Here is a 57,577-nt window from a genome sequence, read left to right on the forward strand (position 1 = left end):
GGCTATGTATGGACTATTGAAAGCTCAATAAGGCTACTAAAAAAACCACTCTCATTTTCCTTTCATTAATCAGATGCTTGACAAATTGGCTGCTAAGGAATTTTATTACTTTTTGCTTTTTGGATTGTTATAACCCGTGAAGATCAAGAGAAAACCACTTTCACTTGTCCTTATGGGACTTTTGCTTTTCCAATAATGCCTTTTGGACTTTGTAATGCCCCTACCACTTTTCAAAGATGCATGATAGTAATTTTTTTCTTACCCGATGGAAAAATGCCTTTAGGTATTTATGGATAATTTTTTTTTGTTTTTGGTGATACATTTAACAATAGTTTGTTTAATCTTGCTAAAATTCTCAAAAGATGTGAACAAACAAACTTAATACTAAATTGGGGAAAATGTCACTTCATGGTGCAAGAAAGTATTGTTCTTGGACACAGTTTCTAGCAGAGGATTAAAGGCAGACAAAACAAAGCTTAAGACAATAAAGAAACTGCCACCTCAAACATTAGTGAAGTATTCAAAGCTTTCTTGGTCATGCTAGTTTTTATAGGCGTTTCATCAAAGACTTTTCCAAAATTTCCAAGCCACTTTGTAATCTTTCGGAAAAGGACACAGCTTTAAATTTAATGATGCATGGCATGATGCATTTGTAGAGTTAAAAAAGAGGTTGGTTTCAAAACCCATTATCACAGTCCTAGATTAGAGTATTCCATTTAAACATATGTGTGATGCTAGTGATTTTGTAGTTGGTGTTGTTTTGGGTCAACGAAAAGAGAAAATACTCTATCCCATTTATTACACTAACAAAACATTGACAAAAACACAAATGACTTACACTACCATTGAAAAGGAACTACTTGTTGTTGCATTTGCATTTGATAAATTTCGCTCTTATCTTGTTGGCACTAAAGTCATTGTGTACGCTGATCATTTTGCCATTAAGTATTTGATTGAAAAGAAATATGCTAAGCCATGATTGATAAAGTGGGTACTTTTGTTGCAAAAGTTTGATTTAGAAATTCGAGACAATAAGGTATAGAAAATCAAATGGTAGATTACCTATCTAGATTAGAGAATGAAGCAGATGCTAGAAATAAAACTGTGATAAATGAGACTTTTCCAAATGAGCAATTATTTCACGTCAACAAGTAGAAAACTTTACCATGGTATGCTAATTTTGTGAACTGCATTGCAAGTAATCTATTCCCTCTCAATTTGAACTCTCAATAGAAGAAGAAATTCTTACATGATGTCAAATATTACGCTTGGGATGAAACTTTCTTATTTAAGCAATGAGGGGATCAAATTTTTAGAAAATGTGTTCTAGATGAAGAATCTAAAAGTATACTTCAACATTGTCATTCTTCTAACTACGGAGGATATTATGGAGGACAAAGAACTACTGCAAAGGTTCTTTAATCAGGTTTTTATTGGCTTTCTCTCTTTAAAGATGCTCATTATTTTGTTAAAAAGTATAACAGATGTTAACGAGTTAGAAACATCTCATGAAGACGTGAGCTACCTCTCAACAACATCCTAAAGGTGGAGATTTTTTATGTTTAGGGAATTGACTTTATGGGTCCTTTTATACCATTTTTCAATAATCAATATATCTTAGTTGTTATTAATTATGTTTCTAAGTAGGTTGAAGCTGTAGCATTACCGATTAATGACTCTAAGGAGGTATCAAACTTTTTGAAAAAAAATATCTTCACTCATTTTGGCACCCCAAAAGCTATTATCAGTGATGAGGGCTCTCACTTTTGCAATAAGAACTTTGAGGCACTCCTTACTAAATACAGAGTCAAACATAAGATTGTTGTAACTTATCATTCGCAGATAAGTTGCTAAGTAGGAGTCGTGAGATGATTGATTTAATTCGCATGTAGGGTAAGAATACACTTACATGTCATATGTAGCCAAAATCAAACTCTAAGCTTAATGAGTCTTTCTCTGTTTCAATTTGTATAGGAATATAGTAAATTAGTTAAAAGAGATTATTATAAGAACATCAAAAGAGACTTATAAATACTTTAGAACTCTTGGTAAAAAAGTCGGCTATCTAGTAAATTAAGATAGAATAGAAAATATTTAGATGAATTGTTGAAGGGATATTGTAATTCTAGGCTTTGTTTGATTGATTTATCTAGTTAAATTGTGATTCTTGTTATTAGTTTTTAGTTTCTTTAGTTTTCAATACTTTTTATTTGTTTATTTGGATAAGATTAAATTATGTTAATTTTAAGAGTTATCAAAAGATTTTGGTACAATTCCTCGAGGGAACAATACTTTACTTTTATTATATTGCTTATTTACGATACATGCACTTGCATGATAAATTCAACAACACTGTAGAATTAAAGGATCTAAAAGAAACTATTTGTAACCCGAAGTAGTACGTCAATCCTAGTTTAATAAATGGCTAATAAGGCAATCACCATGTTTCTTCTCCATGGCCCTACTGTGGTTTTCTAACACAATACCCTTGCCACTAGAGCTTATGCGGTCCTCTATAAATTGCTTGTGCCTATCACAATATTTTTCATTTGGGCCTAACTTGCTAAATTGCAACCCAAGAAGAAAGTTCGCATCCAAGAATTTATTGTCAAAAAATTAAAAGCAATAACATTCGAGGTTTAAATAATAATATTAGTGGGATTCATTTGCTCCTAATAAAAATAATACTATATACTTAGCCGTTGCTTTCTATATATTCAATTTCTTATGAAAGATGTGTGTTATCTGTTAGAATTTGTTACGTCTTGGGCTTTTGTAAAACAATCATTAATCTCGAAGTGTACCCCCCATATCTTCAAGCTCATGTAATCCTTGAACCAAGAACCTCTTACTAACTATTATATGGGCCAAGATATCAATGGATTTTTGGCTTACGGCATCTGCCACTACGTTAGCCTTGCCGGAATGATGGAGAATGGTGCAATCATAATCCTTAAGCAACTCCATCTACCTACGCTACCCAAAATTGAGATCTCACTAATCAAAGATATACTTCAGGCTCTTTTTGTCAATGTAGATCTCAATCGTCTCCTCATATAGATAATGCCTCCAAATCTTCAAGGAAAAAACAATTGTTGCCATCTCTAGATCGTGGGTGGGATAGTTTTACTCATGCCTCTTTAATTACTTTGAGACATAGGCAATGACCTTACCATGTTGCTTTAGTACACAACCTAAGTGAACCTAAAACGTGTCACAATATACCTTACAACCTTTCATGCCCTGTGGTAGGCTAAACACTAGAGTTATTGTGAGGCATGCTTTCAATTTATCGAAGTTCTCCTTGCGTGACCTTAACCATTGGAATTTCGCATACTTTTACATTAACCTGGTCATGCGTGCAACAGTCTTGGAAAAATCCTTAACGAATTCGCTGTAGTAGCCTACCAAACCCAGAAAGCTATGTATCTCCATTGCTGAAGTTGGGCTTGGTCATTACTTCACTACCTCAATTTTCTTTTGGTCCAGTTTTACGCCATTTCTAGAGATCACTTGCCTAAGAAACTAATGCTATCAAGCCAAAACTCGAACTTGGAGAATTTGGCATACAATTGATGTTCTCTCAAGGTTAGAAGCATGATCCTTAAGTGTTATTCATGATCCTTCTTACTCCTCAAGTATACCCATATATCATCAACAAAGATTACCACGAATCTATCCAAATACAACTTGAACACTAGGTTCATTAAATCCATAAAAGCCATGGGAGTATTGGTAAGTCCACAAGACATCACTAAGAAGTCAATGTCACCATATCTAGTTCAGAAGGCGGTCTTAGGTGCATTTCCTGCTTAATCCTCAAATGGTGGTAATCTAACAAGAAATCAATCTTGGAGAAACATTGAGTCGTTTGCAACTAATTAAATAAGTCATTAATCCTCAGCAAATAATACTTGTTCTTTGTTGTCACCTTTTCAATTGTCAATAGATTATACACATTGAAGAGTTTCATCTTTCTTTTTCAAAAATTGAACCAATGCACCCTATATTGACACATGCAGACAGATGCACCTTTTGTCCAAGAAATCCTCCAACTAATCTTTCAACTCTTTGAGCTTTGCTGATGCCATCCGGTATGATGGTATGAAATTCGAGCTTGTATCTTTCACCAAGTCAATGCAAACCTCTATCTCTTTTTCTAGGGGTAAGCATGACAATTTCGTTAAAAATACATTAGAGAACTCCCCCACGATAAGTACCTTATTGACATTACCAAACTCACACCGTCTCTCCTTCACTACGGCCAAAAACCCATGGTATCCTTCACTGAACATCTTTCTAACAGTCATTGTCAATATTATATTTGTCGGAACAATATTGCAATCACCTTGGGTGCTAAAACATAGCTTTTCTGAATAGTTCAATCTCACTAACTTATTGTGGCATTCCACATTAGCATAGTTAGGAGATAACTAATCCATACCCAATATCAAATCATAGTCTAAATGTCAAATAACACTAGTTTTTCCTAAATGTCTTTGTCTTTGATTTAAACCACACAAGACTTATATTTATATTGAAGTACAAACACCTCCTTCAATGGGGTTGACACTATCAAATCTTGTTCCAAATGGGTATGTTCTATGCCTAACCTCAATGCAAAGTGTGGGGATACATAAGAATGGGTGGATCTCTAATCAAACAATGCACATGTAATAAATCCACAAATAGGCAAGGAATTTGAGACGACTGCCTTCGAGGTTTGAACGTCCTATTGTGTTAATGCATTACCTTGGCTTGTCCCTTGTCAATTGTACTTTAAGGTGTCGATCAAAAAACCCTATTCTGCGGAGGGGGAATTGTGCCTCTTTCTCTAGATCTGTGACCCTCTTTAATGGGCTATGTAATCGTGGTAGAAGGAGAAGCCAAAACTAGTTGAGAAACATAACATACAGATCCTTGAGATTGTGGGGCTCTCAAGTAGTCTTTCCTTATATACCCTAGTTGGCCACACTGAAAACAAAGTTTTCTTGCATGATGGTGTAGCCCCCATCTATGGTGTCTCTTGTAAAATGAGCAAGTTGTATTCAAATAACCTATATATCTTAAGACTTGCTGTCTCGAAAAGGTAGTAATCCTTTGTTTTTACCTCATGCCAATAATAATCGATCCACTCCTCTATCCGGATCAATATAATGGTTGTTTCCCCCGCTAGCCTTAATGGCATATAAAAATTGACCCTTTACCTACACTATTATCCTATTGTCCATACCAACCCTCAATCCTAGCCTTTCCATGTTACTCAACTTTTCACATTCTTGCTCTCGATCATACGACACACCTCACAGCTGACTAATAAGTGCTAAAGCTCTGACTTGCCATGGCCTTATATAGTGAGTCAATCAACCCATTCACAAACTTCTTTACCCTCATCTCCTCTATAGCCACAAGATAGGATGCATATCTCAAGAACTGGGTAAAATATGTTTCGTACTTGAACACCAACATTGTAGGAATCTGTATTAAAGGCTCGAACTCTCGAGCCTTGGCATCCCGTTCACACTCAAGTAGAAAATGGACCATAAACACCACATTGAATTCCTCCCATGTTAATGAAGTGAACCTTGTTGGTTTCCCTCTACAATAAAAGTCAAACCAAAGTTGGGCAACATCATCTAGCCTCAAGCTGTCCAAATCCACAAACCTCTCAATCAAGCAACCTAAAGCTCTGCAAATTCCATCCATATTATCTAGAAATCGTTATGGGTTTTCTGCTACATTAGAACCAAAAAAAGTATAAGGCTTCAACTTAAGAAAATCTTAAAGTGAAACATCAATATGCCCTTAAGCCTCCACAAATGTTGGCTATCATCTTGTCTTAGGGAGCTAAATAAGACATGTACTATAAGGTGATTGTCATCCCTTCGCCCCTACTCAAATATCCTCTAAGTTATAGCTCCTATGGTCCATTTGACGTCTTGCAAATTGCCAACCATATCCTCTAGAGTTACCCATCTAATAGGGTAATCACCACCAACCTAACATGACTACCCCTTAGTGTGGCTTTCTCTAAGAATCTATGCCCTAACACGACTTTGTCATGTCTACCTCGACCCCACGTAACCAATGTACGTGGCTTAATGAATGTCTTGTTGGAAGCATTCTGTTCCTCTACATCTCTAACCATTACCCTCGTTCTAGGTAGCATTTTACCTAGATAAGAGCAAATATTTATCGTAAGTTTCAACTACAAGAGGCATACTCAAATGTGACATAAGGTATAAGAAATTTAGGTAGAATATAGATAAAGTACCCTATGTTGGTCTCACGTTCCTGACTATACCTAGGTACACAACCTAAAACAAGTTTCCATGAAAGACCTCAACTCTTTGTTGACACTACAAAGAATGCCTAGGACTTAGACAACCCAAGGCTCCAATACCAACATTGTTATGACACCATCTCGGACCATGACCAGCCAAGGACCACGAAAATAAGTCCTATTGACCCAAGTAAGCCTTATACTCATCGAGCACATCTATACTTTGTACCATCAAAAGTACATTAATGTGTCCACAAATTTCAACAACAAAATGCATAGATGTACTCTCATTCACCTACTAGACTATTAGTTTCTCCTTACGATGAATGCAAAAATTTTTATAATTCAATAACAACAATTGTTATATAATATAAAAGTAAGAGATCTACCATAAGAAAATTACAAACCAAGATACATGTAGTTTAAAGGGATCTACCACAAGCACCTCAACTCTAAAAAAGATTTAATTTTGGACTAACATACAAGAACCTCAAAGCTTTGCCTCCAAAAGGATCCACGCTTTTTCTTTTTTTAGTGTTTTTCTTTTTTAAAAAAACTATTACTAATTAATTCTGATGGCTGACTAAGTAGCTTTCTTTGTCTAGGGTTATTCTTTTCCCTATATGGATATACAAATGGACTTGGATCCATTAGACTCAATCCATAATCCAACAAGACGTATATATAAAACCCAAAACAAGAATATGCAAGAGATCCTTAGACATCCAACCCACGTAACCAATTCATTATTTTTATTCCTATTTGACTTCGAATAGCCATGATGTTCCTTGAATGAAAGTTGGCAATTCATACTTGATTCTTTAGAGGAAGCAAGTTGCCATGCAGAAAGTTCTTCTAAATTTGGGGAAAAAGTGTCATATAAAGGATTTTGGTTGAACATTGGGAAATCTAGTTGTATAGTTCATTAAGAGCTTTTGTCCTTCACCTAGTGCCATATGGATGAGTTGTAACATATGTGCTTGATGATAAGCTTGGAAAGACTGTAAGATTCGCTCAAGCAAGCTTGAGAGTTAATTTGTTGGCATAGTTCTTCTTAACCGCCATCACAATTTTGAGATTTGCTTGAAAAAAAGATATGAGAGGCAAAGATTGTCCTATTAGGCGTACCAGAAATTTGTACACACAAATTTTGCGTTGAAATTTTTAGACTTGAGAATTTAGACACAAATGTAAAATTTCTTTATATATTAAACATGAATTTAAAATCTTTGGAATTCTTTTACAATAAAGAATGCCCTTTGATTAACTTTTTCAATCTTTACTTCAACGGTCTCAATGACTTGATCTTGAACTTTGTTCTTTGGTTCAAACGACCTGTGACTTGATCTTGAACTCTATATTTTGCTTCGCTTCAAGGGTTCGATGACTTGAGTTTGAACAAACAAATTGGAAACTTCGTTTAAAGAGTCTTATGACTTAATCTTGAATGAACGATTTAGAGATTTTACTACAAGGGTCTTATGACTTGATATCGAATGAATGATTTAGAGACTTCGCTCCAAAAGTCTTTATGACTTGATCTTGAACAAACAATTTGGATCACTTGGACTTCAGGTTGGAACTTTGGAACAACTTTGATTCTTCAGATCTTTTTCTTGGATTTGTGGAAATTTGGAAAGGCTTTGGTCTTTAGATTTTCCTTCTTGGATTTGTAGGACTCTAAAAAGGCTTTGGTTCTTCAAATCTTTTTTCTTGACTTTGTGGAACTTTGAAGAGGCTTTAGTTTTTCATATCCTTTCTTGGATTTGTGGAACTCTAGAAGGGCTTTGGTTTTTCAAATCTTCCTTCTAGAGGTTTGATGTTTGAAATCTTCCTTCTTGGACTTGTCAAAGTTTTGGAGGCTTTGATCTTCAAAATCTTTTTCTTTCTCCTTTGTTCATCAAATGGCTTAGAATAGCACTATATTTATAGTGTTAGATGAGAGACTTTCATGAGAATTTAGTCTCCTTGAATGTATCTTTAAATTATTTTAATTTAATTAAACATAAATCATGATGACTCATAAATGATGTTTTGATTGGTCCAGCTTTGAGTCATTAAGTTTTGATTGATCGAATTTGAATATTATCTTTAAATTATCTTAATTTATTTAAAGATAAATTGGATGACTAAATTTGGATTTTTGTCTCTAAATTATCTTGATTTATATATATATATATAAATTGAATGACTAATAAGTAAATTCTAATTGGTACAAATATGTGTTTTTAAGATAATTAGCCAATAAATTAATTATATGGCTATCTTAAATGATGTTTTCAAATCCACATGGAGGCACATGATTTGTCTTTGAAAATTTTCTTCAATTTACTAATTTTGGACACGTGGCATTTTGTAATTGGATAACAATTTTTCTCCTACACTCACCTCAAATCCAAGTTTGATGCTTCAATTTGGCCAAGGTTTGGAAACGAATTGAAGGAAAAAGATGAAAGAAATGTTTGAAGGAAGAATGGGAGAGAATGGCGTGAAGATGTGAAACTTCAACCTTTAATGAAAGGTTAAAGTTATAACTTAGCTTGGTGAGCATGTAAATTTATTATTTCTAACGATATTTTTGAACATTTGTAACCTATAAATAGGTGTTTTGATTGCCAAATGAGTTCATCTAAAAGTTGGAACTTAAAAAGGGTCAAATGCTTTTATTTTAGTCTTGAAAAATGCATTATGGATCAAAATTATTGATACCTATTCATAGTGTATCGATACTTGAAACCCAAAAATGCATCTGATGAACGAAGTATTGATACTGGATGAACAACTATATCGATACATATTCCAAAAGTATCAATACCTCTATCGCAAATTGGGAAAAAAAACTAAAGGTAAAATAAACTTTTCCCAAATATTTAAACCCCTATAACCCCACATTTTTCCCAAATCAGTAAAAATACTTTCTCTTTAGTCTCAGCCTTTTTTTCCCTCTTCCTTCTTTACTCTATTCCTCATCATTTTCAAGCGCTTCAAGCATTTAAAAGGCATACCCAAGTTCAAATTTTGATTCTGAAGGTTTATAAAGGTAAGGTTTCCTCGTTTTAAACATCTAAACTTTAGGTTTTAATTTTCAGAATTTATAAATCATTAAAATTCGTTTTACTCTCTAAATCTTAGGTTTTTAAGTGCTTTTGGATTCTCTCAAGCTTACCAAGGTAAAGTTGCTTGAATCCTTGACTAGTTATAGTCTAAGTCATAGTTATGTTATATTTTAAGTTATTGATTTTCGAATTTGAGGTTAAGTAATGAAGTTGGTGAAAGGATTAATGGTTATTGATGAAGGTTATGCCTAAATAACAAGGTGTTAACAATGTGTTAATCTTGGATAGGAGTTGTTGGAAAAGTTATATGTTTGAGAGGTCTAGTATTCGTCAAAAGGTGCTGGAGTTTAAAGCATGCTTTAAACAGGTGAGTAGTTATGACATTTTCAAAGTATTTTGATATATAAATACAAAAGCATCGGAATATGGTTTGAAAGTCATACATGATCTGTAAATATACCTATGTATGTATAAAAATGATTTTGTAGGAAACAAACCTTTCAATGCTTTTATTCTTCAAAATGTGAATTGAGTTTGGATTGAGAATTACATGCTTAGCATATGGTGATACATACCTTAATATGTCTTGTCATACCAATGAAAATTACATGCCTTGCATGTCTCAATACATACCTTAGTATGTCTCATTATACCATTGTGAATTACATGCCTTGCATGTCCTGATATATATAAAGGAGAATTAATTTAGGATATGGGCAACACGGAAGAGAGCCGTGCATACAAGGCCCACACAAACAGATGCGCACCAACAGCCCACGTGCACAAAATAACCCGTATTAAAGGGGTTCAATAACTACTAAGAAGAAAAGCACCCAAGTAAAGTATTCTAAGGCAATTAAAATACTTTTCATATTTAAGTTTTCCTTACTTGTTAATCGCTTTGCTTGCAGAACAAGTAAGCCTAGTTTTTAGGACATTTACTTTATTATCTTTTTACTCTAATTACACTCCAAGGAAGTCTAGGATTATAATACTTTCTTATTTCTTTACTTGCATTATAAGTAAGTTTAAGATGTGTTATCTTTATAAATGGTCCTTATATATTTCATAGTAAAACTAAATGGAGTTTCCTTGATTCCATTCTTTTGAGTAAGGTTTTCTTGTTTCCATTCTTTTAAATAGGTTTTTCCTAATTCCATTATTTGGAGACATTTGAATGGAGTTTTCCATATTCCATTCTTTTAAGATATTTTATTTTTCATGGTATTAAAGCAAGTTCCTAACGTAGCCATTTTTTTGTCTTTTCAACCATGACGTTGATATGGTTATGGTAAAGTGATGTCTTTTCCCAGTGATTTATTCTTCATCGGTTGCTTTAACACCATATGTAATTTGTTCTCTGTCGACGGTTTCAATGTCGTACGTGATTTATTCTCCGATGGCTACTTCGGCATTGTACATAATTTGTTCTTTGTCGGTTGCTTCAGCACCATACGTGATTTGTTCTCCATCAATTGCTTTCGAACCTACGTGATTTTTTATATATATCAACTGACCACCAGACAATGATTCTTATATTTTCTAGGGAAGACCATTCTTATATTGTGTTTCATATATTCTAATATTTTCCAAGGATGGATCGATAGCAAAACTTGATGTCAATTCTGGGCAGTTCCAATCTTAGATCCAATACAACGTTGTGACAAAATCATGGCTCATAAACTCACTTTCTAAAGAAGGTTTGTTGCTTGCTACGAATATGTAAACATCACAATTGATACCAAAACCCCATTCTACTTACATTTGTCTAATCATCTAGAGTTAGAAGTGTTCTCGAGACAACCAACAAGAAGCTACTTTAAACAAACCCACAAAACCACAAAGACACAAATTAGCCCTAGGGCGACATCACTTGGGGATCCATCAACAATCAACATCGGGCCACCATCGATTGTTTTCAGACACCCTACACACTTGCAAAGTCAAGCAGCACCAACAAGCTGCACCTAGACGAGCCTTGTAGCACGAGCAATAAAAGTGCAAAAAGATTGCACACCTAAGTGTCGCACATGCACAATGAGCATGCATGAGCCACACACATTGAAAGCACTGAGTTGCAAACTAACTTCCTCATCTATGGATCAACAACATAAACTTGATCTTGATTTGGGACAACTTTATGATGATCCCAAATAGTATAAACGTCTCATTGGCATATTACTTTATCTCATGATCACATGTCCGAATATTAGTTACACATCTTGAGTCAATTTATACACAACTCAAGACAACCACACTTTGACGCCATTATATGAATTTTTTGATACCTCAAAATGCTCCCTGACAAGGCATTTGGTCAAGAGCAATTTCAAACTTTACTGGGCAAGGTGGGCATTTCCAATCTTCATGCTCCAACTTAAAGGGGAGTCAAGGAGAATTAACTTAGGATATGGGCCACACGCAAGAGAACTGTACGCATAAGGCCAACACAAACAGATGCGCACCAACTGTCCACGTTCACAAGACAACTTGCATGAAAGGGGTCTGATAGTTGTTAAGAAGAGTAGCAGCCAGTAAATGATTCTAAGGCAATTAGAATACTTTTCATATTTAAATTTTCTTTACTTGTTAATTGCTTTGCTTACATAAAAAGTAAGTCTAGTTTTTAAGACATTTACTTTATTATCTTTTTACTTTACATGCACTCCAAGAAAGTCTAAGATTAGAATACTTCTTTATTTATTTTACTTATATTACAAGTAGGTTTAGGATGGACTATCTCTATAAATAGTTATTTTATGTTTTAGTGTAAAACTAAACAAGGTTTCCTTTATTCCATTCTTTTGAGTAGGGATTTTTTGTTTCCATTATTTTGAACAAGGTTTTCCTGATTCTATTGTCTTAAGACATTTGAATAGAGTTTTCTTGATTCTAATTTTTTAGACAATTTATTTTTCAACATACTTACTATGTCTTGATACCTTTTCGCAAACTACATGCTTAGCATGTCTTAATGCATACCTTCACATGTGTTGTGTGGAAATAGTGAATGATGATACCTGAATATTAAGTACGTATGCATGTCACTCACATGTCATAACATCTCATACCATGATATATGAATTACACACCTCAACATGTCTTGATCACGTGCTCCATCACGTTTTGATCAAATGCTTTAGTACGTCTTGTATACGTGCCCCACACGTCCTGATTTCATGACTTAATGTTTCCCGTTGCATGTTTCATCACGTCGTCCCAAGCATCCATTCCACAAAGTGCATGACTCTTGTAATATGATAGGGAAAGTGGTGCGCAAAATGCTTACCAAAATATCCTAAATTCGAATGATTGAGGATTTTATGTTGTTATAGATCCAAGAAGGTTCGATCCGGTGTTAATTGTAGTTGATAAATATATGATGATGGTATTAAATGTTTAAGGGATTAAGAGTGCCTCTTGTGTTAGATCGAAGGCTAGAAAGTGATGAAACAAAGGAGAACATATCAGTCCTTAAAAGTGAAAGTATTGATACTTGACTTATAAAATAGGAAAGCAGTGACGAGTGTCGTGTCTCATACTTCGAATCTCGGATACATATTTCGAGTTTAGTGGTACCCTAAAATCGATTTTCTGAAACCTTAGAACCGGTTTTTTGAAACCCCAAAATTAGTTTAGTGAAACTCTAAAACTGATATTGGAAACCTTAAAATCGACTCAAAAATCCAGTTAAGTCAGACAAGAGTAAATCGCCATCGCAGCTCCATTCCGCCTTCCTCCCGCATTATATCCCCGCCATGAGATCAAAAAGGAGAGAAAAAAAAATAAAGAAAATGTATGTTGGTGAAGGCTACCACGCGTCAGCAAAATAACCTTATTTATTTAATATATACATATATGATAATTAAATGGATGGATATTTCTTATTGGCAAAGGCGAAGTGAGGTACAAGTTAGAAGTCGAGCGTTGAGAGTGTGGGAGCGGGCATGGCAGCAGCAGCAGTACTCAGCTACTGCAAGCCTTCGCCATTTATTGGCCAATTTCCTTCCAGCTTTGTAAGTTTCATTCTCCTTTATTTTAATTGGAGTGGTTTTTCGCCTTCTATATATATATATTTCATGTCATTGAATTAGTCTGGTTGTAAAATTGTTGGCTGCTAGTTGTAGTTTGCTGAGTGATCATTAAATTCTTCAATAAGAAAGACAAGCAGAGCTGCCCATCCATCATTTACTTCATTATAGTATTCGCATGTTAGAGGTTTGAATTTGATGATAATTTGTTCCATATTTTCTTTTGCCTTTTTCGTCAATAAGAAGAGATTAGGATAGAACATGCTATCCAATTTGGCTCACTAACTGTTTCTTTCTGGGATTTGATCAGCTGCAGTTCCCATGGAATTATGTTCTTTTATAGTTTTTCCTTTTTTCCATTAGTGATAACTTTAGGCTACATTTGCCTAGTAATAAGGGTTTTGTTGATGCCTCGTTGACTACAAAAGCTCTATTGGCAAGGGATGCTCTAGTATGCTAAAGCATTTCCAATAGTGCAAGCTCTCGAAAGACTCTTGGTCTCTAGTATTCTAAGGCATTGCCAAGTACGTTTTCTCAGTTTCCATGGTCTTGAAAGATTTGTGTTTCTTAAAAATTTATTCTTTAGGTCAAGGAAGGTTCCAATTAAGAGGCCAAGAACCTTTATAGAGCATGCACTTATGCCACATCATTTTGGTTAAGAAAATGGTTATTCCAATTGATAAGAACATTACCAAGTTTATTTTGCTCCCACCATCTCCTAATTTTCTTGCCGCATTACATTAGGTCCATTGATGAATTTACTGATACATTAGGTCCATTTGTTTATTGAAATTGCAGGGGAAGTCAGTATCTTCACAAAGCTTTGAAATCTCAACGCAGGCATCTAGAGTCACTGCACTATTTTGGGGATCTAAGAAATCTGTGAAGTCTCAACCTTTAGATTCTTCATTGGGGGATTTCACTTTGATAGGGGCAGGAACAGAGGTGTTCTTATCTGACATCTTGTAGAAACTAAATAAGTCGGAATTTTCTTTACGTAGTAGTATCAAGCACCTGGTACTGCAGCTAACGTCAACTTATTATTTCTAACTTCAGGAAGCTACGGGGAACCAGGCAAGAGGCAAGAAGATATCGGTCTCTATTATTTCTTCAATCATGGAGGTTTCACCACATGAATGGGATGCGTGCACTCTGGACGCTACAGGTCCTGAGAAGTTTAATCCATTTCTTACTCATGGTTTCCTTTCAAGTTTGGAGGAAACAGGTTGTGCAGTGAAGGTTAAGGATCATAGCTCTGTAAATGCTTAATAAGTTCTTTGTCCATTTTTACTATAATGCCGTTTGACCATCATATTGGAATGCAGGCCCTGTCTTTTTTTTAATTTAGGCTCATTAATTTTCTTCTTCATTTCCAATTGTGAATGCAATTCAAAATGAGGTTACTGTGTGACCTATCTGCATCGCACCATGTTTATTTGGAAACTGTGTGGTATCTGTATAAGATAACTGAGCAAGTTCAAGTTGAATTGGTTTTTTACGTGAAGGAAAATAAATGTCATTGTTTACATCAAGTAACTAATTAAAGTGATGAAAAAAATTCTTTATCTGTATGGGTATGCCATGAATCAGTTCAGAAAGTTCATACCTGCAAGTATCCTGTTCATAGTTGAGTTATGAGTTAGTACTGCATTTAAACATGCATTCAGGCCATTTCCCACTCCCCCATTCACCCGCACAATGATTTAATAACTCTTTAAAGTACACTGCTGTTCTTGCAGCGATTCATTTTAGAGTAATGGTGCATGCATTACTGGGGATTGCATGAGCTATATTTTGTCTTTCTTGTTGTTGGCCCATTTATCCTACATTGTAACTGTCACAAGGAATTATTCCTTTATATGTGAGAAATATGCAGCTCGGCTCTGTCACCTTTAGTTAAATAATTGAGACCTTTAGTTAAATAATTGAGACACATAAGCTTAAACTCCATATTTTTTAAAGTTTTTATGTAAAAATTTTCAGGAAACAGGATGGATGCCAAGCCATGTCGTTGCTAATGATGAATCTGAAAATATTTTAGGTGTTGTTCCACTCTATCTTAAAAGGTTTAGCATCTATTATGCTGTCCGTATTGAACATGCTAATGCAGTTTCTATACTATATTTCTTAAAATTTTTTGTTTACCTACTTCATTGGTTGGCCATTTTCTCATCTTTTCTAATGTGGATTTGCAGCCATTCCTACGGTGAATTTGTTTTTGATCATTCTTGGGCAGATGCCTACTATAGTTTTGGATCAAGATATTACCCAAAGTTCCAATGTTGTGTGCCTTTCACTCCAGTGACTGGGCCTAGGATTTTAATCCGCAATACTTCATTCAAAGATCAAGTTTTTGACATTATAGTCTCTGCTCTGAAGGATCTGACAGCCAAGGTAGTGGAGGAATCGCATCATTCTTTTGCTGAGTGCATTACTTATCACAAGTTTGCATGCCAAACCATATCCAATCATTTGTTTTGCTCATAAAGCATTTTGTGTTGTTTCTCACATTCATGAGATACTCAAGGATAATTGGTATAAGATTGAGCCTTTCGTCTTTCTTTCCTCTTTTTTGAGGTACAATGATGGATTTATATATTTTCCGTTCTGCATCAACCAAATCATATTTATACCAGAATCCAATTATCCAGTTTTAATAAAAAAAAATGCAGATCTATCAATTTTCTTGCAAATCATGAACTTTCCAATGGGCCAACATTTTCTAAATGTGTACTCAGATACAAATTTTTGTCAAACATGCCAGAGAAATTATTCTGGAGTTCTAGTGGGCCTGGTTAGTTAAAACTTGGTCTTGTTAATGTGATAGGAATCAATGTGACCATTCTAGTTCTAAGAAACACCATCATTGTCATTGTGCTATTCCAAATTTTGATATTAGATTGGAAATGTTGAAGGAGAGCCCTAAAGTAAAAATGGTTAGGAGATATTATGCCAGTTTGCTGAAGCTGCAGATTGCCTTAAATATGGAAAAACTACCTTACAGTTCCAGAGAACTCAAAGAGCCAATGCAACTACCTGCTTCCATTGGCAGATGGCCTTTGCCTAGACCGACCCACAGGATAGAAGAATAGAGGAAAAATATTTGAAACAAGCAGTTAAATGCTATTAATGAATGGGGCATAATGGGAAAATTATAGGAGGAAGAGATCTGCATGAACAAGACAACCAAGACTATCTAAAGCAATGCAGAGCACCATGACAACTGTTTGTTGCACAGTTTAATTAAATATTAAGCCATATTGCAATATGAGGCCTCCACGTTCAACCTTCTGTTTTTGTTCTTTCTTTTGCACTGTGCGAGTTATTTTTTTCTTGCAACCACAAGAATAAAGATCTTGTTTTTAAATTCCAATATGCTACCCCCTTAATGCAATTTAATCTCTTTTGACAGTCTCAAGTTTCCTCTCTGCACATTACCTTTCCATCTGAAACCGAGTGGGAAAAATTGAAGGATAAAGGATTCTTACAAAGGATTGGAATGCAGTACCACTGGAAGAATCGCAACTATAAATGGTGAGTCCTGACTGAACTGTTTCTTAGTTATGATAAAATGTCCTTCTGTAGTTAAGTACACTGCTGCAATCTATATCAATTGTTCTTTTTTTCTCTATATTTGACTTAATGTTGAAATCTTGGCATGAATCCTCACTTGTGTAATTGGCTGATTTCCATATATTCTCATAAATAAAAAAATATCAATCAAAGAAAGAAATTAAAGAAATTAAACTTTCATCTGCCATGTTTCCTAAGAGATAGACAAATAACAGTTAGAACTTGACATTCCATCGTAGAAATGTAAGTAATTAAATAAGTATTGAACAAAGCAATATGTTATAGAAAAAGCTGCATCAAGAGAAGATATGAGAAATAAAGATAATCAATGGAGGAAAATTCCTGTGATATGGTATTTGTTGTGTTCGTTTATTATGTCAAGTTGAAGCTTTTTTTGTTATTTAATAACTAATATCTTCTGTTCTAGTTCACAGAAATATTTCTTTTGTTTCATATTTATGTATAATTATAAAAATACTGTAAATTATGTCTTTGCACTACAGTTTTGATGAGTTCCTAATGGATATGAAGCAAAGTAAAAGGAAAAATATTCGTCAAGAGCGCAAGAAGGTCTGTATCTTTTTCCAAATAGTTTAACTTAATAACTGTGTACTTAAATCTTAAATGGCAAACTTTGACATTTTGCATGAAATCTTCTTGAGTTGATATGAATTGGAGCATTTAGAACTCATTAAGACTTTACTAAGATTCACATTATGTTAGTAGTTTTTAACTAGTACATTTTTACATACTTCAAATAATTATCAAGCTAGAATATGCGTAAAACCCGATACTTTGCATATGATGGTGTTGATACTGATGATTGCATCCATGTTTTGCGCTCTCTTTATTGCTTAAATGAATCCCCTCTAGCATTATAAATTTTAGTCTCTAGCTGTAACTGAATTTGCTGTTATGGCAATTGCATTTTGGGGTACACCACATAGACCACTTGTGAAAGCTCTAAGTGACTTTATATTTCTATCAAGGGATGTAAATTCTATCTGGTATGGATAGCAGCTAGAAAACATGAAAATGATATTTCCATAGATATGTATTATTTCTAAATCTGCAAAACTCTTTCAATAAAATATTGCAGTTTCAATGTCATAGAATGAAGTCAAATTGTAGGTGCATTTGTTTGCTGCCTTCTATTTGCCTGTTATGAGGAGGTTCTCTATTTGTGTCAGAAACATATGGTAACATGCTCAGATAGTTGCTTCATTGAAGGACATCCTTCTTGCTTATTTGCTTTTATCTGAGTGAACTTTTCTATTTGCAGATTTCTGCACAGAACTTGACTATGAAACGGCTTAGAGGCTATGAAATAAAGGTAGATGTCATTAATTCAACCGACCAATATTTCCAAACATATATGCAAATATTTAACTATTTCTTCAATTATGCATGTGATAGACCCTTGAGCATGTTCTATAGTTTTGCTGATCCTTTCCATGTGGATCAATGACAAATGTTACTCAGTTTGCAAAAGAAAACTGGCGGTTATACTTTTAAATTTGCATTGCTTGGTTAGGACAGAAGGTCATCTGTATCTATATGTCAATGCATGTGTTGAATGTCATTGAAAGAAAGTAGAGTTTGGAATTTTCTTGCAGATCATCCAATTTAATTTCTTTTATGTGCATGACCATGCGCGCTTACACACGTGTTTGTACATACATATTATTTACATATGCTTGAATTAATGTGTTCTGTTTTGTGTTTACCCTTTCAAGCAGTATGAATTTATTCCAAGTAATGATTAATTTGTTCTTTTTTGAGCTGTTATACTGAATAAATTGTTGCAGCAACATAATGGGACTTTAATTATTCACTTCTTTCACTACAATTATACAGACGGCAGCAGTTGCATGTATTACTTTTATTTTTTATGGCTGTCTTGGCAGGCCAGTCACTGGGATTCCTTTTACAAGTTCTACAGAAATACTACTGCTAACAAGTTTGATCCTAATCTCAAACCTCCTTTTGGCTTTTCATAGAAATTTAAGTAACTGTATATAATGTTGATGAACATATCTTAGATTTCTTTCTGTTGTCCTATTCTATGAGCTGCCTGAAGTGTACTGTCAATTTTATAGGTGGGGTAGTCCTTATCTAACAGGAGATTTTTTTCACGAGATGGGATCAAAGATGGGAGATCAAGTGTTACTTGTAGTTGCTGAAGAAGGGGATGAAGTTGTGGCAGGAGCTCTAAATCTCATTGGAGGAGATACTTTATTTGGACGTTTATGGGGATGTCACCCTCAAGTCCACTATCCGAGCTTGCATTTTGAAGCCTGTTATTATCAGGTTCAGATCTACATGTTTAAGAAAAAAGAGAATAAAAAAAAACAAACCTGAAAAAGTTAGTAGAAAAAAAGGTTCTTTTATTAGGATTCAATTACCTAAAACATTTTACATTAAGTACAATCTGGAACCATGTTAAACCAAAAGCAGACTCTTTAACTAAACCATGAACTGCAATTTTAGAATTACAATCCATGAAAAATTTAATTGTTCAACTAACATCTTATCATCCTGCATCATTCTCACCTTGTTGGAGAAAATTTGACCTCAAGTTTTGAAATATTCAACTAGAAGGTTCTGGCAAGATTCAAAAGAATATAAATTTCAACTATGAATTTCTCTTGTCTTACAAGCATTTTCAGTAAAACAACTTAAACATCTCACTCTTGAAATAACAAAGTCAATAGGAAAATGCTCATTGATAGCCATAGGTGATTTCCAGAACTGGAAGAATAAAATCAACAGAAGGATCTTCACTAGGCAACTCTTCAATAAACTCCTCTTTTGCTTCGACCATCACCAACTCAGACTGTAAATTTTCAAGTTCAACCACTATGTTCTCGACCTTTAGAATCCCAAAAATGGGTTGTACGTCTTGCTTCTCAACTTTTGTTTATACAATGGCATTTGGCTTTTCTTTCTCAAAGGATTACCAACAACTGGTTGTACTATAGCATTCTCTTTTTCTTCCTCATGGCATGATTATAGATTTATGCATTGTTTTGCCACTGCAGGCGATTGAAGCAGCTATTGAATTGAATCTGAGCACAGTAGAGGCAGGAGCTCAAGGTGAGCATAAGATTCAGCGAGGTTATGTGCCCGTGACAACTTATAGCTGTCATTACCTTATGGATGAAGGTTTCAGGAAGGCCATAGAGGACTTTCTGGAGCGAGAATCATGTCAGGTACATATACACACAATGATACCTTGAAATAATTTCTTAGCGTGTTACATATATATCAAAATCAAAATGGTAACTGACTCCTACAAACAGTACGCTTGTCTAGAAAGAACCTCCATGTAATTTATCCATCCTAGAATTGTCACAGTTCAAGTTAATTCATCTTTTGCAATCCATCCACAACTCTTTCTCCCTCTGAAGCTTTGTTTCAAGAATAGCCAATTACTTGCATTACTTCATGGAAGCTCTAGCTTTTTTTTGCAGTTGCTAGTGGTAACTTGATGTTTGTAAATTCGAACCCTTCATTTGCAGGTTAGGCTGGTTATGAAACTATTAAACGATTCTGGTCCCTTTAAGGAGGGTATACACTAAACGAGGTGCTGCTTTTTGTAGAGGAAGCAGCAAATACATTGGTGTTTTCCAGCAAAATATGTAAATTGGTGATAACTGTAATTCACGAAATGCTTTTTTTTTTTTTGGGTGCTTTTACACGTAAGTTGAACCATGTAACCACTTGAAAGCCTTTGTGCATAATCACAGCAGCAGCATTATATCACAAATGGAGAATAGGGAAAAAGTAGTTGCAATTATATGAAGGTATTTGGAACAAATCATGGTCAGCAGTAACATAGGCAACTCGAAATCAGCTCTAATGTATCTTTTCCAGAATTTAAACTGCTTATGTAGGATAATGTCAACTGGAAATCAGCTCTAATGCATCAAGACTATTGTTCCAATTAACTGGTTATGGTGTTTTGAGTTTTAGGACTCTTTGCCTCGCTAGAATCACCCATAATTCCCGGTGGGTAATCAGCAACTTGACTTGGCCTTGAGCTCCCAAGTTTTCTACTAGCTCGGATTGGCTATCCCCCTCAAACTCAAATATCTAAAAATTTAGTTATTTACTATCTCCATATCATTTGTATTTTAAACCTATGAGTTTACTCACTAACCGATTGATTATTCAACTAAAATTAAATCCTTTCCGGTAAACAAAGCTTATTCAAAGGATGATCAAATATTGAGGATTTGCATTTGCAATCATTGTTAAAATTCCATTTTCCTCAAACCTAATTAAGAGATGGTTTACTGCCACTACTTTAAAGGGCCACAAGTAACAGAACCAAATCAGATGAATAGCAAAAAATAAAACTATATTATTCGGAATCATACACATCAGAAATGAATAGCAGTTATTTTCTTTCTCAATGCCATGAACACTTCAGGAATCAAATCCCGTAGCATTTCTATCATAATGCTTTTCTCTGTTCTATTATCCTCCAAAGAAAACCAAAAAATTAAATTTATCTATAATCCTCCAAAATTTCTGCAACCAGCAATTTTCCTGCCTGCTGAACCTATCTGTACAATTTGAGCCAAAATAAAGATCAAAATTGGATGACTATGACAAAAGCCCTGTAAGAACTAAAGATCCCAAAACTTTAAGAATGAATGATAATTGAGGATAAAAAAGAATTTCAATCCTTCCCTAAATTAATCTCTCAAAACTCCATCACTGTCGAGCTGAGGTTGAGCAAAGACTCCAATGCACTAGGAGCAAACTTCCGAGCAAAGAGATAACACGCAGATGTTTGCTCCTCATTATATGAACAAAGTGTCCCATTTTTCCTTATGGCTTGTATAAAACCCTCCGTGATATTAGCTCCCCCATGCATTGCTGGATGAGGACCCCCCATTGACCAGTCAACCCAAGTCACGCTCCGGTTTGCATTCAAAGATCCATGGAACATGTTCAGGAAAGTTGGAATGTAATGCTCATCTGGATAGCAAGCAGGCCTACAATACTTCCTGAAAAGGGTGTAGTATTTGGTGTCTGAAATAATGTAAATGGCAACTAAACGGTGCATCTCAAACCATTGAGATCCTTTTCGCCATTGATAGAGCTTAATGTCAGGAAGCATCTTGCGGCTGTAGCGGCCACGACCATAGCGGGAGGGATCATCATATGACTCAACAAAACTGTAGGTAGAACCAATGAGATACTTGTAGACAGTTGGGAAGTTATAGACTGGGATGCAGCTCTCAGAAAGAAGAACAAATCGCTCATTTGAGAAGTCAAGCAGTGCATTTGCTAGAAGGCGCCTCTCTGCATCGGCCAGTAAAACAGTCCCCCATTCCACATTCTAAAAAGAAGAAAAACGGTTCATGAAATAAAGGAAACATACTTTGATCGGAAATGGCAGACTAAATGTGAAAAAATTGAGTATTTAAGATGAGGGAAGTAATTTCGAAATAAAATTCATGTGCAATGTTGATTTACCTGTCCTAGTTCATTGCATCTTTTGCATTCATCTGTGTGTTTAGTGAATATTTACAACAATGTTTGCCATTGATCTGTTATGACACATAAAACAGATATTCTCACCTCTCTCTCTCCTGTCTCCCCTCTCCCCCTCTCTCTAAACTACTAGCTAACCCAAACAAAGGACTTACTTCTGAGCAAGGTTATGGCACAAATAGAAGGAATAAAACACAATACAGGTGGACAGGTTAGGAGGCAACAGGGTCATATGTCAGTGCAGGCAATGATCCAGAGCAATGTTATTTACACCTTCCTTGATGATCTGAAAGCAATAAAAATTATACAACTGTGATGACACCAACTTGACCAGTTGGAAAAGCTTGTCATTCTGCATGTTCTTACTGTTTTCTTTCTTTCCCATCACCATGGCTAAGGAATTAAGGAAGGGGTGCTTGGGCAGTGAGGCTTGATCAATGAGAGGATGGAAGGAGGATCAGGAATGGAATAAAATTGAGCTAAGAAGTGGATTTAAGATGAAAAAGAGAATGGACGGGGAAAAAGGAGAAAAGGAGAGTGAAGATTGACCAAAAACCATGACATGGCAATGAAACTCCAGGAAAATTTAGCCCACCCAATTCGATATGGTGGTCTCAACTACCCAATAGGTAAGGTCCCGTGTCAACTTATATATAACTACAGGCAGCAATGAAATTTCTTCCCCCTATATTATTATGTTTTGTAAGGACTAAAAAAGATTTTTCTTGCTTTACAACATAGATTTAAAGGTTTTGATAGACTTTGGATATGAAGCTTCAAACTTGGCACTATCCTGAGATCTACCACTCTGAGGAAAAGTGGTGGAAGAGCGACAGACTCATTGTTTGGACAGATCTAAACATATTTAAAATAGATTCCACAACAGACTTCAGCATCCAAACTCTTAAAATGACTTTTGAGGATATTATTTGTAAGAAGAATTAATAAGCTAAAACAAGAGTCAACATCTAAGTGAACAATCAGGTTCAGGCGCGTCTAATAATAAAAAGAAAGTGAAAATTTAAAAACTTTGAAATTGAAAATATAAGAATGGCACATGGAATACTTATGTCCAGAATATAAACACCTTATACAATCTGTGAATAGCTAAATAATTCATAAGGCTCATCCAACCTTTATTATGCATGAGATTGTCATCATTGTTCACAGTTTAAAAACAATCAAGAAAGAATTAAAAAAAAAAACAACACTCAAGAAAGCATTATAATTTCCCAACTGTCCGACACAATTCACAAGCAATAAGAACTGAATCTGAATCTCACATCCCCTTCTCCTCCTTGACCCTCACTGTTGTCTAACAATTTTGACCTGTCTCAGCAGGTAAATAACATAACGAGCCAACTTGTATCCAAGTTGATTGGTAAAAGGCAAGGCAGGGCACGCAAAGTCCTCAGGGTATATTCATTAATTTTGGGTATGAATCAGTTGTTTCCCTAAGTTTCAAAGAAGCAGAGCTAGAGCTTTATAACAGGAATTTAAGCATCTGTCTGTCATGATGTAATACAATCAACATAAACAACCTCAAACCTGGTTTCCATAAACAAGTTTTGTAAAAAGTTGTGAACTAATCTTGTAGTAGCAAAAAATGAAGAAGGAAATGACAAATGAAAAGGGACAAGGTGTGAATAGCAGGTACCTGACTAGGGATCTGTCTGCCATAGAAAGGAGAGTGAGAGGAGACATTGAGGTGATAGGCAGGAGGAGTGTGGAGATAAATGGAGAAATACTTTTCATGGCCCTTGAAAAACCTCTCCCATAAAGGCAGCAAAGGCAAAGGCCCTCTGGTCAGAAACATGAAGGCCACCTTTGGCACCCTAGGAAATGGGAATTCATTTTTGTAAGGCGCCATGGAAGCTCTCCAAAATAACTCCTCATCCGACATTTTATGGCTCAAATTGGTTGGATGAAGGAAGGCATCCATGCTGAAGCAATCCACTTTCTGGCTGCAATTGGCTTTGGTGGTGCCGCTGGACACACGAAACGAAGTGGCTGTGGAAGTAGAAAACAGCTGCGCCTGCGCTTGGGAAGAGAAATAGGTGTTTATGTGAGAGCTGGTGGCTAAGCCAATGATAATCCCAGCCACGAAAACCACCAAAAATGAGAGAACTTGCACCAGTTTCAGCAAACCCATGTGCCTCTCTCCATCTTCTCCTCTGCCTCTGGGCATAATTTCTTTTTTTTTTTTCTTGAATGAATGAATTGCGGAAATTCCAAAATGCTTTGCTTCTTTTCTTTTTTCGCCACTCACCACTCGAATCTATTCATTCAATTCATATACAATGGAGATTCCAAAATCTCCTTTCCTTTGTCTTTCCAGATCCAGAATAAAACTATTATTCTACTACTGCAATTGTATAAATAAAGCAAACAAAACAACGAATTCGCACTTGATGTCGATCGGATTTGGAAGCAATAACAAAAGGGAACAAAGAGAAATAATGATTAATTTGATTAGGATGGAAACTGGTCTGGTTGATGATTTGATTTGAAAATGATTTGTTTTTTTTTATCTGACAAGAGAATCCCAATCGGAGTCGACCATTAAAGCTTTGAATAACGTAAAAACAATACTAGTAGATATGAATATATATTTATAGTTATATGTTTCATTTGGATTTAATTCATTTTATAGCAATATTAATTACAATAAATTAGACAAATCAATCATTTCAATTTTCAATTTTCAATTTTTGTTGAACAGTTAACAAACAGTTGAAGAAGATGGTGACGTGGAATGTTATTGCATAAATTAATTGGGCTCCAGCCCATCCGGTCCTGGTCAATCCAACGTGTGTTATTAATAGAAATATAAAAATGCCTCGTGCTGAAAAGGGTGGCCAAGCCGATACTGTTGATCTAATCTATGCCGAATTACAAGCCCAATAAGAATATTAGGCCCACCTTTTGACTAATTTTTAAGGTAATAGTAAACAAAAATATGAATTATTTTTTATATTCTACATATATAACTATTATTCATTAATACTTTTAAAAAGGACTTTAGTTTATAATTTTATTTAAAAACTCATATACAAATCTGCATAACCTAAAATTTTATAGATGGCGAACTTTGTTTTTTACAATAGAGGAAAAAGGGTCGGTTGAGAAAGAAACACCTACCAATATGAATTTGGTGACAAGTGCAAAAGAATGATGCAAAATCTCTTCCGTGGTGAGTGGCGACCCGTGCCAGCGTTGAAGAGTAATATCCCTTAAAAATATCTTACTTAATTAATTATATAAAAGAATTAATAACTACTAAATTATAATCTATATTAATTAAATAAGTATAATATAAGTTTAACTTTTTATAATTACATATATGACTTTTGAGTTTATAAAAAAAAATAAAAGAATGGCTCTTAAAGCATATAAAGTGTTTTAGTTAATGGTAGTTATAATATATCACGTTATTTACCACGTTTAAAAACAAATAGATAAAGGAGGTTAACATAACTTTAATTACCACATTTAAGAGAAAAGTAGATAGAGGAGGTTAAAATACAATTTTCATTATCACGTTACAGGAAAACAATAAAAAAAAGAAGATCATTTGAGAGAAATTAATCCGAGAGAAGAAGAAGGCAGAAAAAGGAAAAATCTATTCAAGAAAGCAGTGATTTAGATACAATCAGGTTTTAACTTATGAAAATTATATTTTTGCATAGTTCGAAATAAAAATCCCTAAGATTAGTTTATATTTCTTTCACTTTTGCCCAAATTCAATACTATTTTGGTGACTTTCCGAGGCATAATAGGTACCAACGAAAAGATCTTGAAAAGATATTTCTAATGCTCTTTGTAGCATCTCGTTTGACCTCTTAATTAGAAATATATGAATTTTTAAAGTTGACTAAAAATTCATTTTTAATAATATTGATAACCCAACTTTGAGTCACCAGAATTTCACATTCCAAAAAGGCTTGGAGTCGTTTTTAAAGGGCTTTTGTAGTATAAAATGTGCTCTTTAATTCGGTGTCAATGGTTCGATTAGGAGCTTTCTGTGTCAATGGTTCAAAGTTGGCTACTCGAATCTGGAAATTGAGAAATTTAAGCAAGTCTATGATAATTTTTAAACTTTTGGCTTTTGTAACTTGGGAATTTTTCAATCTTTTTTATCAAAACTAATTTTAATGTTATGGTGTGACATGAATACTTCAATTTGGTTTTGATTTTATGACTAAAAACAATTCGAGTCAAGAGTTATAAGTGCTCGAAGTAAGTCAGATGGTTATGAAAATCTAAAATTTCAAAATTTGTAAAAATTCATTTTTAATTATTTCAAAAATTATTCTTGACCTATATTCAACTTATTTTGATAGAAAATTCAAAAATTTAAGTTATTTGATTTTAATTAATTTTTTTATTAATAAATGTTTATTTAAAAAATTATTTTTAAATTGACAGATTTCGAAAATTTTGTTAACAATATTCAAGAGTCAAGATTTAATTAGCATTTGATGTATTTCCATCAAACCTCATATGTGTTACTGATTTCAACTTTTGAGCTTCTAAGTTTTGAATGTTTTTATGTATTTATAAATTATTAAAGAAAATCAATTTTTAGTTTTAATCAAAATTAGTTTTGATTAGCGAAAGAGATGCTACACCCTAAATGCTTTAGAATAACTAAGGAGTCATAGTTCGTTTTGATAAGTTAGCAGTGTTGGTTACTAACTTTGAATATTTTGAATTAACAGGCTTCAAGAGGATTCTAATTCTTTGTCTTTTGGTTTTGATTTAACGAATCAAATTAGTGACTGATATTTTTTCAGTATTTTCACACACTTAAAATTAGCCACAATGTGATTTTTACACTTGTGTATAATATTTTGTCCTATGGTTTGTTAAATTGGGTGAGCATGCTAATAAATGTAAGTAAATATGATCTCTATGCTGAATTTTGAAATATGATTTCAATTTTGTTCTGGAATATGATTTTTATTAATGTATGCATATATGACTATCTTTGTGAATATTGAGTTTGAAACAATTATGTTTTTGATATGCATGAGATATGTTTTGACAAAATGAATACATTATTTTGTAAAATTTGGATAATTTAAAAATATATGTTTCCGTTTTATTTCCTAGTATGATTATGCTCTGACTCTACCAATGGGGTTAAATGTTGGTCATGTTGACATGCATTCTGTGATTAGAGATCGATCTCCCAACCTCACCACCAATTACAGAATAGTGGTATTTGTGATACCTGTTTAGTGCAGCCAATGATTGGTTTTGATATACTTCCAACCCGTGCCATTGAATTTAATTATGGTTCTGATTTTGACTTGTGCCACTAGGTAAATTGTGGTTTTATTTCTTATCATGCCACAGGCGTTAAATGTGGTCATAACATGTTACAGGAGATCAATAAAATATGAAATTAGTGTGAATTATGTTTTGTTATATTATCTAAAAGTTTCAAAATTTTGTTAGCTATGTTATCTGAAGTGAAATTATATTGACTTTTATTATTTTAAAGCAAAATTTTGAAATATATGATTCTGAATGAGATTACCCAAAATTTTGTTTTGATACTTATATGTGTATTAATAGTTTCAGCCTAAATTTTTTTAGCATGCTTAATCCGGCTGATAGGATGTCAGTTATTTGCTTAGTGGTTGTACTCATTCCACTAATTCTCATGATTTTACAAATTTCAATATCTTTGCATGTTTGGGAGTTATACTTGCTTGGCAAGAGTTTTGGTTAGCAAGATTAACGTATACCCTTGGATAATTATAAGCTTTGATATGAGTATTCAATTTTTAGTTTGTTAAGTAGATGTTAACTAAATGAGAAATGTGTATCTTTTGAAAAATTATATTTTAATATTATATTTGGAGACTGGAGAATTTGTAAAGTGTAAATTTTGAAGAGAGTGTGAAGATAGTACATTTGTTTAGCATGATATTTGTTGCCTTACATGCTTATGGGATTTGTTTCATAAGTACGTGGAGTCTGTTATGTCCTAAAACCTTGAGTCTAGGGCATGACAGATTAAGTGGTATTAGAGTTTAGGTTAATGAACTATGGGTTTTGGAATCTTTAGTTGAATTGATATTTAGATAAAAAGTTTAATTGATAATTAGAAAATGAATTCGAAAATCAATGGTGAGGAAAAAGAGATCTATGGTAAGAAAAGGATTGATTAATTTGATGAACAGTAATGTTACATTTATAAGTTGATGTGATTTCAGAATGAATCTTGATAAGATAGATGGTTTTGGAAATCTATGATAAGGATAAAGAAATTAGTGGTGAGGAAAAAGATTTGTTAAGTAGATAAACAGTCATGCAATGTCTATAAGTTGAAGTGATTTTAGTATGAATTGCAATAAGTTAGATATTTTAAGCTCAAGGTTATTGTGAAAAAAAAATTTGATGTTTGAAGACACTATGGAATTGAAATTAGATTTTTGACTTATTGAGATTTTTAAAGTATTCTTATGGATGTAAAGTGAATATTTGATCATGATTTTAATATACTTTATTGGAGTTTAAGTATTAAATATCAAAGTTGACAAGATATGATATTTTGAAATCTTAAGGTATGTATTGGTATTAATGTTGTGAATTGCCTTGTTTGGTGATTGTTTTCAATCTTGCATATGTGAAGAATTAGCATTATGATGATTAAAAGAGGATATTTGATCTACTTGAATGGTTTGTTTTATTGGAAAAGTATATAAGCTTGATGTTGAGAATTGACATTGTGCAAGATTTAAGGATTGATCATTAAATTTCTTTTTGATTACTATGAATTTACTTGTGGTTAATGTGATTAATTTGTGAATTGTGACTGCAGTACAACTTAAAGTACAATATGAGATTCATTTATATTATGTTTATTAGAGAACATCGTTCATCATGATATGAGTTTTTGTCATGATTTTGTATATAAAAACTAAGGTCATGATTATAGAAAGGTTGTAATATAGAAGTTGAATTTTTATTTAGCATTCTGAACTACTGAAATATGTGTTGTTAAGAAAGTCTGATATGTTACAAATGCATTGAATATGATTCCGTATTGTGGTAAGACTAATTAATAATTATATATATTTTATATTGGAAATCTTGATTATGGTTTCAATTTTGAAGAATATAAGAAAATCTATTAGATTAGGTGATGCTTTTAATTGGTGGTTATAAGTTTGCTTTTGATATGAATTCGATTAGTTGGAGTTTATAGTGGTTGAAAATCTATATATAAGAATTTTCCTTATGATACAAAAATTGGGTGTATAGATTTTTAGATTTTGATTTTGAGAGTTGATAATGATATATTTGATATAAGAAAAGCTTGGATAGGTTGATACTTATAAGCTTTATGGAATGTTTAGTTGTCATATGATAGTCGATCTATGAAATTAGAAGAAAATAATATTCGAATTTTGAAGATGACTTGAACAGTTAAAGATTAATATTTAAAATGTATGATATAAGATTTATCAATATGATTTAGTGCATTGATTTTATTTTGTCATAGATTCATGATGATTAAATTTATCAAGAATATTCTGTTAAAAAAAACTTGTGGGTGTGATGTATTACCTCGGCATAATTTTATCAAAGTTTAGGGATGATTTAACTGTTAAAAAGTACTCTGATAGCTAAAAAAAAATTTGAAATTAGTATGTGATATATTTGAGGTTATCAGAGGATTTCTTAAGTTATAGATTTGAGGTGGTATGTGGTCCTAATTACTTTATGTGAATTGAAGATTTCTTTTTGGAAGAGATTCTTGCACTTGTTATTATAGTTGTGAAAAATAATGTTATGAAAGTATATTTTGCTGTTTTTGAAGTTATATTGAATGAAGTAACAGAGTGCGCAGTGGAAGCATGATTTGGTTAAAATAAAGATTTTCGGTAACATAGCTAGCGATAGAGATATAAGAAAATAGAGATTGAGTGATTTGTATATTGATGGTGTATGATTATTGATTCTGATATTGAAGATATTTTGAAAATGTAATTAGGTTGAGAAATTATGGTGTTTTGTTGTTTTGATCCCATTAGTAAGGAAGATGAATTGTATAAAATTTGAATTGTATTGGAGTTATGTTGCCTAGCCAAGATTGAGATTTTTGAATTTGCATATTTGGAGTCTATAGAGTTCTAAAAAGTTTAGTACTTTTGTAATTGCATCTTGCTTTGGATAAGAATTGAGATTTTAAGTTTTCGGATGTTTGATTAGTTGGCTATATAAGATTTAGATTTATAATTATGTTGAATTGGCTACTGGATACAAGATCATGTGAAGTTTTGATAGAATATTTTTAGATTACGGAGATGAATTCTTTAAATGAGGAATGTATGTACTATTTGCTTAAACGTTGGACAAGATTTGAAGTTTATGGAATTTTGAATTTAGGGACCAAATTCTATTAAGTGGGGGAGTATGTAATATCCCTCAAAATTATCCTACTTAATTAATTATATAAAAGAATTAATAATTACTAAGTTATAGTCTATATTAAATAAATAACTATAACATAAGTCCAACTTTTTATAATTATGGATATGACCTTTGGGTTTATAAAAAAAAAAAAAAAAGAAGGGCTCTTAAAGCAAATAAAGTATTTTAGTTAATATTAGTTATATTATATCATATTATTTACTACGTTTAAGAGAAAAGTGTAGAGAGGAGGTTAACACAACTTTAATTATCACGTTTGAAAGAAAAATAGATAAAGGAAGTTAAAAAGACAGTTTTCTTTATCATGTTAAAGAAAAACAGTCAAAAAAAGAAGACCATTTGAGAGAAAATAATCTGAAAGAAGAAGAAGAAGGCAAAAAAAGAAAAAATCTATTAAAAAAAGTAGTGATTTAGTTACAATCAGTTTTTAACTTATGAAAATTATATTTTTGCATAGATCGAAATAAAAATCCCTAAGTTTAGTTTATGTTTCTTTTACTTTCGTTCAAATTCAATTCTATTTCAATGACTTTTCGGGGGCATGATAAGTACCAATGGAAAGGTCTAGAAAAGATTTTTTTTAATGGTCTTTATAACATATCGTTTGACTCTGTGGTTAGGAAGATATGAATTTTTAAAGTTGAATAGAAAGCTTTTTTTAATAGTTTTGATGACCTAACTTTGAGTCACTAGAACTCCACATTTCGAAAATGTTTTGAGTCATTTTTTTAGGGCTTTTGTAGTATGAAATGTTCTATTTAATTTGGTGTCAATATCTCGATTAGGGGCTTTTTGTGTTAAGAGAACTGAAGGTTCAAAGTTGGCTACTTGAATCTAAAAATTCAAAAATCTGGGTAAGTCTGTGATAATTTTACACTTTTGGTTTCTGTAACTTGGGAAATTTACAATTTTTTTCATCAAAACTAATTTTAATGTTATAGTGTGACATGAATACTTCAATTTTGTTTTAATTTTATGACTGCAAACAATTTAGGTTAAGAGTTATAAATGCTCGAAGTAAGTCAGATGGTCATAAAAATTTGAAATTTTAAAATTTATAAAAACTCATTTTTAATTATTTTAAAAAATTATTCTTGACATATATTCGACTTATTTTGATAAAAACTTCAAAAATTTAAACTATTTGAATTTTACTTAATTTTTTTATGAATAAATATTTATTTGAAAAATTATTTTTGAATTGACAGATTTTGAAAAATTTGTTAACAATATTCAAAAGTCAAGATTTAATTAGCATTTGATGGTTTCTATTAAATCTTATATTTGTTACTAATTTCAACTTATGAGTTTTTAAGTTTTGAATGTTTTATGTATTTATAAATTATTAAAGAAGATCAATTTTTATTTTTAATCAAAATTAGTGTTGATTAGCGAAAGAGATGCTATATCCTAAATGCCTTAAAATAACTAGTAAGGAGTCATGATTCATTTTGATAAGTTTGTAGTGTTGGTTACTAACTTTGTGAATTTTAAATTAATAGGTTTCAAGAGGATTCTGATTCTTTGTCTTTTGGTTTTGATTTAATGAATCAAATATGTTATTGATATTCCTTCGGTGTTCTTACACTCTTAAAATTAGTCTCAATGTGATTTTTGTACTTGTCTATGATATTTTGTCTAATGGTTTGTTAAATCAGGTGAGCATGCTAATATATGTAAGTAAATGTGATCTCTATACTAAATTTTGAAATATGATTTCAATTTTGTTCTAGAACATGATTTTTATCAATGTATGCATATATGACTATCTTTATGAATATTTACTTTGAAACAATTATGTTTTTTATATGCATGAGATATGTTTTGAGAAAGTGAATATATTATTTTGTAAAATTTAGGTAATCTAAAAATATTTGTTTTCATTTTGTCTCTTAGTATGGCTATGCTTTAACCCTACCAATAGGGGTTAAATGTTGGCCCTATCAACATATATTTTGTGATTAGAAATCAATCTCTTAACTAGACCACAAGTTACAGAATAATGGTATTTGTGATATCTGTTCAGTGCAATCAATAGTTTCTTCTGATATACTTTTGACACATGCCACTAGGATTAATTGTGGTTCTAATTCTGACTCGTGCCACTGGGGTTAATTGTGGTTCTGATTCTAAGCTATGCCACAAGGATTAAATGTGGTTGTAGCATGTTACAGAAGACCGATAAAATTTGAAATTAGTGTGAAATTATGTTTTGTTCTATTATCTGAAAGTTTCAAAATTTTGTTAGCTATGTTATCTGAAGTGAAATTATATTGACTTTTGCTATTTGAAAGTAAAATTTTGAAATACATGATTTTGAATGAGATTACCAAAATTCTGTTTTGATACTTATATGTGTATTAATAGTTTTGGCCTAAACGTTTTGAGCATACTTAATCCAGCTGATGAGATGTCAGTTACTTACTGAGTGGTTGTACTCGTTCTATTAATTCTCATCATTTTATAGATTTCAACATCTTTGCATGTTTGGGAGTTAGACTTGCTTGGCGAGAGCTTTGGTTAACAAGATTAACGTATGTCATTGGATAAATATAAATTTAATGTGAGTATTTAGTTTTTAGCTTTGTTAAGTAGATGTTAGCTAGATAAGAAATTTGTATCTTTTGAAGAATTATATTTTAATATTATATTTAGATATTTGAGGTTTTGTAAAGTGTAAATTTTAAAGAAAGTTTGAAAATAGCATATTTGTTTAGCATGATATTTGTTGCCTTACAAGCTTATAAGATTTATTTCATAAGTACTTGATGTCTGTTAGGTCCCAAAACTTTGGTTTGGGTCATGATAGATTGGCTTAAAGCTCTACGCAAAAAGAGAAAGCAATGCGGGAATCACATGAATCTAGTGATTTTTTTTCTCTTCTGCAACGGAGGACAACGCAACAAATAACAAATCTACTTTTGACCCAAAAATCTAGCAAATACGAGTATTAAATGTAAAGAGCTTAAGATTCAATTAATCAGAGGGAGGAAATAGAGAGAAATATGTGGTGATTGCTATGGGCATCGCAGAGTTGTTGGCTTCATTCTCCAAGTGGGAGACAGTTAGATAGGATTAATATATTTGTGTAGTAATTAATATCAACCAAAAACAACACTAAAAGTATTTCTATCTAGGTAGAACACTAGAAAAGAACAGAATTGAAGCCAAAAAAAATGGATAATACAAAAGAGTTCGAAAGGGTGGTATATGATCATGAATACTATGAGAGTAAACAAAGTGATGGGTCATCAAAATTCTCAGATGTTAAGGCGGTTGGGACAATGAAAGAGCCATTGCTTTTCAAAAACAAGATTAATAACACCTTTCAAATTGCCATTGTTGGTGCAAATGCCTGCCTCATTTAGAGCCTTGATTATGAGTAAGTCTAAATAAATGTTTTCTTGTGTTTTTCTTGCATCATTGTTATATCATTTTGGAATTATTAAAGCAAACCAATTATATTTGATTCAGTTTAGAAGCAAATTGCTGAAATGTAACGCATAAAATAAAGCTTCTAATTATAGGTTTTGTTTTCTTTTGAAAATTGTATTTTCCCATAATGCCTAGTCTAAAGTGACATTACAAAATGACTTCTGAATCTTGTTTTTGTTTAAAAAGTTACTCTAAGAAAGCCAAAGAGCCAAAGCAAAGCCTTGAATTAAATTTAATGACCCCATTAGTTGGTGTTTACCTTTTGTTCTACTGACAAAGCACCTAAACATGCATACAGGGACATCAAAATCGATTGACAACTAAAGGGAAATGAGTCGAAAAGCCACATCTCCCATTTATTGTTTCCTTTTTGAGAAAAAAAGCTTTATATATACTGGAATGATCTCTAACAACCATCAAACACTACTAACTCTCTAAAATTCCCATGCTGTATAGTCTTCATGGCATTCCAACACTGTATGTCATTCATTTGTTCTTTAAAGTTAGCATCACACTGCTTTAACTAGACCTTAATTTGGTTTATGCCTTCTTTTTTTCTCAAGGTCATAGAGAATGATCTTTTTAAGCAGGACTAGAGGTCTAGAGCTAAGGTTGAAATATTCGAGTATATTGTTCTTAAGTGGACTTTAGCATTCTTGATTGGGTTGGGAATAGGGCATGTTGGCTTTTTTAATAACCTTGCTGTTGATAACATAGCTGGTTTCAAACTTTTGCTAACCAACAATCTCATGCTGAAAGAGAAGTAAGTTTAACCGTTACTTTATAAAACTATCTTGCTTTCCTAGCCCTATCACATTATTTCCTACTTAATTTAATTGTCCTTATTATCCTGTTAAATTAGCATATGTTTAGCTCTTGTTTGGTTGCAACTTGACACAGATATAATTGTATGATTCTCCAACAATTTACAAGATAGTTTGGAATACTAGTTTAAAGTTCATTTTTTTTAATTTTGGATTTGAACTGTTTGTTTTTCATTGAAATTTCATAAATTCTTGGGGCTCCACTACATTTCTTATGTACCTAAAACATTTTCCATATGGTCCACCCGCATTCAATTGAGCTATATTGTTCAATTAAGGTGTTATATCAATAAGCACAAACATAATGTTAGTGTAAAGGTCATGATATAATGAATATACACCAGCCATAGTACTTTGTTTTGGAGGTAGTGCCTCCAACATTTGACAACATTTGACACAAAATGCTTTAGTTTATTAACTTGTATCTCTGTATTGGGATTTTGGTTTTCCAGATAGAGCTATACTCTTAGACTAATTAATGTTACCAAAAAAACATGTAAGATTGGCACTTGTAATTTAATTGTTCTTCACATAACTACTTAGCACGTGACCATGGCAATTATTGAATTGACAATGCTTATTTTTAGAAACAGCTTCCTATGGCATTATGAGACTTGTCAGAATTAGGAGTAATTATGAATCATTCTCATTCCAATGTAGATATTATCAGGTATTTGCCGCATATACTGATTGTCACATGGTTTTGGTTGTTGCTACTGTCGCCTTCTATGCTTATATTGCTCCTGCAACTGCAAGCTCTGGCATACCTAAAGTGAAAGCATACTTTCATGGTGTAGATGCTCCATCCATTTTGGTTCCAATTACATGCTTTGCAAAGGTGAGTCACACATTATTAAGTGATACTGTGTGTGTCCATCCACTAACAATTTGAAAACTTAAGTAATTAGTACTAAGTTACTACATCAATGAGCTGAAAATTTAAGGTAATCATTTGTAGCCCATTCTTTGAGGGGTGTAAAACTTTTCCAACTTATCTAGCAACTTTCTAGCCAATAAATGTAACAATGATTGTTTAAATAGTTTTATGATATTGATTCATACCTAGTAGATTTTGGTTCCATATTTGGAGTTGTGGCTAGATTTGTTGTTGGTAAGGAAGGACCTAAGGTACACATTGTTGCTTGCATAGCCTATTTACTTGGGCAGGGTGGTTCTCGTAAGTACCATTTGACTTGGAAATGGCTCAAATACTTCAAAAATGACCAAGATTGACGAGATTTAATCACATGTGGTGCTGCTGCTGGTGTAGCAGCTTTCTGTGCCTCAGTTGGTGGGGTACTCTTTGCATTGGAAGAAGCAGCATCATGTTAACTCTAACCTCTGTGCCATCCTTCTTAGTTAGCATAGTAATAAAATGAAAATATACAACTAGGTGCAACAACCACATGGCTTTTTATTTAATTATTTTTGTTAGTTTATTGTCATCTTCTCTCAATCATCTGACTTAGTATTAAAGTAAAAATAAAAGAAATACAATGGAGTGGAAGTTGAAAATATTGGAAAAACTTGATTACGATATATTAGATTGTTTTTAAAACCTCTAAGGTTGTTCGAAAGCCACACCAAACTTATCAAGGTAATATGATCATTCATAAAAATTGGGAGAAGTATTTTAACTTTCATATGCATCTCAAAAAGACTTTATGCTATATGTAGTTGAGATTTTACTATATTGATGTCAGTTCAGTGCTTTCATATGATCAAGGACTTTAAGGCTCTCTTCTGGTGTTTTACCTTGAAACAAATTCCTATTCTTTTATGAAATTACAAAGGTGGCGGAGTGCCTTACTTTAGTGGACATATTTTACAACAGCTATTGTAGCAATGGTGTTAAGAGGTTTCATAGATTTTTGCCACAGTGGAAAATGTGGCCTGTGTGGGCAAGGAGCATTGATCATGTTTGATGTCAATTCCACAAATCCCAATTACAGTGTCCTAGAACTAGTTGCAATTATATTCCTTTGGATTATAGGAGGAGTTCTTGGAAGCTTGTATAATTATTTTGTGGACAAGGTCCTCCGTACTTACAGCATTATCAACAAGTATGTTTAAGCTCTTTATAACAAAAATGTTAATTACTTGAATATGTTATAAGATACAAATATAAGACTATAATCATTTATAAAAAAATAATTTGCCTGTTATTAAAAAATGTCTTTAAAATTGTGAAGTCTGCTGATATTTTCTTGAAAGATTTGTGTTTAGAACATAAAAAGTACTTATAGTTTTACAATTGACATGCATGTTGCACAAATTCATTCTCAAGGTTTTGTTTTTTTTTTTTAATGCTGAAAATTTCCACAGGGCCCAACTATCCTGTAAATATTTTATTAATAATTAAAAAAATTAAATATAGCAAGGAGGGGGATAAAAACCTGGCCTCTAGAATTACATGAGCAGAGAAAGAAAGAATTCATAAAACATGGATTACTTTCTTTGCAAGAATTTTTGAGGCAAAAGAAAAGTAATTTGCCTGTGTACAAGGATCTAAGATAAGTTTATAAAGATAAAAAGCAAAAAAAAAATAAATCGTAATTTTACATTTATTTGAATCTAACATAAGGTAAATTGAGAATACCCCATAACTTTCCTTGTGCTGCTGAAATAACTTGAAGGCCATGATGTTGATGTCCATGATTCGCTAACCAATCAGCCGCTTGATTTCCTTCCCTATATATATGAGATATCTTATAAGAGAAATAGGTTAAGCATTGGCGTATAGCTGCCAATAAATACCTGTTGTCATGTGAACCCCGATATCCCTCCTTTAACATTTGAATGACGATCATAGCATCCATCTCAATCCAAATTCTCAAAATATTATAATCTTGGCATAGGATAATCCTCTATATAATGCTAATAACTCTGTTTGTACAGAATTTTTAAGGCCTAAGTTTTCAGAAAATGCAAATACTAACGTACTTGTATAATCACGTAGTATCCCACCACCTGTAGCATTTTAAAAATTATTTATAGAGCTACCATTAATATTTAACTTAAATACATCTATCAATGATTTATGCCAATAGATTATTTTTGATTGAGGAGGTTTCTTTCTCTGGAAATTCAGTCCCTACATCTGAGCTATCTGAATATCTCCTCGCCATTGCCAACGTTGGAACTGCCCCCCATACAATAACTGATTTATAAGTTTGAAATTGCGCCATATCACTCAGCTATGATGCATACCCAAGTTCCTATGCTTAGCATCATTTCGTTCCACCCATAGGAACCAAAAAATAAATAAAGGCATTAGTGTACGTATGTGGCCCTGCTTCGTATAATCACCAGAGTATATCCATGCGCAAAAGATGTGAAAAACATTTTGCAGATTAGTAACATAGATTTGAAAGAATTTTGTAAAATACTTCCAAACCTGTTTAGCCACTAGGCTATCCCACATGACATGAATGAGAGTTTCCTCGGAATTATAGCATTGACATTTAGATGCAAATTAGAAACCTTTGTTTTTCAATCTCATCTCCATAGGAATCCAATCATGTAATAATAGCCATAAAAAGAAAGATGTTGTTAGTGGGATACTTTTGTGCCAAATAAAGTTGAATACAAGATTAACTGATTGTCATTGTCGAATTAAATCCTAGGCACTTTTAGTAGTGAAATGCCCGTGAGAAGTAAGAACCCAATAAACAGTGTTATCACGTGACGTGTCAATCGAAATTTGCAAAATATCCCGAATAACCTCCTCTGGCAACAGTAGTTTTAATTTATCCACATCCCACTTATCATTTTCAAAGAAATCGCAAATCTGTGACATAGATGAAGTAAAAGAAGGAAAGTGATTTACCAGAGGTTTGTCCCCCATCCAGCAGTCATGACAAAAGAATAATTTTCCTCTACCAATCCACCATCGCATGTTTTGTTCCATCACCATACAGCTCGCCACCATTCGTTTCCAAGTCTGAAAGTCATGTATTTGGTTTTACATATCGTGGAACCTGACCAACACAATATTTCTGTCTCATAAATTTTGTCCACAAGCTATTGCAGGATTGAAACCTCCACCATAGCTTCATTCCAAAAGCCTCAAAGACACCAGCTATGTTCCTAACATCTAAACCATCTTCTGAAGATGGGAAGGTAATTTTCTACCAAGACATCCAATGTATCCTCTTCCTATCTGCCGAATCTCCCCACAAGAAACTGTTAAACAGTCTTTCAATTTTCTCAATTACACAAATAGGAGGTTTAATGTCACGACCCGATACTCCCTTTGAGCTCGTGACATCCATCGCGATGTCTCAATAGACATTCATTACCCGAAATGTCAATCGAAACCTCACAAGACTCTTGAATCAGTTTTACTTCTCCCCTGTGAATAATAATTACTAAATATCATATTTTAAGGGATATAAACTATTTTTAAATCAAAACAAACAAAAAAAATAATTTTTGCCACACAAGGGTATTTTGGTCATTTTTACCCGAACATTTTGAAACCTGGTGACAATACAGTATACGATCGAAAATATATACATTTCTTATCTAAAAATAATTTTAGCAATCTAAATCATCCATTTGAAATGAAATTATGGCTAATCAAACTAAATAAAAATATTAAATAAAATATTTCATTTTTTATAAAATAATATTTATAGAACTCTGCGTAAATAATTTTTGTAGCGTAAAAGCAAAATATATTCATACAGACAGTGGCACACGCAGTCAGGTATACAAAATATTCTATAATGACATGTGGGCTCCCAAAATAAACAAATATGTACAAGAAGGTAGACCTTTGATTTCTAAGGATGTAAATCTTAAAGTAGATCCTCAACGAAATCAGCTATTTATAGACTATCTTGAGCCTGAAATGGGTAAAAAGAATGGGTGAGTTTATATAAACTCAGTGAGTAAACAAGCATCATCTAAAATATCTAAAGTCGAATAAATGAAGACAACTTAAAATAGTTCATCGTACTATGATTCATAACGTTTCAAACTCATTTCAACTAAATAAAATAATTTCATTTTACTCAAATAATCAACATGGCTTATGAATTTCTTAAAATTTTGGCTCGTGGCAAAACTCATTCTCAGGGATACCTTGGCCGGGGCATCCAACCGAGTCTGCCAAGGCTGTTAAAGAAAAGTTCATATACACATAAAACACATTTTTACGTTTAAAAGCATAGTCGTTCCTTAGCGTTGGCTGAGTTCACCCTCACGTGGTGGTTTAACGTGTAGTGAACTCTAAAACTTTTCCTTAGGAGATATCTTCCGCATCTCTCGTACCAAGATAAAATATAACCAGGTTTACCGTTCCCCTCTCTAATAGGCTGGTCCACGGAAACCCACCACTGCAGTGACTAATCAATATCCCACCAAATCAATAAAAGTTTCGACAGCATGACATGGCAATTATATCACTATCAAGCCTGTTAAGGCAAAACAAACAATTCATACAATTTCAACACAATTTCCAATTCAGCCATTCATGCCAATATCACTATAAGCTATTCAATTCAAACCATAAATTTACAACACAATCAAACAGTCTCCAATTACTCAATTTCTAAAATCATCATTCAATTTCAAAATGATTTATAAAACTCATTTCATTTAATCACATTTTACTTATAAAACATAAGGATTTACTATTTAAACTCATTTTTCTATAAAATCACAAAAACGAATAAAAACTACTTTAGATAATTAAAACGATAAAAAGGTTACTCATAATATCAAGAGTCGAAGTACTCCTAGTCTCGGTCTTCAGGTACAATCTCCTTACCCTTATCGGAAGTTTCACCACCTATACACAATACACGACAAATAATTCAATATATTGTGTCATATCATTATAAATCTATTTCAGGCTCTATATGAATGCATGAGGTTGTTTGGATAGTCACTTAAAGACGGTGTTACACGTTGGTTCAATTATGATCGGAATGGATCGGTTTTTGACCTAATTCGAACTCTCCACCTTTGATTTAACCAAAACATCCAAATTGACTCCAATTATATTCATCACACTTTCAATGTCCCAAAATACACCAAAGCGCCTCAATGAGCTTGACTTTCTTACTGTTATTCAACTTATTTACTAAAAGAACTATACTTTAAAATTACCATTTTCGATTTCCATCACCACCATTCATTAAATTCTAACTAAATAACACAAGATATCACAAGAATCATCATCACTAGGTTTCTTATGAAATTCGGCCATGATGGGTGCATAAACACTATGGTTTTTCATACTTGATTTTTTTATACCATAAATCATTAGTTCCTAACCAAATCACTTGAAATAAAAATCAAATCCACCATCAACAAACCATAAGGAAGATTCGGCTAATGAGGGAGATGGAAGAACATGAATTTTTCTTGTTTGCTTTTCATGCTACACATCACCAACCAACTAAAAACACTAGAATAACATATTTTTCAACTAAATTCATCATCAAATCTTCTCCCCCTAGGTTCGGCCAACAAGGGATCCATCATGAAATCATGAACTTCAACCATGGAAAATGAGAAAGAATGCTTAGGAAAGATAGATCTCAAGCTAAAATTGAAAAATCTTATCTTTTGTCACTTGATTCCTTGAAATTTCAAAAATTTCTCTTGAATTTTCTAACTAGGGTTTTGTTCTTTCTTTCTTTCCTCTTTTCCTTGGTGAGGCCGAACATATGGGAGTGAAATGGGAGAGTCATGCGCTGATTTTTAATGTAAATTATAAAGAAATGAATGTCACCATTCCATTGGTCTATGTTTAACACTTAACAACTAAGCTTTCTTTCACCACCACATAAAATATCTCAATTATCCATAATATAAGATGTTAATGGATGAAATCCTTAGGCATGACAAGTGTTGGGTGATGTAAAATTCCAATTTTGCCCTTTGGTGGCAAAATGATTATTTTGCCCCTACGTCATGAAAATTTCAATTTGACTCCAAATTAATCCTCGAACTCTGAATCACCATATTAAGTCATTCTGGGTTTTTAAAATTCTCAATTTCATTCTTAAAATCTCTATTTGGATTAGTTCGAGGCTTAATTCAATTTAGTTGTATCACTAGGTTTACTGCCGACTTTTAACGATTTTTTTCGGGGCTTTCCAAGTATGCAAACATATTATCAAGCACATAAATGACATGGCAAATATTTTATAGAGTTGGGCTTGACATTTAAGGACTTGAAGTAAATAAGCGGGCAAGGAAGACAAAACACTTCTCACTAAAGTAATTCTACCGCCTTGGGACAACGTCTTATTTTCCCACCCTATGATGCGCTTCCTTATCTTTGCTACAAGATCATCAAACAACAATACCTTTTTAGGGCTTTTATACAGAGAAGCCCCCAAGTAAGTGATAGGAAGACAACAATGTTTAAATCCTATAGTTTGATATATGATTTGGTGTCTAGAATTTGCCAAGTTTCGATGAGTAATGAAACAACTCTTGTGGTGGTTAACACGCTGTCCAGATACAACTTCATATTCCTGCAAAAATGATAATATTTTCTGCAAAGATGACTTAGCTCCATTAGAGAAAATAATCACGTCATCGACAAATGTTAGATGACTCACTACCATTGAGCACTTGGACAAATAATGAATAGAGAGATATTGAGCATAAAGAGCATTTTCTTTTTAAATAAGAACAAGAAGTTGTTCCTACCTTGACTAGTTGATCTTTCATTTTGTAGTTGAGAAAAAATTCTAGAATCTGGATTTCAATTGATTCCTATTACAATACGTGTGATCAAACTTGGACAATTTGATGCATTAGTTGACTTAGTCATTAAGAATTGTAATGCTTCAATAGTTTATTTATACATGACATTGGTTTTGTTACCATAAAAGTTCTCTCCCTGTTGAAAAGGTCTGAATGACTCAGCAGAAGCAAACACAGTTGAAAAATCAAGTCCATATACAAGAAAAGAAAAAGGAAAAGGGTTTAAACTTGTGTACATTGTAAACACAAGTTGAAGGGTACTACTTACGTGCCACAGTCGACAGAAGAGGCAATGGTCGCACCTACAACAAGTCCTTAATTAATTAATGGAGTATATAACTATTGAAAACAATTTTTTCCATGGACCCAAGAGAGAGAAGATGAATGAACCTAATTGTAAATAAAACTAAGTGAAAAGACAATGCTTAAGAGTATAAGCCCACAAAGGCTAATAAGAAAACAAAAAGGTGAGAAGGATTAGAAACTATAATAATAATAATACAAATAGTTCATGTGTCCCATTTTAACATTAAAAAAATCAAATTTGATTATTAGATATTTAAAAAAAAAAATTTTGAATCCCCCTTCTTTTTTTTTGGTCCGTCAGACAAGTGGCAGGTGACTTCCCCCACATTGAGAGAGAAGAAAATTGGATTTTAAAAAAAAAAAGTTGAATTTAAACTGTCCCCATTGCTTATTGGTCGCTTTTGGGTTATTTAACCATGACCAGAAACCAAACCGTCATTTTCATTTCTCATTTCTCAACTATTTCGCTGAGAGAAATCGAAATTTGAACAGACGAAACAAAAATATTCAAAATTTTTGAATCCCCTTCTTCAATAACGCAAAAAATCAGATCCAAATCTAGGGTTTTTCCTTTCTCGTTTTCTCTCTGTCTCTCTCAAAGCTTCGATCTCTAATTATTTTTGTTTTTGGAATCGAAGAGAAATGGAGGCAATCGAAGAATTGGCAGAGCTTTCCGAATCGATGAGGCAAGCGGCTGCTATCCTTGCCGATGAAGATGTCGATGAGACCTCATCATCCTCCTCCAAACGCTCCTCCACTTTCCTGAACGTCGTCGCTCTCGGCAATGTCGTATGTTCCTCCATCCGATCATATTTCTTTTACACCTTTTTGATGTTCCCTAATGGATCTGCTAGATTTCCTATTTCTTTTCGGTGATAAAGATTGGAAATCTTTGGATGCCAGCTGAAAGAAATGTAACCGGACTAAATATAATTCTTTATGGAAAACTGTCATATTTAGTTGAATTTTATTGATTGATGTAGGACGCTATACTTTTTCATTGGATTGCTAAAGTTGATATTGTTGAGAAAAGCTAGATTTACTAGAAAAATGAGAGAGCAACACGCTGGCTAACATTATATTTGTTTTTTTTAAGGTTTCTTTTGATTCTTTTCTCTTCAAAGCTGAGGGAGTTTTTTAATTGCTAATTTCTCTTCGATTAATTCGAATGCTAATTTAATGATGCTCTAGGATATTCAATCTATAACAGTTATTAGATCCTTGAGGCATGTTGATTTAAACATGAAACATATTTTCCTGTTCACTTTTAGGATTACATCAATTTACCTGCTGCATTTCCAATTTTTTAAAGTTGTTAATGGTTTTTCTATGGAGAGAAAAAAGAAAAAGAAAAGAAGAGAGGAATAAACATTCACCTTTTCCTGAAAAGGCTGGGCATGAAAAGGCCTGTATTTGCTACGCATTCTGTGCCTTATTTGTATTACTATACCCAAAACTGTTTTCACTGTGATTCATTTGTATCTCCAAGCATCTCTTTATGGTGGTGAAGTAGTCTGCATCTTTGTTTTCATCTTTTGGTTGAGATTTCAGTACCTATTTCTTGTCTCCCTCTAAGAGCAGGGAAAACTTAAACATTATTCAAATCATAGGAGGTAGCTCATTGAATAAAAGTTCCTAAAAAGTGAAGAAACAGCTAATTTGTGTTGTAATCAACCTGTTTCTGTCCTACCATGAGGTGTTGAAATATTTTGTCTCATTCTTATATAAATTTTAATTTTCCTTTTCTGAATGTACCAAATAGGGGGCTGGTAAATCTGCAGTCTTGAACAGTCTAATTGGGCATCCTGTTCTGGTACGTTGCATTTGTTTTGAGCTTTTGAGGATATTTATTTTTATCGGAGGACTTCCTTTATATTAGTATTTAATGACAGCCAACTGGTGAAAATGGTGCCACTAGAGCTCCTATCAGCATTGATTTGGCTAGAGATGGTTCTTTAAGCTCTAAATCAATCATCTTGCAAATTGACAATAAATCTCAACAAGTTTCTGCAAGTAAGGCTTCCTTTTTTTAGTTTGTTGCTTCTATTTCATTTGTGGCTTAGTGTTGCTTGTTTGCACCTGGCAAATATACCATTGTTATTATATACTCTGCATATCGGTCTTTTGATGTTGTGATCTCTCTTTCTGCCCTTCATCTTTCAAATTGGTGCATTGTAGGTGCTCTTCGGCATTCTCTACAGGATAGATTAAGCAAAGGTTCTTCAGGCAGGAGTCGTGATGAAATATATCTGAAGCTTCGTACTAGTACAGGTTAGTGTTGATGTTTATTGAATTGTATCATTGATTTGTAGTCGTTTTAGTGAATGTATAAGTAGAAGAATTTCTATAAGAGGTTGATGTCTCCATGAAGTTTTGCTTGTTATATGATAGTTTTAAGTTGTTTTTCTTTTTAAATGATCAATTTAATGAGTATTGTGCTTTTTACATCCAGGGGTGCTTTTAAGAACTAAGTTTGTACATGTGGGTGGCTGGATTGTTTGCAATTATTACCTATGAACTTTAACCAGAGACCTAGCTAACTTTAATAATTTATACTAGCTGATTACCTGTGTCTGGCCATGGGGTTAAATTTTATTGAATAGATTTAAAAGATTATTGTTATTATACTTTTTTTGCATGCACCAACATATGTTCATTTTTTGTTATTTTTAAAAATATAAATTGAGAAATTCTTATATTTGATGATATCTGTACAAATTATTTTAAATTATAAATTTTTTGAATAATCTTAAATCATTACTTTTTTTAGAAGTTTTTGTTTGAAAATATTTAGGAAAAGCGGTAAAACAATTAAAGAATGGCGGAAACAAAGGAAAATAACAAAGAAAAAGGTCCAAATTTTAAAAAAAAAAATCCGTGAAAATCTCAAAGCATATATTAGTTTTTCTAATTTTAAAAGATACAAATTTGTTCATCAAACTTTACTATTTGATATTTCTTTAAAAGTTTTTCAAAATTAGAAATTTTTAAGAAAAATTATCTAAAAGGAATGAAACATGAGAAAACAAATAAGAATAATAGAAGGAATTTAGATTCCCATTTTACTTTTTTTCCCCTTTTAAGTATATTATTTTTCCTTATTCGTATTCCTCATTTCTTTTTCCAAATGAGCTGAAAATGGTTTTGACCAATTTAAAATAAAAGATAAATTCATTGACTAAATCTGTATGCTTAATAATGTTTTTTCTTAAGTCATTCTGAATAATGTTATTTTTATTTGAAGATATTTCAAAATATAACAAATGAAAAAGAAAGAATAGAGGAGAATAAGAAAATTAGAATATTTTCCCAAAACCAAAACCGTTTTTTAATTTTGTTTTGTTGTCCTTTTTTATCACCTTTTTCTGTTCTCTTTTCCCCTTAGTTTTCCTTTTGATGTAAAAGACCAAAATACCCTTAGAATCAATATATTATATAGATGATGGCGTGTAAGTTTCTTCGTTTCCTTACTCTTCTTTTAAATAGTAGTGGCATACCAGATCTAAGTCTTTGTTTGGGTTGCGGAATTATATTATCCATGAAAATCAGTCCTTAAAAAGAAAATATTTCTACTTTTTGGAGAAAACAATTGTAAATATATTCCATGAAAGTCAGTCCTTAAAAAGAAAATATTTCTATTGTTTGGAGAAATCAATGGTAAATTTTTCCTTTGGTTGGTGACCTATAGAATATTTGCATTATTGAGGCATAGATGAAAGCTCTATTAGCTAATCTAATCGAATTTGATTAATCTATTCAAATCTATTTCCAGAATGATACCAAATAGGAAGTTAACATTCATCAAACGCAAATTATCATAAAGTCTTTGTAAGAAAACATGGCCATTCAGAGGTCTATACTTCCCTTTCCCCAATGTCTCTGTTTCTCTCACGTGTGCATGTGCTAAGATATATTCTTGTATGTATGTGCACGTGCAATATAAAACTTACCTTACATTAATAAATTTCTTAACAGTTTTTCCCCTTGTTTCGTATCTCAGCCCCACCATTAAAATTGATTGATTTACCTGGACTGGAGCAAAGAATTGTGGACGACTCATTGGTGAGTGGCTGAATGTTTTCAATTTTTAACAGCTGGACCCTCTGACACATTCTTTGTTTCTTAATTCTTTATTTAGATTGCCAGTTTTTGAGATGTTTTGATTGGCTAGTTATCTGACTATTTCTCTTACTTCATTCCTCAGCTCAGAGAGTATGTTGAACATAATGATGCTATTTTGCTTGTTATCGTGCCTGCTGCTCAGGCGCCAGAAATTTCATCCTCCCGAGCACTTAGGATTGCGAAGGAATATGATTCAGAAGGTGGGAATTCCATAGTTCTTGCATATTTAAATGATATTTTTCCAGGCTGAAAGTGAGAAAATTTTTCTTTCCACTGTATTTTTAAAATTGTTTTGCCAATTTTTAATTGATTGTAGGGACCAGAACTGTTGGCATCATTAGTAAAATTGATCAAGCTGCTTCAGACTCAAAAGCCCTTGCAGCAGTTCAGGCTCTTTTGTCAAATCAGGGACCACCTAAAACTTCTGATATTCCATGGGTTGCTTTAATCGGTCAGTCTGTTTCTATAGCTTCAGCTCAATCTGGAAGTGCTTCATCTGATAATTCTTTAGAAACGGCTTGGCGAGCGGAGAATGAAAGTCTCAAATCAATTTTGACCGGAGCCCCTCAAAGCAAACTCGGGAGAGTAGCTTTGGTAGACACCCTTGCTGGCCAGATACGTAACCGTATGAAACTCAGGCTTCCAAATCTCCTTTCAGGGTACTTGCTTTGCCCAATTCCTTCTGCCCTTTGGTTTCTGTTTATGTCATTATTCAAGTCTACGAAATTGCTGCATTCTTTTTTTTTTTGGTGGTACTGTATTTTCCTTTCTAATACTGCTCTATTACTGCCTAGAAAGTGGGAAATATTGTGTTCCTAGATCCTATTTTGGTGCAGAATTCTTTTGTTTTAGCTCCCAAGGTTTAAGGAAAGAATTACCACAAGGCCCCTTAAATAGATTCTTTCAGAATCTATGTAAATTTATATTGCTAGTAAATCACATATTATCTTTAAAAGCTCATGCTTGTATTAAGGTATCTGTACTACCTAATGAGCTTAGTATGATTCTCAATCAAAAATTGTTATGAGGTTGACCATTTGCAAAATAATTAGGTTACTAATAGATGTCTTCACAATGGTAGAGGTGGCCTAGTTGGCAAGTAAGTATTAAGGTTAAGGTTCTTTTCTATGATTAGATACCCAAATATATGTGAGGTTGATAGCATCGCACAAGATCACCAACATTTGGAGTCTTATTGGAATCATCTTCAATTTGCATCCATATACACCATCATCATCATCATCATCATTATGATTAATATTAGTATTATTCGTTTGTTGTATAATTGGTGGAATTTGCTTCATTTTTTTTAAGACAGTTGTTACAGAAGAGTTGAAACTAAACTTGGTTTTACATTTATTATTATTTTAAAGCTGTCAATGTCTTAATTCCTTTTTTAGGTTTCTAATTATTCCCTTCTTCACCACATGCCAGGCTTCAGGGGAAGTCTCAAATAGTCCAGGATGAATTATTGAGGCTTGGTGAACAAATGGTTAGTACTGCTGAAGGCACAAGAGCTATTGCGTTGGAGCTGTGCCGTGAATTTGAGGACAAATTTCTGCAACACATAACGGGTGGTGAAGTGAGTTGCTTCTTGTAGAAGTGAAATGCTCATCTTTATTGTTAAGTACTGATAGAGAGGGCTAAAGAACTATCTGCATGCTTATGATAAATGTCCAAACAATATTTAAAAATGGCTATTTTTGACAAATCTTTGTAGTGTTTTTTGGTCTGAGTCTGATTTAATAAATTCTCTTATATTGCTTGAATTATTTTTGCCCCCAATTTTGCAGGGAAATGGTTGGAAAATTGTTGCTAGTTTTGAGGGAAGTTTCCCTAACAGGATTAAGCAGCTCCCTTTGGACAGACATTTTGACATAAACAATGTCAAGAGGGTAGGTTCTACAGTCAAATTTCATTAAACTTTTGTGCCTTCTTAAGTTGCTAGTTATTGGTCGGTTTCTTTACCTTCACAATGGCACTTTTCTCTCAGATTGTCTTAGAAGCTGATGGTTATCAACCCTATCTGATATCTCCAGAGAAGGGTTTAAGATCTTTGATAAAAGGTGTCTTAGAGCTAGCAAAAGAACCTTCACGTTTATGTGTTGATGAGGTACCTCTTTGTTGTGCTCTGGACCTATACTTTCTTGTAAAGGTTAATTCTTCATGATTGTTTTCCCTTTTGTTGCATATTTGTAAGTATACTTTCTACTAATGCAAGCATTAAGCCTTTTATTTCTGCTGTATCTGTTTTCTAAGTTTTATATAAGTATGTTTGCACAAGTTTCTGCTGTTAACATTGTAGGTGAGGAAACAAGGTTATGGTTGGAATAGATAACAACGTATATTAAGCATTTTCACTATAACAATTAAATCGATATTCTGGCACTTTTTCCCGTGTGAAAAAGGTTCCTGAACATTTATAGCTCTGTTTCCATGCAATTAATTAATCATATGATATTCATCTCAATGAGATTTTTTCTTTGTTTTTTATTCCAACTTTGAAGCCAATGTTTTTGGGTGCCTGTCAAATTAGGTTCACCGTGTATTGTTGGATATAGTTTCTGCTGCTGCAAATGCTACACCTGGTCTTGGAAGATATGCTCCTTTTAAGAGAGAGGTATATACTTTACAAACTTTAAAAGTTTAGACTATTGCATGTGGAATTTATTACTTAAAAAATTTATGCAGGTTGTGGCAATTGCAAGTGCTGCACTTGATGGTTTTAAAAATGAAGCCAAAAAGATGGTTGTTGCACTAGTGGATATGGAACGTGCGTTTGTTCCCCCTCAACATTTCATTCGTCTGGTGCAAAGGCGGTAAGCTAAGAGATATACTTATATGAAATATTTTTTTGGTCGTTCTAATGATTTATTTATTTGTTGCAACTTTTCTGTTCCCCTTTCGATAATTTAAGCAATATATACTTTTATTTTTGTTTTTGTTTTTGTTTTCTATCAATTCTCTGACCCATTAGTTTTCATTAGAATGGAGAGACAGCGTCGAGAAGAAGAGCTGAAGAATCGGTCCTCCAAGAAGGCACTTGATGCAGAGCAGTCAATTCTTAATCGGGTATGGAGTTATTTACTTTCTTTATGCTAAGTTGGCTTTAGTAGATATTTTAATATTAAGCTTGTCGGTGACTACATTTGTCCAACAGACTATTTGTTTTCTTCATTTCTGTTTTTTAGGCAACTAGTCCTCAAACAGGTGGACAACAATCTGAAGGAAGCTTAAAAACGTTGAAAGATAAATCAAGTAAGCAAGAAAAAGATGTACAAGAGGGATCAGCGCTGAAGACTGCTGGACCTGGTGGTGAGATAACAGCAGGTTAGTAATCCAACTGAGGATTTGGAATACATAACTATGAAATTTATGTTTTCATCTACCATCCGGAATCATAGCCTCGAACGTCTTCTCTTTCCTGTGGTGCCATTGCGAAATGGCAAAGGATTTGTGCCTGTGGGAATTATCAAATTTTCATAAGTAGTCTGTGAAATAATGAACATGATGCTGACATGCTGTCTCTCAGGAGCAGAGCCACAATATGTGTAAGCAAGGGCAATTTACTCTCCTGAATTCCAAAAACAAGCAGGTTTTAGTTTGAATCTATAGCACACTATGTAGATGTTGTAAAAGTGCTCTTGCTAACAGCAGGCAGGGATCATTTTGAAATCCTAGAAACATATTAAAGGTCAAGACTTTAAAAACTGGGTATAAAGCTTTGCATTCATTTTTTTTAGGAAATTTACTGGTTTTTAAACTCTCAATAATATGTTAATAATCCCAGTTATATAATGTTCTAACTTCACATCTCTCTTTCTCTCTTTCTCTCATATATATATAGATAGATAGATGTAAGTGCAAAAGCTTACAATAAACACATATGTGTTCACCTCTTAGTTTCCCTTCTTAGAATCTTGTAGTAAGGCTGGCTGGCTGGAATATTGAAATGGTGATAAAAGAAATCCCACATCTCTCAAAATTAGGGGTATCTTAGGCATATAAATAAAACAACGGCCTTTCTACAATTGCCATTTGGTTTTAGGTTCGATGCCCATCCTAAAAATTTAACATGGAATCAGAGGAGGTGTTGTCCCCATTCGTTAGTCCCTTCGTAGGTCCCCCGTCAATTGATTCATGCCATGTGATAGGTCTGTGGTCCCATACTTGAGGGGGAGTATTGAAGTGCTGATAAAAAATATCCCACACTGTTTAGTGGTTTTCTGGACATATAAATATAACAAGGGCCTCTCCACCTATTGCCAATTGGTTTTAGGTTGGATGTGCATCTGAAAATTTTTAACTCTATATAGAGTGCAAAATCTTGTAATAAACATGTATGCATTCATCTCTTAGTTCCTTTCTCAGAATCTTGTAGTAAGTCTAAGGTTTAGCTGGTAAGAAATGTCGAAAAAGTGAGGTTGTAGGGATTTAGGAGGGATAGGAATGGTAGAATGGAAGTTTGGCAGGTATTTATTGCAAAGTTCTTCATACACAGATACACCTTTATATTAATTATTTGCAATTTTAAACAAAACAATTTTCTTTTCATTTATTGAGCTTATTCTGGATATGATCCTAAATAGAGCCCAATAGCACAATACGATCCATGTAGCTGACTGCTTGTGGGAAAACCCTTAGCATCAATTCTGTTTGTATCTGCAGGATTCTTGCTGAAGAAAAGTGGCAAAACAAATGGGTGGAGTAGGCGATGGTTTGTTTTGAATGAGAAAACTGGCAAGGTTAGTGTGTTGTATTTTCAAAAACCAAAAGTTAGTGTGTTGTGCTGCTATTATCCATCTGTGTGTGTGTGTGTGTCTGTGTATAGCTGATGATGCCTGTTATTTTCTCTCTGTTCAAGTAATGATGTTAAACAGTAATCTTTGCTACAGTTTGGTTATACAAAAAAACAGGAGGAAAGGCATTTTCGTGGTGTCATCACATTGGAGGTATGAAGTGAATGTTCATCTCTCGGATATCTTGCTTTGGAAGTGACTATAGTTGGATTATAACGCTAATAGACACATGCATGTCTTCTGATTGTTCAATATTATTCATTATCTCTTAGTGATTATAGAAGTTGATTAATTTTTGTTCACTTTTTAATGGTGCAATGTGTACAAGTGGCATTCTAACCTCTCTCTCACTCTCTCTTTGCAAGTTGCTTTGTATGAGGGTATTGGTACTACTTGAAGATTAACACTCTCCATATGTCAAGACTAACTTTGTTGTCTTTTAGGGTGTTAGTTGCATTAGCTCGAAGGTGCTTGTTTCGAGATATTGGTTATTATGGAAATGTTTTCATCACTTTTAGATTGCCTTGTACATGGGTAGCACCGCCATTGTTTCTTTTGGTGCTTTTGTTCTTCACTTGTTAAGAAAAAGGGAAATAAAAGATTCTTTCTTGATCTCTGCCGAAGGACAGATTTGGGGGAATTTTCCTGCATATGGTGAATGGAAGTGAAGGAATTAGGATTAGGATTAGGGTTTAGAGCCTGTTTGGCCCAGTGGAAACTTCTATATGAACTGTTGCTCGAGTAAGGCTGTTCTAAAAGTGTTGCAAACATAAGCTAAATTAGCAGTTATCGAATTAATGCAGAAATGTTGTAAATGTAAAAAATAATTTATTAATTATAATTTATTTTTCATAATTAAAAAAAATTAAAAGATTCAGCTTTATTAAAATCATAAGTTCTAGAAAGACACAAATAAATAAAATAAAATAAGTTTGTATTAGTTATAAGTAACAAAATAAATTAAATTAAGGGATAAAATTGAACCAAATAAAGATGAATGTGGAAAAATATAATTCTCTCTATCATTTTATAAATTATTGAAGGGTAAAGTGAGAATTTAGAAAGGTCTTATTAAATATTTTTATTGGTGAGAATTTCATATTTTAGATTACACTACATCTCTATCTGTTATGTTTCTGACATTAATGAGCACCCATTTTGTAATCTGGCCTTTATATTTTCATATAAATTTTCATGTTTGACTTACTTTGTTTTATATTTGTAGAATGCAAACGAATTATTTTCTAGGTTTTGTTGTTAATTTAATTATGAGGAAGAAACAATATGTAAATATTGGTTAACATTCAATGTGGCAGTGTATTTGGAAGATATGAGGGGATGATTTTAAAACCCACTCTTGTTTAGGTATTTTGATGAATGAAAAATTAACAAATCTATAGATTTTATTGTAATTGTGAAATTTCTGTTTTCAAAGGCTTTATTGTTCTCATTTATCCTAACTCTGAACTCCAGAGTCCTCCTTTGAAACTTAAATTTCCAAATGCTATCTTAATACTTCAAATGGATAAAGAAATTAATTCCTGTCCTTTTCCCTCTAAACTACCCTAAATATTCTTAATACATAATTATTTAGCTAAATTAAAATTATTAGACAGGAAATCAGTTTTCTCTTCAAAAATAAAAGACTAGTGTGTGTGTGTGTGTGTGTGTGTGAGAGAGAGAGAGAGAGAGAGAGAGAGAAGAAGTAGTTNGTAAAGTAAGTAGTGTGTGTGTGTGTGTGTGTGTGTGAGAGAGAGAGAGAGAGAGAGAGAGAGAGAAAGAATTTTGGGCTTGACTAGGAATAAAAATCCTAGAATTGCTGATTGGGACTAGAGAATTAGTAAGCTGTTATATGTTAGATTGCTTTGCTTTATAGATGTGATCTCAATAAGATTGCTCATATTTTAAATCGATTGGTCTGTCCTCTATGTCAGTCACTGCTTTTCTAATCATTTAATCATCAGGAATGCAACATTGAGGAAGTTGCTGATGATGAAAGTGGCTCATCCAAAAGTTCCAAGGATAAGAAGGCAAATGGACCTGATTCTGGGAAAGGACCCAGTCTTGTTTTCAAGATAACTAGCAGGGTTCCATATAAGACAGTTTTGAAAGGTTTACTAGTTTCCTTAAATTGATTTTGTTGTTCTTATACTAAGTTGCATGCCATTATATGCTTCAATTTTATTTTGCAGCTCACAGTGCTGTGTTGTTAAAGGCTGAGAGCACTGCAGATAAGGTTGAGTGGTTAGAAAGGTTAAGAAATGTTGTTGAATCTAAAGGAGGGCAAGTGAAGGGTGAATCAGCCCCTCCCATGAGGCAAAGTCTATCTGATGGTTCACTTGTGAGTTATTGGTTAATTCCGATTGGCTTCTCTTATCTTATACTCGTGTTCTGATGATGTTTTAGGTTCTTGGAGTTCTGTAGTTCATTATTTTGTTAGGATTTAGGGGTATTTTGGTTTAGATTGTTTTAACTAATTTGATCATTCAATTTGATTTGGTAAAATTTTAGCTATGAATCAATGTGTGGTTGACCAGCATAAGAATGGCCTTTTCTTTTTGTTGGGAAAATAGTATCAGTCAAAAGGTTTTTTGGTAAAAAGTAAAAAACTGTGGTTTAAATAAAACAATTCATAAAAAAGAAATCACCTGGAATGTTTTTATTTGTATTTTTATTTGTTTATAACAGAGTGGAAAGTTAATATTTTTCCTATGATTACTCTTAAATATAAACAATTACTTTTCAACTTGTTTGCTTTTTAATCAGTTGGGAAATTTTCAAAGGTTCTCCCCCCTCCCCCCACCCTCTTGGTAAGCAAAGAACTATTGAAAAAAAGTAGCGTTTGGTATGAGGAAAGTGAGAGCACATTCCTTGCAGTGTGTCTAATTAAATTACGTTACAGTGTTTGTATATTGCATTTTAATAAATAAGGGTAATTCTGAAAATTGACATTACATTTTCAGCAAAGTATTAACGCTACAATGTCATCTTTCATGCATTTTAATCGTTACTTTGCTTATATATTAAACACGGTAATGTTATCTTTCTTGCAATCACATTACCTGTAATCATATTGCATTGTAAGGTACCAAACGCCACCAAAGAGTTGTTGGGGAGGTGGCCAATGTATAGCTTAATTGGCCTGCTTTAATTCTGAAAAAAGAAAGTTGGAATCTGGTTTGTCTATCAAAATTTTGATTATCAAACATCTATTATTACCAATATGCATATTGCCCTTGCAGGATACAATGGCAAGAAGACCTGCTGATCCAGAAGAAGAGCTTCGGTGGATGTCCCAAGAAGTACGTGGTTATGTGGAAGCTGTTCTTAACAGCCTTGCTGCTAATGTTCCAAAGGTCAGTTTATTCTCTTGAATGACCTTTTGTGTTTGTGCTGATGTATAGTTTCTAATCATCATTGTTTTAACTTAGCAGGCTGTTGTTCTTTGCCAAGTAGAGAAAGCGAAAGAAGACATGCTCATTCAATTATATAGCTCTGTTAGGTCAGTGCTATTTATGTTTCCTAGCCTGTGTAAAAGTGCTTGTTTTTGCTTCTTCCTTCTGTCTTCTTTTTGCTTTGTCAAATTGATTCTAGAAGTTTGCTGGAAGCAGCTTGCTCGATTGTCATGGATGCTCATTGATTCTGGCTATCTTTTTTCTTTGAGGCATAGTTTTATCCATAGTAAGATTCATTCTGCTGGATATTCGTTTTGAAGATAGAGCCAATCTTAGGAGGCTCATACTGTCATAATAAATGGGTAATGAGGGTTGCCGAATGTTTGATATATTCCTACCACTTTTGTTTAATGTTGGAAGAACACAGTTTGCGGTTAGGTCAAAGACATGCAGCTTTTATACATGCTATTAATATCCATGCTTTGTTGCTGAAAACTATTACCTTTTTTGGATATACTTTTATGTTTTGATGTTATTTCAGTTCTTACTGGGGAATGACATTACTCTCATGCTTTGATGGTTAGTGCCATAAGCAATGCCAGGATTGAGGAATTACTCCAGGAAGACCAAAATGCAAAGCGCAGGAGGGAACGTTACCAGAAACAATCGTCTCTTCTTTCAAAACTTACGAGGCTACTTAGCATTCATGACAATCGAGCAGCTGCCGCCTCCAGCTGGTCTAATGGTAGTGTAGCAGGTAGCATTTTCTTGTGATTCTCGTTGTGCAAAGAAATGTCATGCTTATTTGCAAAGATGGTTGCCATCCATGCGCATGTACAATGTTTCTGTAGAAATGTTAATCATACAATGTGCTTTGTGCAAACCTTTTCTTTCATTTATTTGGTCAAATTGGTGCAAAACCTTCCAATGATCCAGAATTGAATGCATTCCATTTACATTTAACTGTAGGATGCTTGTTTTGTCTTGTAGTGATTTTATTTTATAGGTCTCTCCACCTGAACAACTGTGGTTTTTTCTCTCCTTTTGTTGAGATACAGAAAACAGCCCACGAGCAAGTGGACCCTCATCAGGTGAAGACTGGAGGTCTGCATTTGATGCTGCTGCAAATGGACCTGTTGAATCATCTAGATATGGGGCCAACGGTCATAGCAGACGGTATAGTGACCCAGCACAGAATGGTGATGTAGGTTCAGGGTCAAGCTCTGGCAGCCGGCGGACACCAACTCGGTTGCCACCAGCACCACCACAGTCTGCTTCATCTTACAGATACTAGATAAGGACTTAAATCACTTATATTTCATTCATGCAAATTCATCTTGGGTGGGCATTTGATCTTGTCATGGAGCATATTTCTCAAGCTCAGATTATATCATGTAGCGTTTGTAGATTTAGAATAGGTGTGTAGATATATGTGGCGTTACATCTATGTGATTTTGAGATGTATTTTTGTCAATTATAATCTTTTTTTCTTTGGGAGGGGTTGTATCGGTAGGAGGGTCATCTATTTCAATTCTTTAAGATACTACAAATGTATTTGTTTGTATTGAATCTAAATGAGCAAAACTTTTCGTTGTCCGGTTGCTTTAAGGAAAAAGCATTTAACCTTTGGAAGTAAATTACCCAACTTATGCTCTTTTCCATAGCAACTTATATTTGTTATTTAGTTTCAAATGTCCCCGAATATTTCTTATTTCTTCTGTGTTTTTTATTCGTCTGCTCTTGATCCTAAATTCTCACACCAAAAGCTTCTTCAATAGCTTTTGTTGAGACAAATTTAGTGGAGTCATGGGTGTAGAATTAAGCCCAGGTTGGCCGTCTCTGCCGAGTATAGCTAGTTAGCATTGGCCGAAAGCGGCACAATGGGGGGCACTGATGATTGGTACTCAGAATCAGCCAGTACTATCTCGGAAGAGATGTGAACTAGGCATACTGCTCTAAAGGACGTACGAATCTTGCACTCTTCCACCTTGAAGCTTCGGTTTTTGCAGAGTTTCCATGTGCAGGTATCAAAGTTTGAAAGCATGAAAATCCTTGATCGAAAT

The 57,577-nt window shown here is 33.4% G+C and overlaps 3 protein-coding genes and 1 pseudogene across 4 annotated transcripts; 3 read left to right on the plus strand and 1 right to left on the minus strand.

Moving 5' to 3' along the window:
• Positions 12,883-20,748, plus strand: LOC18595030. The gene is made up of 12 exons (XM_007022785.2): positions 12,883-13,355; positions 14,169-14,315; positions 14,427-14,609; positions 15,354-15,436; positions 15,566-15,764; positions 16,783-16,904; positions 17,447-17,513; positions 18,226-18,276; positions 18,851-18,903; positions 19,043-19,253; positions 19,985-20,155; positions 20,465-20,748. Exons 1-12 carry the CDS (start codon positions 13,287-13,289, stop codon positions 20,522-20,524), a joined length of 1,416 nt encoding a protein of 471 aa, XP_007022847.2. The 5' UTR covers positions 12,883-13,286; the 3' UTR covers positions 20,525-20,748.
• On the minus strand, positions 21,286-25,035 carry LOC18595031. Its single transcript, XM_007022788.2, has 2 exons — positions 24,109-25,035; positions 21,286-22,296 (listed from the first exon to the last, which is right to left on the minus strand). Exons 1-2 carry the CDS (start codon positions 24,637-24,639, stop codon positions 21,655-21,657), a joined length of 1,173 nt encoding a protein of 390 aa, XP_007022850.1. The 5' UTR covers positions 24,640-25,035; the 3' UTR covers positions 21,286-21,654.
• Positions 34,079-37,234, plus strand: LOC18595032 (annotated as a pseudogene).
• On the plus strand, positions 43,623-57,169 carry LOC18595033 (dynamin-2B). 2 transcript variants are annotated; one of them, XM_007022790.2, is made up of 22 exons: positions 43,631-43,987; positions 44,961-45,011; positions 45,091-45,211; positions 45,377-45,469; positions 47,199-47,260; positions 47,403-47,520; positions 47,637-47,979; positions 48,755-48,902; positions 49,114-49,215; positions 49,314-49,433; positions 49,857-49,940; positions 50,012-50,139; positions 50,308-50,392; positions 50,512-50,650; positions 51,989-52,065; positions 52,216-52,272; positions 54,084-54,231; positions 54,312-54,460; positions 55,362-55,475; positions 55,554-55,621; positions 56,099-56,271; positions 56,573-57,169. In XM_007022790.2, exons 1-22 carry the CDS (start codon positions 43,841-43,843, stop codon positions 56,806-56,808), a joined length of 2,763 nt encoding a protein of 920 aa, XP_007022852.2. In that variant the 5' UTR covers positions 43,631-43,840; the 3' UTR covers positions 56,809-57,169. The 2 variants fall into 2 exon arrangements, with proteins under 2 accessions (XP_017979108.1, XP_007022852.2); XM_018123619.1 differs by lacking the exon at positions 56,573-57,169 and having other exon boundaries at positions 43,623-43,987; positions 56,056-56,135.

This window comes from Theobroma cacao, chromosome 6, assembly GCF_000208745.1.
Source record: "Theobroma cacao cultivar B97-61/B2 chromosome 6, Criollo_cocoa_genome_V2, whole genome shotgun sequence".
Taxonomy (NCBI): Eukaryota; Viridiplantae; Streptophyta; class Magnoliopsida; order Malvales; family Malvaceae; genus Theobroma; species Theobroma cacao.

Coding starts and splice junctions, on each gene's coding strand:
- LOC18595030 (XM_007022785.2), top strand. CDS start 13,287: ATGGCAGCAGCAGCAGTACTCAGCTACTGCAAGCCTTCGCCATTTATT. Junction 18,277..18,850: donor TTAGAGGCTATGAAATAAAG/GTAGATGTCATT, acceptor CTGTCTTGGCAG/GCCAGTCACTGGGATTCCTT. Junction 19,254..19,984: donor TTGAAGCCTGTTATTATCAG/GTTCAGATCTAC, acceptor TTGCCACTGCAG/GCGATTGAAGCAGCTATTGA.
- LOC18595031 (XM_007022788.2), bottom strand. CDS start 24,639: ATGCCCAGAGGCAGAGGAGAAGATGGAGAGAGGCACATGGGTTTGCTG. Junction 22,297..24,108: donor GCAGACAGATCCCTAGTCAG/GTACCTGCTATT, acceptor TCTTCTTTTTAG/AATGTGGAATGGGGGACTGT.
- LOC18595033 (XM_007022790.2), top strand. CDS start 43,841: ATGGAGGCAATCGAAGAATTGGCAGAGCTTTCCGAATCGATGAGGCAA. Junction 50,393..50,511: donor AGCAGTCAATTCTTAATCGG/GTATGGAGTTAT, acceptor TCTGTTTTTTAG/GCAACTAGTCCTCAAACAGG. Junction 56,272..56,572: donor GTCTAATGGTAGTGTAGCAG/GTAGCATTTTCT, acceptor GTTGAGATACAG/AAAACAGCCCACGAGCAAGT.